This window comes from Gasterosteus aculeatus, chromosome 2 (assembly GCF_964276395.1).
Source record: "Gasterosteus aculeatus chromosome 2, fGasAcu3.hap1.1, whole genome shotgun sequence".
Taxonomy (NCBI): Eukaryota; Metazoa; Chordata; class Actinopteri; order Perciformes; family Gasterosteidae; genus Gasterosteus; species Gasterosteus aculeatus.
In genome coordinates this window covers 16596397-16668485 of record NC_135689.1, presented here as the reverse complement: position 1 = coordinate 16668485, position 72089 = coordinate 16596397, and the positions used below count along the sequence as shown (strand labels likewise).

At 44.9% G+C, this 72089-nt stretch overlaps 1 protein-coding gene across 4 annotated transcripts; it reads left to right on the top strand.

Annotated features, from left to right (window-relative positions):
- Positions 1–16772: 16772 nt before the first annotated feature.
- tafa5l (TAFA chemokine like family member 5, like) lies at positions 16773–50699 on the top strand. 4 transcript variants are annotated; one of them, XM_040193892.2, is made up of 5 exons: positions 16773–17937; positions 27591–27740; positions 36836–36963; positions 46118–46160; positions 47718–50699. In XM_040193892.2, the coding sequence occupies exons 1-4, from the start codon at positions 17841–17843 to the stop codon at positions 46139–46141; spliced, it is 399 nt and encodes a 132-aa protein (XP_040049826.1). In that variant the 5' UTR covers positions 16773–17840; the 3' UTR covers positions 46142–46160; positions 47718–50699. The 4 variants fall into 4 exon arrangements, with proteins under 4 accessions (XP_040049826.1, XP_040049827.1, XP_040049830.1 ...); XM_040193893.2 differs by having other exon boundaries at positions 46118–46164; XM_040193896.2 differs by having other exon boundaries at positions 46118–46164; positions 47721–48846.
- The last annotated feature ends 21390 nt before the right edge of the window (positions 50700–72089 follow it).

Here is a 72089-nt window from a genome sequence, read left to right as displayed (position 1 = left end):
TGCATGGACAGGCTTTATTTGGGATGGAACATCACACACTCATTCCCAATTGAGGAAATTGGTTGCACGGGGTTCAAATCTCGCCACTGGTTAATTCTGCTTGGCGTGTTTACCTCGGTGATAAAAACGCTGTTATTTCTGCTGTTATGGGGTTTATTTGGCGCACAACTATCCCACGCCCGCAGCGTTGCTCATCGCCAACGTGTGAAGTGAAGGGAAAGAGTGACGCGCAAACGCTGCCTCCTCCCATCAGTCTCGCTCCCCAGAGGCCGTTGACGAGTTTCACCCGTTAAACTTCCTGTCAGAAGCCCGGATGCGTGACCTGCTGAAGGTGCAGTCCGTCGCCGTTACACTGACCTCTCTGGTTTGTGATGACATCACGGTGGTCTACCTGAGCAAAGACATTTCCCAAAATCCTTTCCAAACCAGGCAGATTGGAGTTACATTCATGCGCCTGGTTTGGAAATGCATTATCACAAGTAAAAACAAATGTGACACGGGCGGTGGACAAACTCGGTACTTGGAGGTTGACCCACAAAGCAGCAACCTATTGTTGGTGACCTGTCGGGTCAACTGACAAAATGCTCTTGGGCAGATGTCTCGGGACCCGGGTACATAAAGCGGAAACTAGCCGCATAGCTGGATGAGAAGGTGTAAAAGGGGAAAAAGTGTTTTTCTTTCTTTTCTATTTGAATGAACTGATCCTTTAATGAGCAGTTCGGCTCAGTCGTGTCAATCTCTGAGTCTTGAGGCAATGATGTCAAGCTGTTCAGCTGCAGTAGGAATGAGGACATATACTCTGGCGACGCCGACGCTTTCTGACAAACCGCCCTGCAGAGAAAGCCAAGTCACATTTCTGGATGTTCAATGGTTGCTACAAAAAAATGAAAGAAACTATTGTTGGTATTATGAAGCTCCTGAGAACTTAACAGCTAGAGGTGGTCGCCTCTCCGGCACAAGACATCGACAACAACACTGTGGGAAAATTCCCCTGCTAACTTCTTTTCACCATGAACACAGTGCACACAGACACACACACAAGTACACACGTGTGTGTGTGTGTGCGTGTGTATACACTCTGTCTCCTAACGCCCCCTTAAGCTGCCGTGACAGTTTTGTCACAAAGATGAATTCATCGTCAGCACTGCAGCCAAAACAAGTAATTTGATTGCCCCGACCACAAATTAAGTTAGTGTGATTCAATTTTCGATTTGGGCTTCTCCCGCAGCCATACATCAAGGGAGACATATTTCATTACACAGCAAAACCCCAGGCGAGCAGGCTCCCTCCATAGGAAGACATCATGGGAGCATTATGGCGTTTACTCAATGCCCGCCGCCGGTCCGGTGAAGGCCGGTGGCGGCGTTGGTGCCACTGGTGGGCTTGTTATCCACGCGTTACGCCGCGTGCTGTACAGCCAACATATTGAGCTGGTTTAGATCGCTGCCGGCACAAGAAATCCCCAGAGTCTGGTGCAGAGCGCTGTGTGTGTGTGGACCAGGTTACCGCCACGCCACCCTTTCGGATCTTTACGAAGCCTTAAATATGGCAGTTTAGCTGCCGGCAACTTGGATTTGAGCTTTTTAAAGTGACAAGAGAGGGCTAAGTAGAGAGCTGAACACTTAATACGACATTTATAAGCAGCCAACAATGTTAAACATTTAACTTCCATATATCCATATCCATCCATATCCAACTTCCATATATATCTATATATATATATATATATATATATATATAATCACAGCCAATCAGTGGAATGATCCAGCTGAAGACCTTCACACTCTGGTGGTCTTTGCTCTAAAGCTGTTCTGATACAGTCGCATTATTTCCTGGTTCCTCACCCTCCTCTGCCTTTCCTCCTCCTCCTCCTCCTCCTCTTCGTCCTCCTTAAGGTTTCTCCTTACATTCTAGTCTACTAAATGGGTTTGAAGACTGAGTGTTCAATCAGGGACTGCCACCACCGCCTCCTCCTTCCTTCTCCTTCCCCGCCTCACAATGGAGCAGAGAGCTTTCTAATTAAACTGCAAGCTGTTCTTTCAGGTAACCACAGTTTGAATGCCGAGGAGTGACTGTGCGCCACTTGGCCATTAATTCAAATGAATATCACTGAGTGGGGCTGAAACGTGCCCCTTGTTTAGCTACGCTATCGACGGTAGACTTTGTTCCGGTGCAGATTGTTGTACTTTACAAATTACCTCGCTGTTATATTCATGAAGTACAAGAGAGAAATGTCTTTGGGGTAATGGGCCGTGATCAAACGCTCAGCCAGATTAGAACTGAAAGCATTTGATGATTGTGTTTCCCTATTGTCCGGTACAAAGATTTGCCCTGTGAGATATGGCGTCGCTGCACTGTGCAAAAAAAATCAACCTTCCTTGGCTCATAAACTTTGCATTGTGCAGCTCAGACAGTTAGTTTCATTTGCAGCTTTGTAAAATATGAACGAATAAAAAAAGATGAGCGACTGATTTTTCTTTCCGTTCTCTTGCATCGATGCAACGCGTGCAGTAATGATGAATCCAAATGCGTAGGTTATTTATTACTGAATCTTTTGTTTAACATACACGGTTATATGTGTGAAAATTAGTTTATATATTAAAAGTATTTCACTTCTTTTTGCTGATTACGGAGTGACCTTACCAGTGCCTCATTCTTGCTTCCGCTGGAAAATTGGATGTAATCCTGCTTCAGAAAACGGTGAGTGGATTTGTGGATTACGTGGACTTTTGCACACTGTCTATGGAGGCGAGGCTTCCAGTGGAGACACCAACGGAGGACTGGAGCGGCTGCTGGGACTTTGTAAGCGAGGCGCGTGTTGCTTCAGACGCCGGTAAGACATGAAATACGAGCCAGGCAGACTCACGAGTTCGAAGGCTCTTAACTTGCAGTGTGTTTCAGCATCTTAAGGCCTGTGCTGCTCCGTAAGGTCGTCAGAGAAAACGTTTATTTAGTATATTTTCTTGCGCCGATTGCAGGTGAAACAGTGGAAATACGTTCAAGCGGCATTGAAATGTAATCAAACAAAGTTGGACGCCTCCCTTTGTTCAGAGAAGTCACTGGAGTAATCCACACGTGACCTGCAAATCCTCCAGGGTGTCTCTGGGGGACCCACTTAGAAAATGTATAAGCGGATCATTTTGACCGAGCGCAGGCAAATGTCATCAGCCAAGAGAATTCATTAACCAATTAAATGAGTAAATACATGAAAAGTAGATGTACTTCTGGTTTCTGCAGTGCCCTTATGGGAAATGAAGCGAGAGAACTAACCGCCGCTGAGGTCTCTGCCACGTGGTCTCTACCTACAGGGAGGCTGTTATTAAGTCGCAGCCTCTCGTCTGGCAACCTCATCCATGTGTGAGGTCCCTGGGAATGGGTAGAAAATATTCCCAAGAGAACATTAGCATGTGGGGTGGATATAAAGATGTCACAAACTGTTATTAAAGGAAAGGCAGAGCAGTGGAAGGAGCTCAACGTTACGCATAAAAGAAAAATGCCCTTCTCTTTGTCTGCCGGGTCTATAAATCCACGCTTTTCCTTTTTGCCCCGCGCGATTGAAATGATCCCTCACGGCGTTGTGACTTCGAGGCCGGCTGCTCAGGTATAGTGGAGATATGCTGCCTGTCTTGTGGCGCAGGTTTTCATTTGTGCTCCGTGCAGGATGGATGAGCACTGCGGAGAGAGAAGCAGCGACAGAAACGCCCCACCAAGCGTGGGACGGTTTCTGGCAAATGAGAGTCTGCTTTGTCTTCCTCTTCATCCAGATGCCAGTGCTGTGGGATTCCAAATTACCGCAGTAAATTTCGCACAACTGCTTCATGCTTGATTATCTCTGATCTGAGTTTTCTCTTCTCCGCTGTTTTTCCATCGCTGTTCTTTGTGCCTCCTTTCCTTTCTGTCTGTGGAATTGCACTGTTCACTCGTACTCCACACCCAATTAAAAAAAATACAACAACTTTCTTCTGCTTTGTCGCATTTCGCTGCCTTCATTCTCCCAAATTTCGGAATTGCTCGTCCACTTTCTGGAGTTCATTCATCCCCAGTGATGGAAAATGAAGGCCAGATATTTCTCGCTACATCACCAGTTCTCACCATAGACTCCGGCGAGAACTTGCAGCTAACTCCCTCATCCGGTCTTAATGCTTTAATATTTCATGCGGTTCAGGGCCTTCTCTGTAATATGCAGCCACTGCACTTTTCTGGACAGTATTTGAATTATGTGCCTGCCGGGCATTTTCCGATTCAAGCAGGAAGCCTCCATGAAAAGAAATAGGGGGTCACTTGTCATAACGGTGGAACGCATCTTTGCTAAATGGATGCTAAGTTTAGCTCTTCTCTAAGAGGATGAGGCATTATGATCACTGCGCAAAGTAAAAGAAGCAGCCATTCAACATTTAAGTGGACGGTGCTGTGATTCCTGCAACAATACAGCAGGGGCTCCGGAGGGAGGGGGAATGAACATAAATGGCAAATGTCAGGATGGGAAATTCTTCCACTGCAATTTCCAATTATTATTCTTCCTCTTTTAGCTTTGGCTGCTTCTCCATGAAATGTTAACGTGCGCTGCTGGGAAACGACGACGTGAGGGGAAGCTGCAGAGACAGGACTGCTGTTCCAGGTCCGCTGAGTTATTTTGCCTCCGACTGCTTGACAAGGAAACACAAACTTCCTCCTGTGGCTTTGTGCCTGGCTGGCTGCCACACTACTGTACAGTTTAACTTGATGGTTGGAAAGAAACAAAACTAAGACACTCTGCTGGATGGGCACTTTTAAATGGAGATTTTTTTTTTTTACAAATTGTAACCTTAACATATGTCATTATTTATGTTGTTGTATTGGTCCTTACTGTTATGTTTTCTATTTGCCTTGTTTATTACTTGTGTTGTTATTCATAATATTAAAGTGCCTTTGAGTGCCTTTTTAAATCGCTATGCCAATTACATTTATTGGTAATATTGTACCACAAAATGGAGAGTTATTCCTATTCAAAAACTGCAATTAAAAGTTGTTATCATGATTCATGATAGTTTGCTTCTCTTCTCTTTCATCTGGGCTTCTTGGAGTCTCTGGAGAGGCATGTTGCTGTTGAATTTTTAAAATGTAATTTAACCAATTTGTCAATGCTGCGAGCAACATCAATTCTATTCACTTCTATTTCATTTGGCTGGTGGAAGAAATCGCAGAGAGAAAGAATCAAACCAAATATCTGCACGGCTCGATACAATCTTTTTTTGGAGAGGAAATGTGATTATTAGAATTTGATTGAACCCCCCCTCTGTGGTTAAAATAACAAGTGACTGCAACTGTACTGTTTGTCTCTCTCCACTGCTTTGAGCTCGCTGTTTAGCTTCAGGGTGTCCGACACCACTGTGAAGATTCCCTTTCTCTTCATTTATTGACATTAACAAACGACAACAAACTACAGTTGCTCAAATGATGTCAAACCAAAAAGGTGATAAACTGGATCTCGCTTCACCCTCTTTCCTTCTTGGTCTCTTTCGAAGTGCAGCTTGAGGAGCTCAGACGAAATGACTCGCTATCGTTTCAACAGCTCTCACGTAGACCGATCGCTTTTGAATTGCTGTGGAAAATCAGAAAGATCATCAAATGTGTTCGCTGAAATTCCCACTTTTACTGCACCTCAGTGTTGCCAATCATTTCTGCTCGTTAATAGAAGTCTGAGGAGCGAGCGCTTACCTGCTGGCTTTACCCATTGTGGTAGGAATACGGTCCCGTCTTTGGCTGAAGGATATGAAAATAGAATTTTGGTGCGACGCATACTGAGTGGAAGCGTTGCAATACAACCATCTTATAGGAGAATTCTGGCTAATAATGCCTCAGATATCAGATCCCATCAGCTTTCTGTCTGAGGACCTTTTGGTCCGTGCAGTTGTTATTGTTTACTGTGCGATCCGCAACTTGAGATGTGAGAATGCAGGTCTACAACCGGATGGTTTCCCAAGTAGCCAGTAGATGCTTTATGAACATTTATTTTCTAGCGAAAAAGTCAAAAAATCAAATTGTTTAGCTTCATTCAACCAAACCCTCCTCAAACATGATTGATTAATTCTACACACCGACTAAGAACAGAAAAAAAGACACTTCAGATACCAAAATGATTCCCTCATTTTGCTGTTTTCTTTTTGACCTTTTGGTGCACTCACTTAAAATAATAAGATACAATAATTTGAATTAAAAGCATGGAGCTAATGTGCCTGTTCACAACGTATTTAACAGCCCCACTGCTTCTGTTTCTTGCCCCATTGAACTAAGCAATATTATCATGTTGCCAGAGCTCAACAACTACAATGTATGTCCAACAGCTGATTGGAATAATTTCCAAAGCCGTAAATTAAAGCTAAGCCCAAGCTGGAATAAATCGGATTCATCCTCTAACATTCTGACACTTAACAATAAATTCACAGTCATGCAAATACTGTTCGCTAAGGACGTCACAACTTCCAAATCCTCTCCAGAGAAAGTTTGTTGATAGCTTTTACAGCCGCAACTTAGCCGTGCAAGCCTCTTTCCCCGCCTGCCCTACATTCTGCAGCCATATTGTTTGCATTCAAAGACGGTGCCCACACAGCTGGAGGATAAGCCAAGTCTCTCGGCAGATAAAGTGCAGCGCCACTGGCTGCTGCGCCCTCTTTTCATTTCCCCCTGTCTGCTGGGGTGTCAGAGGCTTCTGGCCACAGCTGGAAGATGAATAGTGCTGCACTACTCCTACTTTGTCATGGTGTCCAAGAAGGCTCTAAATGGCAGTGAGAGACTCTCGGGCTTACACAAATGGCATCTCTGCGGCTCTCTGTAACCTTGTGTGTACGGAACAGCCTGAATCTCTGAAGTTGTCTGACGCGAGCGGTTCCAAATCTCTTGTGCGCACTGTGGCTTTCTCAGAATACGGGCGTTTTCAAGCCACGTTTCCATCCAATTCTCTCTCATTTCACATGAAAAGTAATTTAGTATGTAATGATTGAAGGCAAATAATTAACGTATCACTATTTGGAGCCCTCCTCCGATATGCCTTATGTTTTGTGTGTGTGCTGTAGGGATCTGTTTGCACATGTGCAGGGCCACACGCGTGCACAAATAAAGCCTTTCCTCGAATTACCCAGCAGTGCTCGGGCTGGAAAGACAGGAACGTTTCGGCATTCTCTCTGTTCAGTTTGGTTGTTCTTACACCAGGGGCAACACCACCTACCTGCTCAGTCACACTGTTCTCATGGAAACGCATCAAAGGAGCTGGAAGATCGACAGAAACTGAGAGAGAGAGAGAGAGAGAGAGAGAGAGAGAGAGAGAGAGAGAGAGAGAGAGAGAGAGAGAGAGATTGTGGGGAGGGGGGCGAGCAACATGCCGAAGATACTTTGTTTTTGTATTTTGTGCTTCTCTACAGTGAGCCCTGTCACACATCTCTTCCCCCTTCTGTTTGGAAGGGAAGACCAAAGTGGAAAGCAGTGTGCAAGTGTCGTTGCGCTGTGTTCAAATTAAAGGCACCCGAGTCGCCCACTCAACCGGCACAAGATGCACACTTTCTGGCTACACCCATACATATTTCAGTGCTTTGGAGGTATTCCTCTGGTTTGAGTATTCCTCATGTGATGAAAGCCGGACTGACACACAAGAGGGGCCCCCGGGGGGCCGCGCAGAGTTCGGAAACCAAGATTAAACCAGAGACGCCTGCAGGCCTACAGGCAGTGATTACAGCGGCTCCCAATAAAGGCCCGCCGTGATGGAGATCCAAAGCGACGCGTCTCTTTGGGGAAGAGACGGGCAGAGGTTGCGCTCACATCTGCCCTTTAGACATGAGGCAGTAAATGTTGTAGCGATAAGCATCAGTGATAGCAGGGGGCAAATACAGTAGCGACCACTGCTAACTGTCACAACAGCTCCTCCTCGCCAAACAGCCCGTCAGGACGAAGCGGGAGTTGGGTCGGGTGAAGCAGTGAGAATGATGAATGGAGGTCGCCCCCCTTTGTTAAAGGTTGTTCAGTCGATGGTCATTCCAGGGCACAAAGGGACGCCTGCCGTTTGCAACGTGTGAAATAAAAAGGTTCACGTCGCCGATAATTAAACCACTGCTAATATTCATTTTTATAGTGTTGGACAATGTATTTAAATTCAACGTATTATGAATATTTAGCAGAAAATCACAATGTGAAAATGGACATGAAATAAATGTGAAATGAACCTGACAAAACCTTCAGCATTCTCTTAGATGCCATCATTCACGTACGATCCCGCCCAAATATAGTGGAGTGTTTGGGAAATGAATGTGAAAAAGTTAGTAGTTGCTAAGTGCAAAAGAAAAATTGCCGTTCATTGGTGAAAAAAACAGCGCTGGTAGAAGCTTAAGTGGCCCAGCAGAGGAACAATAGATCCTTGGCAGCGTTCCCAATGAGGCCTTCAACTGAACAGTTACACGGAATGTGCTGAAAGAGGCTGTGAAGGCCATCTTTTGAACCTGACTATAAAGGAAAGCGTGCCATCGAGAGGAGGCCCTTCATGTAGTTTGGCAGCCAGTCGATGAATTCTACTTACTATGAGGAGAAAGAGGAAGGAGCTAAAGCCCCACAACCGCAAATGAAGAGGCTGAAAAACATTTTTTCTGGCATTTATTTCTCTACTCTGGGTTCAAAAATAACAAATAAATCACAAACAGAAAAAGGTAATTCAGATAAACGCTAAACAGAAAGAGAACGTTGATGAGATGAGAGGGTTTGGTTGCACTTTCATACAGTGAAATAAGTTGGATAGCTCTCAGTCAACCAGCAGCAGCCAACAACAACAACAATGATTGAAAACAATATACAAGATAAAAAGTGGTATTAAATATATATATATATATATATATATATATATATATATATATATATATATATATATATATATACACAGTGCAGAGAAAACGTCAATTTGCGTAATATTTGTTTTTGAAAGTGTAAAGTGAAAACCACTTTTCAGACAGCGAGACTAGAGAAATTTAGACACAATTAGTTTTTTGTAGGCCTCCTAACATAAGTGGTGCTTAGTAGAATTCTGGTGAGTTTCCAGTGGGATAGGAAGTCCCACCTAGGAGGATTTAATCAGCGCTTTGAATGAATAACATTTCACCCGTTTCTTTCTGTCCCTGGTAATCAGTTCTGGGCCGTTAATGGGAGGATGACTATCGACTGGCGGAGCGGGCTGCTGATAATTGAATGTGTAGAGGCCATTAAACATTCCCAATCAAAAGCAAACACTGCAAAGCCACGGCTTCTGCATAACAACGTGATGCAACAGCAATGGAAGCATGTTTGTTGGAAACTGAAAAGAAAGATCTCGCTGACTGCATTCAGTCTTTCTTTTTGGGGTAATAGAGACCACTGTTCAGACTTTGACAGGCCAGAAAATAGGTGGCATTTCTCTGCGCGTGGCACCAAACTGAATTTCCCAAGTTGGTGTTTTGATCCAAAGAGCTTAAAGGGGAGAGGAAGAGAAACTCTTTGTTATAGAGATGTTCTCAGAGGCTCCATTCCACATGCAAACAGATCTGTGGCTGCTGTGCGGCGCCGGATGGAGCTGTTCCTCGGACTTGGCACCATTGATTTGACTGCAGCGTCACCACAACTCACATGTTACAAAAAACCCTCTGATTGAGCCTTGAGATAACGTTGTTCAACTCTATCTTTGATTCTGTCATTTCAATGCCGTAGTCATATAATAACACTAAATGCTCTTTACCATCATGTTTTTGGTCCCGGAGTCACATGACTTTGTGTTGTTGCGAATCAGCCCATCTGATCGACTCATTCCATGGCCGTGTATGATCCAGTGCTCACGCATTACTCATACTACGCTAACGATTTTAGTACATGCAAATGTTATTATATGCAAATCTATGGAGACCTATTAGGCTTTTATGTTGTGCTGCTAAGAGTATTACCCATGGGTGTTATAACGGAGAATACAAACTCCCTCACCAACTGGCTTCGCTGAGTTCTATGACAATGCCAATGTCAATATAACCTTTGTGCGGCACAGTGCTGCAGCAGGCACTTGTTTTTTCCTGGAGTCATGGGGCGGAAGCTATAAAGAAGGAGAACTCCTCAGTCAGAATCATTAAGAGGAACACGTCGCATCCTACGCGAGGGACCTTGTCGTTGCATTTAAATTTGTTTGTGTTGTTCCGTCATGGTCCGCTACTCCTCAAAAGGACAGACGCTCCTTTGGCTTTCTGCAGCGCTTTGTCGACATGACTTTCTTCTGTCCATAGGAGGTCCCGGCTGCGTCCCATCCGACAGGCAGGCCGCTCACATCGGAGGAATCCGGACTGGAGCTGTGCTTGTAAAAACTAAGCAGACAGCCGTGTGGAACATGGAGAGTTGTTTCAAAAGCTTGTTTGAAATCGAGGCCGGACGAAGATGCTGGGGTCCTGTTTTGTTAACTTGAGTTTGACATACTCTGCATCACACATGCATTTGCCTGATTGCATGTAAAGTCTGAGTCAAGTCTAACGCGTGAGTTGTCTAGTACAGTCGGTGCGTTGGCCATTTGGAAGTATTCAAGGTATAAATGACCATGTCATGTTTAAATGCTTTGAGTGGTCGAGCAACTAGAAACGTGCCATACAAGAACAAGTACATTTCAGATATTCTTTATATCCTGATGTTTTAGTATCAAGACTTGATCCCTAGTGTGGGATTGTAAATTGGTTCTGGAAGCAAGTTTCATAGTAAAAAAGAAATCCTCAAAAAGTAGATTCAGTTGTCTCAATGTTTGCCTTTCACTCACAAATAATCTGACTTTCACTAAAATACATGGGTACATATATGTACACATATATAGTCATTTTTTTGCACACCACCACCTTTGATTACAGCATTTTGGCATGCGAGCTAATGCGAGTGACAAAAGTTTCTTGGTATTCCGCCAACCTATATGCAAAATATGTCAGTGCTTGAATATATGTGTCACGGTGTGGTTCACTTCCTGTCTTATTTTGTAGTTTTCTGCCACTCGTGTCCCCGGGTAACTTCACTTCCTGCCTTGTCTCGTCATCCCCTGTGTTCGTCTAATAGTTTCCACCTGTGTCCAATCACCTGCACCTCCCTTGTGTATTTAAGCAGTGTGTCTCCTGTGTCACTTGTCGCGTCATTGTCTTTCGCCACGCATGTCTTTCGTCTCACATGTTGCCTGCTGGTTTTCCTCCCGGTTCCTGCGTTTTGACTATTAAAGTCTTTTGTTTCCCGCAAGTCTGCGTCTGATTCCTGCCTTCCCTCAACCCTGACAGAATGACGCGACCAAAAAAGGGCTCAGCAGACCCGCTGCCAGACTATGGTCCGGACTACCTGGACGTAAGGAGTCCCTTCTGGCAGCGGAAAACAGACTGTGTTTTTGGTCCTAGGAGCTATCAGCTCGCCTGCCTCGAGCTCCGGGACCTCCTTAACCCTAGGAGGAGCAAGCGGAAGAAGCGATCTCCCGTTCCCGCTGGGCCGCCGCAGCGATCTCCCGTTCCCGCTGGGCCGCCGCAGCGATCTCCCGTTCCCGCTGGGCCGCCGCAGCGATCTCCCGTTCCCGCTGGGCCGCCGCAGCGATCTCCCGTTCCCGCTGGGCCGCCGCAGCGATCTCCCGTTCCCGCTGGGCCGCCGCAGCGATCTCCCGTTCCCGCTGGGCCGCCGCAGCGATCTCCCGTTCCCGCTGGGCCGCCGCAGCGATCTCCCGTTCCCGCTGGGCCGCCGCAGCGATCTCCCGTTCCCGCTGGGCCGCCGCAGCGATCTCCCGTTCCCGCTGGGCCGCCGCAGCGATCTCCCGTTCCCGCTGGGCCGCCGCAGCGATCTCCCGTTCCCGCTGGGCCGCCGCAGCGATCTCCCGTTCCCGCTGGGCCGCCGCAGCGATCTCCCGTTCCCGCTGGGCCGCCGCAGCGATCTCCCGTTCCCGCTGGGCCGCCCCGACTCTCACCCATGCCCCCGACCCGACCAGTTCCGGCCCCACGCTCCATGCCCCCGACCCGACCAGTACCGGCCCCACGCTCCATGCCCCCGACCCGACCAGTACCGGCCCCACGCTCCATGCCCCCGACCCGACCAGTACCGGCCCCACGCTCCATGCCCCCGACCCGACCAGTACCGGCCCCACGCTCCATGCCCCCGACCCGACCAGTACCGGCCCCACGCTCCATGCCCCCGACGCCCCCAGTCCCCGCTCCGAGACTCAGGCTCCCTCCCTCCCATCCCATGGTCCTCTCCCACCCTCCCGTTGGTGATTTGAGGGCCGTCTGGGATCCGGCCCTTGAGGGGGGGGCTACGGGGTGGGTTATGGGGGGGGCTGAGCCGCCGCAGACTGCGGAGTTGTTCCATGTCCCCGAGCTGGAGCAGACTGCGGAGTTGTTCCGTGTCCCCGAGCTGGAGCAGACTGCGGAGTTGTTCCGTGTCCCCGAGCTGGAGCAGACTGCGGAGTTGTTCCGTGTCCCCGAGCTGGAGCAGACTGCGGAGTTGTTCCGTGTCCCCGAGCTGGAGCAGACTGCGGAGGTGTTCCGTGTCCCCGAGCTGGAGCAGACTGCGGAGGTGTTCCGTGTCCCCGAGCTGGAGCAGACTGCGGAGGTGTTCCGTGTCCACGAGCTGGAGCAGACTGCGGAGGTGTTCCGTGTCCCCGAGCCTGAGCAGACTGCGGAGGTGTTCCGTGTCCCCGAGCCTGAGCAGACTACGGAGGTGTTCCGTGTCCCCGAGCCTGAGCAGACTACGGAGGTGTTCCGTGTCCCCGAGCCTGAGCAGACTACGGAGGTGTTCCGTGTCCCCGAGCCTGAGCAGACTACGGAGGTGTTCCGTGTCCCCGAGCCTGAGCAGACTACGGAGGTGTTCCGTGTCCCCGAGCCTGAGCAGACTACGGAGGTGTTCCGTGTCCCCGAGCCTGAGCAGACTACGGAGGTGTTCCGTGTCCCCGAGCCTGAGCAGACTACGGAGGTGTTCCGTGTCCCCGAGCCTGAGCAGACTACGGAGGTGTTCCGTGTCCCCAAGCTGCCGACGACGCAGACTACGGAGGTGTTCCGTGTCCCCGAGCTGCCGACGACGCAGACTACTACCCCGGACGTTTCCCGTGTCCCCGAGCTGCCGACGACACAGACTACTACTACCCCGGACGTTTCCCGTGTCCCCGAGCTGCCGACGACGCAGACTACTACCCCGGACGTTTCCCGTGTCTCAGAGTCTGCCATTCTAGAGACGTTCCGTGCCCTGCAGTCGCCGCTCCGGAGCCGGATTGGTGACCGCCCGCCGGGCCGACCCCCAGAGGCTCCCCGCTCGTCTGGCCGCCCGCCAGGCCGCCCGCCAGAGTTTCCAGGGTGGTCCGACCAACGTCTATGGTTTCCCTCCCCACCCACCCCTTGTTCGCTCTAGTGTTGGCCGTCTGGAATTCGGCCCTTAAGGGGGGGGTACTGTCACGGTGTGGTTCACTTCCTGTCTTATTTTGTAGTTTTCTGCCACTCGTGTCCCCGGGTAACTTCACTTCCTGCCTTGTCTCGTCATCCCCTGTGTTCGTCTAATAGTTTCCACCTGTGTCCAATCACCTGCACCTCCCTTGTGTATTTAAGCAGTGTGTCTCCTGTGTCACTTGTCGCGTCATTGTCTTTCGCCACGCATGTCTTTCGTCTCACATGTTGCCTGCTGGTTTTCCTCCCGGTTCCTGCGTTTTGACTATTAAAGTCTTTTGTTTCCCGCAAGTCTGCGTCTGATTCCTGCCTTCCCTCATCCCGTGACAATATGCAGAGAGTATACAGCACAACTAAGAAGTACAAATACTGCAAATGCAGGTTGCGCAGTTTGTCTGACATGTTTATCCTTATTTAAAGCTGGCTCGACAATGGAAACAAATCTCTTGAGCTTCTAAAAACCAATTTTAACAGTAGTGACAGTATCTGCTCACCTTTCAAATATTTTGCAGAATGGCCCAAAGATGCAATGCTGCACCATCTGCTCCTCTCTGGCGTGTAAGCAGAGCGTGAGAACAGCTGGTGGCTGGAAAATGCGGATTGGAGTTGTAGGTCCACACGGCTCTGGCCTGTCCTGATTTGATATGAGCAAAACAATCACACTGTTGAAGTGACTGCGTGTCCTAATGCTCATGCTCATACATTTCAGGTGTCCTAATAGTAAAATAACTAACATAATCAAAAGTATGTGCATTCATGGATGAGGGTCATATTACCTTTTCCCTTCCCACCTTCCCTTCACATTAATTATTTCAGCAAAGTTAAGCTAAGACTTTTAAGGCTAAGACTTTTATTGTAAGAGGTGGAGAATCTTGATGCTTGATGGTTCATTTGTTTTATGGTAGAAATGAACTACAAACAATGAGGTGTGCCAATTGAGGCTCCTGGTGTAGGTGTCATGTTTATCTAGAACACAAAGTATTTTATACTTATAATTAGGTCAGCGCACATCGCTTTACTCTTAACTCAATTTTTACTTTTCACAGTAAAAGCCCTGGATAAAAGTACGCAGTATCATTGCTAATGAACCTAAATTCGCTCACTCTAAGAAGTAACTGCACAGCCTCCACAAATATATACTTCTCACGAAAACCCATGAATTGACCTAATACATTTTTTATTCATGAGCTCACTATATAGTCCTCTACACAGAACTTCACAGTAGGGAGTAGTGAAGGATTTGGGACATTCAGTACATCAAGACTTTGTATTTCCAATGCAATGTAAAATATACTTTTTCATGGATATTCTATGAAATTCTTTTTTCCCTTTGGCACAACTAAGTCCTTACATGACACCATAAAGTAGATGTTTGAAACAAGTGACTCAATATCATAGACAGCTGTTGGCAGACGTGCTTGCAGATGTTCTGAGCTATATATGGGCTGAGCAATTAACTCAATGACTGGTGCACAGAGCGGCGTTTTACAAAGCTGACGTTATCTGCTGCACGTACAGTGATGTGTCTGAACATCCAAAGAGTTCATCATTTTGAGTTTCATCAGCGTCTTCATGAAAGTCAGCTAACGCGCTGCGTTCCTCCACGACACAGAGGGAAATGTCACACGCACTGGAAAACATTTCCCCGCTTTCAGTGTTTGAGGAATCCGCCGCAACCTAAAAAAATACTCCGATCCAATATAGTCGGAAATATCCTTCTTCGCTCCTCATACAGCCGTTGTATGATCCTTGCTTCCTTCCTTTCCACAAAACACAGTCAGTTCTGTAGCTGAGTGCTTGTTTAACCACATGGAACATATGAGGCTTAATTTGTGCAACTTTGCCACTTTCCACCAATATGCACCAATTGAACTTGTTTGGCCGTGTGCATTTCTGTGGAAGCAAACTGAGTCCTCAGACTCTCAATGGCATCAAGGCTTTTGTCGAGTCAGCTGAAGGGTTATCACCAAGTCTTTCTTTGCTCCCCGTTGAGTCTTTTTTTTTCTGTAAGTTAACCCATGTTTGCACCTTAAGGCCGGAACTAAATGGCCAAACGAGCCAACAACAGCACACAGTAGCAGGAGCTGGTTGACCATGAGGCAGCCTGTGAACACTTTCCGGATACCGTTTCATTCCGCTACACGAGTTTGGTTTGTTTGAGTCTGGGTGGCGGCCCCCCCCCGCTGAGAGTGAGCGACACTCCTCAAAAGTGCCGTGTTTCATGGCCTTCTTGGAGGTTCCAATCGGATTGGCTCGTAAGAGAGGCGAGCGTTCCAGGAAACACAAGGCAACTGAGTGGGAGGGTCGTCACACCATCTTTAATAAAACAGCCATCGTGCATTTGCATAAGCACCCAGTCTGAATGAAAGACTCTAAAATGTGATTTTCCCATTTATTTTTTTGTTAACCACAGCACTTTTAAATTGCACTCACTGGCGGGACAATACAATTACAATCTGAATCATTTAAGAATAATCTTTTTTACGTAATACTTCTGTTATTGGTAAATACGCAAGTAAGTATGATGGGTCAAAATTAAACTGGCAGAATTTCATTGCCCTGTCAGTCACAGTGATGCATTATGATTAATTACTCTGAAACCCCGGCTGGGACGTCACTCTGACAGAATGAAATGTTCTCCACTAGTCGGCCGAGACGAGCTGCAGACGGGGGAAGAAATCAGATCGCACCTCGGCAGCCCAAACGCTTCCTCTAGTTCCTCCACCATCTTCCAAGTTCCCCGCTGCCGCTGGGTACAGTAAAGCAAAAAACATCAGCAGGTTGTTAGAAATCCCTTATATACTCAACAAATGTTTCAGTTTAAGGCCCAGTCATGTTTCTTACACTGTGAGACAGGCCTTGTCATCATGAAAAGCCACTGCGGTTGATTGGGGGGGGTTACAGCGATGGTCCTCGAGGGGCTTAAATGGTGCTCTTTCCACTGGCCTCCTTTAGAACCATGTGCACACTTGAGACTCGATGCGATGGTAGACGGTATGTGACCTGTGCCTTAATATTGTATCACAGGTCCTCCGGAGGAACCTTTTGATTCAAACGCTCAGGGGGGATCGTCTTTCCAGCCGTAAAGGAAGGCACACAAACACGGAGACGATGTCCGCAAAGGGAGGAGGCTGGTGGTGCTTTGTGTGTCCCCGTGGGCCGGGAGGGGACATCTCACTGTGTGTAAATGAGCATCACGTTGGGATTTCTATCCTCTCACTTTGCAGAAGGAATTGGGGCACTGTGTGTGTGTGTGTGTGTGTGTGTGTAGGGAGGGTGGAGAGAGAAAGAGGGGGGGGGGGGGGGGGGGAGAGAGAGAGAGAGAGAGAGCAGATGGAAACATTGCAACTCAAGGCAACTCCGGGCGCAGCAGCAGTGTCTCCTTCCACGGATCGAATGGAGGACCTCCTCCTCGGCATCGCCTGCAACGCAAACTGAGCCGACCGGGACGGAGAAAGGCTCCTCCGTTACCCCCCCCCCCCCCCCCCCCCCCCCACCCCACGCCCGACCGCACCCCGCCCCGCACTCGGCCAGGGCGGGAAGCTTCACTAACCCACTATTCTTTTTGTCGAGCACGCGGGGAAAAGCGGACGCCGCGGACGCAGCGCCAAAGCTCGCGCAGGTGACACGTGTGTCCAACTTCTCCGCGCGCTGCGCGACACCCGCCGCGCTTGTTCCCAACGTGCCATCTGAGCTGGAGCTGCAGCGCACATGTGGCCACGCATGACGCATCTGCGCCCTCGGCTGTCGAGTTAAAACCAACAAGAAGAACAAGAACAAGAACAGCAAAGCTGGCTTCGGACGTTGTCGTGCTGAGTTGTCGGGCAAGTTGCTGATCGTTCGTCGCGTCCGCCCGCGTCAACTCGCGCGTCCCTCTGTAGAGGCGCACGGAGGCGCGCTCCGGGCGCGAGTTGTTTGGGAATAATAACAGTTTCGGAGGTCGACGGAGGCATCCAGGGTGTTGTGAGACTACATCAACGGCGTCTCCGAGTGAGGATCCGAGCTGCGGGGGGTGTTCACGGGGGCGGCGGCGGGGGGGGGGAGACCGCTGCTGCTGCTGCTCACTGCTGCCAGTGAATTTTAGCTCCGGAGACCACAGCTGCGTAAACTTGGCCAGATCTGGTGACATTGTAGGCTCTGTGCGTGCGTGCTTGTGTGTGCGTGTGTGTGTGTGTGTGTGCGTGTTTGTGTGAGCAGCCTGGATGGATATGCGGCTCACCGAGGGAATTTAAAAATCAAGGGGGTGGGGGGGGGATTACTATCAGTCCCTCTCCTTCTATAACCTCAAAATGGATGCCGACGACAGCCTGTGGAGACGCCAGTGGATTAGCCACTCTTCCGCCCATCTGCTTGACATCTGAGCGACGCAAGCGTTCAAAGTTTGGATAATCAGAGAGAAGAAGAGAAGGGAAGACAAGGCTGACAAGGTGTAGGATGCAGTCTGGGGCGAAGACGCTCTCCGCAGGTGGAGGTGCGTCACTCTGCTGCCTGCTGCTCCTCTGGCTCATCTACTCCCATCTGCTCAGAGAGGGTAAGGACACTTCCGGCCGCTTGCTTGTTTCTTCTTCTTTTTTAATTTTTTTATACTTTTGACAGCATCACCATTGTGTCCGAGGGCTCCTTATTGGCATGCAGCAGGTGTGCTCATATCCTGTGATGAAAGAAACCCCCATGACGTCTTGTTAGACCCCCCCCCCCCCACGAGGGGACTTGTAACGTGTCTGTGCTCATCGCCACTCAACTCGTGGTGACCTTGTTGCACCTTGTGGTCTGATTCGATGGAATCATGTGGTACTCCACAGTCACACTGTTGGATTTAGTTTTATTTAGCATGTGGCATTACCGATGCCCATGTGCTCACAGTAGTGTAATATAGAACCTTTTGTGGTTTCCTTGATTCGGATGCAGGTTCTTCTGTGGAAAGATGATTTTGCACAAGAATAATTGAGCTTCCGGTAACAACGCAACACAGTTTGCTTGCTTTAATTCTGTGCACAGACAGGAGGAGGCCCGACTCCTGCCTTCAAAGCGTTTATAATTTCACTCTGGTTAAGGCTATATCCATCCATGCCATGCTTTACCTCTTGAATAATACATCCGCTGGTGCAATTACACCTCCACCCTGACGGAATAGAAAGCAAAAGGATGTTTCCCCCGCACCTCATTTTGGCTTCTGTCCACTACTGAACATTTCAGATTCCGTGGCGTCAAAGACGCACGGGAGCCGGCGTAAAGCATTGGGGCTTGTTGGGAGATGCTGAACACTAAGTTTTGTGGATTAGATCTTTTAATCAAGCCTTTTGGTCGGCAGCGTAATTAGCGCTGGGAAGTAGCAAATGCCGCCTACGTCAATATTTTTGGCAGCTCGCCGGAAACAAAAGTAGACAGTGATCCGTGAGAAATGAGCGGCCTGTGCACTGCAAGGTGCTCCCTTTCCCGTTGTCTCTCAAGACTATCTGAGGAGCAACAGCAGCCCTCCTCTTCCCCTCGGAGCTTTATTATTGACTCATTTTCACCCGAAATACGATCTCATTATAGTGTTATTGTACAAAATAGTCAAATCGATGTTTTATGAACTTTACCACCCTTGATATTCCTGGCGTAAATAGATTTCTGCTGGATTTGGCCTGGTTAGCACTTCTGGATTTGACTCGAGCGTTGACATTCTCTGTGTGCTGCTCGCTCCTCCTTCCAGCCCTGAGCCGAATTTAAAGAATGAAGCACAAAGTCTTTTTTAATCCCTACTTGTAATCTTCAAATCCTCCCCAAAATCCCCCCTTTTGAAAACCGTCAGCTGTGACCAGTCAGGGCGGTTTTGAGAGTCGATCAGTGCACCACTGATTTTTTTTAATTGACCATTTCGTTCGGCCACTTTACAGCATACATTTGACATTGTGTGACCCGCTCACCGCTGGTGGATTCAAACCACTTGTCGCTTTCGTGACCAGCAATTCCAGCCCCCACCGCCCCCCCGTTACAAGCTCAGACGCTTGTGGTTGAGCCGGGGGGGGGCAGAGAGGTGACGCCGCGTGGCGGTTGGAGGCTGCGTCGCCTGCACCCTCTCCGTATCTCATCCGTCATGGCGGCCAGGACAGGAAATCAAAGCGCAGCAGCCCTGTAAGCGCGCACACCATTGGGCCGGCGCCCGCGCCGATCAATGGCCTGTCAGCCGCTCTCAACCTCGCCAGTTTATTTGACGATAAATTTGGAAATGTCTGGATTTCCTTGCTGGACCACATTCCGGTTCAGTGGTGCAGTCGGAGAGCGGCAACCGCTGCTGGCTTTGTCGACCACGTTGCTTTGGGTTTGTGTGTGTGTGTGCGTGTGTGAGGAAAAGAGGAGGGGATGGAGCATTTTTAGCCACTTTTGTTGAGTTGAAATGGACATTTGGCCTTTGCTCCAACTCAGCTCAAGGAACTCGGGTGCCAAGAACATGGAAACATACAAATGTTCCTTCTGAATAAATCTGATCACATGAGGCCAGTCCTCATGATATTTATGTACGGCACTTTCCAAAGATCATCTGTCAATCAAACCATTTGTTTAGATGCATAACAAACATAACATGAAGTTTTTTAAAGCTCCTAATATATATATTTTTATATTAACAGTGGATCACATGGTTGTGTGACAGGTTCTGAAAAGCGAGGCCGATGTAGAAGTGTTTTTAAGTTTAATTCTTTCTTACGGCAGATTAAAATCCTAAATGGAAGACAAACAAAATGTGCAGCTAGCTGGTGAAGAGAGTTCTTGAGGCTGAACTTTTCTTGGGAGTTGGTGGAGATCCAACACGAGCTTTGAGGAGAGTGAACGCTGATCGATTTGTCCGGTAGCCCAAAAAATATCTCCACACGAATGCTTGAGTTGCTCCTTGGCTGCTGAATGAGAAAGTAGGGCGATTTGCACAAACAACTTTTTAAATGTTTTTTGTTTGTGTGTTGTGCTAAGGGGCCAAATGGAGGCCGTTTTGTCTTAACTTAGAAATGTTGAGTATCACTCATGGTTCGACGACTTTATCTACAGATCCTACACTCATATAAGTGCACGTATCATCATTAACCTGTGGCTTTGATTTGTTTGTGAATAATTGAATCGTGCCTCATGAAGACAAATCCTGGACGTGGGGAACCAACTTTTCCAACAATCTTTCGGGCGTCACAAAACTTTAGTACGAGTCACCGTGGCTTTAAAATCAGCAGAGCTCCACTGACGACGACGGTCCACTCGTCTGGCGTTCTGTCTCTGATTTCTCCTCCTCAAATGTCGACCCCAAACCAGACTGATTTCATCCTGGTAAGCTGTTTTTGATGCCATCAGGATTCCTCTCTCTATTCTTTCTTTTTTTTTGTTGAAGAAATCAGCTCTTCTGTGGGAGACAGCGAGTCCTCACCAGAATGAGGAATTTCAAAAATCTTTGGGTGCCTTCTCTTCTAAGTCGGGGAGCAGGGCCTATCCATCCGAGCGTTAAACTAATCAGAGTAGCAGAGAATTACTGACTTCTTGAAGTGAAAAGGATGATTTCCATTGCAGTCTTCTTCGAGACGGCATTAAGCATGCAAAGGGAGACCCGCTTTGATTGTGACCTTGGCTCTGAATTCGAAGCAAATCATCGAGGTCTGCTTCTATAGGCGGCGCAGCTGTAAAAGTATGAGCATCTTTATGGAACAAAGGGAAAATAATTTTTACAGCTAAATCAATTTGGCAGTCGACAAAGCTCATATTTCATAGCTCCCTGATTATGAATTCTTTCTAGCCTTCAGCTTCGCCCTCCCTCGTGGTTGAGTACAGTGCACCGCTCTATGTTTTTCTGCATTGTTATTTTCTCCGTGGAAAGCTCTGGGCTTCAAACTGCTCCATCATTGGCAGAGTGCTGTAAATGATTTGAGTTCTGTTCCCTCAGTGTTGTGTTGTGATCTATTTCCCGCCTGACGCCACGAACATGCTTTCGGAGAGGCCTCTGCTTTGATATTGAAGCCGTGTCTCTCACAATAACGCATTACTGTACCCTTTGGGTCCTAATAGCTCACTAGACGCTCACCCTCTCCTCTGGGCTTGCGTTAAAGAAGGAGGGCGTCCTGGAGGGCCACGCGATTCAATGTGAGTCACTGTGGCATCAGCCCGCCCTCTGCATCGCAGTTTGCTTTGGAAGCCATATTGTACATCCGCTCTTTTACGCCCCGAGTCTGTATTCATCCACGACCAATTGTCTGAGTGTACTCTATATTGTAATATCTCTGCAGCCCGGATTGTGCTGCATCGCTGCCACAGAAATCTATCAGAACGCCACCTCCATCGCGCGTACTGTCCACAGGCGTGTCTGAATCACCCCCCCTGTGCACTGGGTGAAGGTAAGGCGACTATACTTTCTATTTTAAAGCAGCCCTCGGCAATGTCACACAACGGCAGCGGCGGAGAGTGGAAACGGTTTAAAGACGAAGTTGAACCGCAGCGACCTGGATGTCCAGAAGAGTGACGTTAACAGACTAAACAGCACGCTCCTGCTTTTCCAGTGACAGGGAGGAAACAATCTTAACGCCGTTGAGTTCCGGCTTACTCCCCGGGGGGGGAGGGAGCTCCATCCTGCTGCCGCTACAAGAAGTTTCAATTTGTTGTCCCCTGTGGGTGGAGCGGTGCACACACCTGACGAGAGGATTACATTTGAGCAAATAGAGCACACACGTCTGGCGCCTCGGCTGCTGCAGCCCCGCTGGGCGCTTGCAACTGCACAGAAATCGTGCCCGGCGCAGCTATGGGAAATATCGCAGCTTTATGCAGCGCAGGTACGCGCTTGTGCATGCAAAGAGCTTTTTTTTTTATGGCAGAAAACCCCAAACTGCGTCGTCATAATGAAGTGCGAGCCGGAGCTGCTCTGCAGAACAATGAAGAGTGGACCGACCGCCGGCCAACTCAGGGCTCATTTGACTACTTGCAGATAAATGAGCCTCGTCCCGCAGCAGCATAACATACCACTCATCTCCAGGAGTCACCCCGGCCGCCCCCACACTTCTCTCTGCCGTTGTTCCTGATTCATTTCCATCGGCTTTCATGTTAAATGGCATACTTGGGCACCATTACGGGTCTTCCGACTTCAGCTGAGGGTTGTTCACTCGCATAAATATTGATCGGACCGCCGTACACTATTCAAACGAAGCCGAGCGGCGGGACCAGGCACATTGATATAAAGCGCGTGTTTCGCTCCACTGCTCTGGTGCCCTACTTGTTCAGCAGCGGAGCATCACTGTGGTGTCAGGACGCGTATAGCATGGGGTCACTTCAACATCTGCCTCTTTCACCTGGCGTCCAATTACGTGCTCCCTGCTCTCCGTCTCCTTATCAAACGCTGTCGGGGTAATGAGATGAGCACTTGGCGGTGGCCGCTTTGACTAACATATGCTCAGCAGAACAAGGTTGCTGTTTGATGTTGTCTTGAGCTGTTAGCCACAGACACAGCGGCGAGATGGAAACCTGCGTGAAGGGAAGATTAGGACTAAACACTGCAGATGGAATCACAAGCAGCTGTGGATTTGAAATCCAGATCACTGGGATAAATGTGTTTATGTTGAAATGCCGTCTTTCCGGCTTCTGTGACTGAACAACATTATACCAAGTGGTGGTCAACATGGGTGAACTATGCAGCACAGGTGGGACTGAAATACTGATAGTATTTTTGTAGTCAATAAGCAAAGAAACAATGGGCCTCATGCAAGAACACTCTGACATTCTTATGAGGACTGAAACAACCACATTGGTAGGAACTGAAAAATAACAATGCGAAAATGCTGAAAATCAACGATGCCACGAACATCTTCAGTCAACCACCTGCATGTGTAAGTTTCTTGAATGCATCTTACACTGTTGTAACTCTGTCGTGGTCACATGATCTGTCCACAGACAGAAATAGAGACACCTGGCCAATGACTTCTAGGGTAGTTCTTGCTCCAGTGGACACCTGCAGGACAACGTCTTGCCATGATGACTCACTCACTGACTCAGCAGCAGATCAGCCTTAGTTGCAACCCACACTCTTGAATCTCTTTTGTTACTTTAAAGGGCAGTCTGAGTGGTACAAACCCCGGCAAAGTCTGAATGGCTCATTTTAAGTGAATGAATGCCACCTGTTCATGACTATATTTGTAATATTTAAATTTTATTCCTGCTATTTTTTGGATGGAAACAAGGAAGCACGAACATCGGATCCCGGTTGATTCGTTTTTTCTTTCTCCAGCATGTAAATCGAATGAGATCGAGGCATCGCAATGTTTGAATCAAACAAGTGTTCCCCAGCCTGCGGGAGAAAGGACGACTATCCTCGCACAACTCGCCTGCAAGGCCTGAAAGCAATTTTGTTGGTAGCGAAGATAAAAATCTAAATAAGAGAAAACCGGTGAACACATTCTTACAAATCACTTGTTCCACTTGAGAACAAAGCCGTGTGTTAGAGTGCTTCCTGCATGAGGCCCATTCCTCGGTTTTTCAGCTTGTCAAATGTGAGCATTTGCTGCTCTGAGCCCGGAACCACAGGAAGGCGATTAATCGCTGTTATGTCTCACCTCAGCTCCTCTTGTCCATTTGTGTCTCTGAGCAAGACACAGGATTTCCTCTCTTGATCCAACGGTTGTGCAAGGCTCTTTGAAAAAGAGGCTGTTTAACGATCTTTCTTCTGCTCAGGTTGGAAAGGGCTACGTGGATTTGCATTCGTGAACATTTCAAGAGTAAAGCGTCTGTTAAGCACCGCAAGGTCAAGTCATTTGTCATCACATTTTGAAAATGTGAAAACAGCCGCACACCACAAAATCAATTTTGACTGATTACCTGCATTGTCAAAACGTATTGTGTCTCTTCTTCAATTCTAAATCTGCCATAAAAGATCAGACAGGTTCACATCCGGTTTGATGCGCGGCGATATGTCTGTCACGCGCTCTGAGTTGAGCGCTTCGTTGACAGTCCAATTTCGTATTCTTGAGACCGGGCACTTCAATCATGAAACGAGCATACGGGGTAAAGCGTATAATCACTCAGACTTATTATTGTATGCCAGTGTAGTGATTACTGTCTGATTGACTCTGTCAGGGGAAAAAAAAAAAGACAAAAAACAGGTTAGATTCAATGCCAGAACGTTTGAGCCGGACCCAACCGGAATGGTTCCACGCTAGCTGTGTCTCTACGGGGAATACAAATACAACACATATTGTCATGAATAATTAACCGAACTAGCTTTACATGAAATGGTATATGTAATAAATACGGTTTGATTCGGTAGTTTGCGAAGGCACCCTCTCCAATTTAACGTTGTAAAACCTTCCATCTTAAGCAGCCCGCGAGTAATTACAATCTATAAAGGGAAATTGTTTTAATATGGAAATGGGATCCTTGTCATAGTTCAGTTCAGTGCAGCCTGTCATATAATTTTATGGCAAATTCCCTGAGGAGAATCAGAGCCTTTCTCTTTGCTCCCAATCTGGTTTCATTTGAATATGGGAGCGGTTCTGTGTCTGATGTGTTTGTCTGTTTAATCTGACAAAAGCGTTTTATCAGTCAGGACTAACTGCTGATTTATTCACGCAGTCTTAACTAAAGACAAGAAAAAAGAAGATAATCCAAAACAAAGTGAAGGTTTTATGCATGAGTCTAATTCAAGAGCAGAACGCGACGTTTAACAGGAAGGATGATTATTCATTTTTTACACATTCACTTCATGAGGTCAAAGCCGGCCAGTCTGATGCATCTATAGTTTGACGTTGTCATGCCCACCGGCTCGCCGCCCGGCTGTGACGCGCATTGAATCAGGGGCGCATTGTGAAAGCGAGCGTGGACCCCTGGCAGCCTGTTTCAGCCGGAGATACTGAGATGTTTGTGCTTGTGGTTTGCAATCCGCGGCGTGTCTGATCAAGGCGCCGATACGTAGCGCGCCTTAGCGCTGAGCTGTGTGTGTGTGTGTGTTTTAACCACGTTGCTGTGATTCAGTGTTACGGTCATCAGGCTGCCAGTCAGCGCTGACAGACGGTATCTGTGCTCCGCATGGGCTTCGTGTGGCCCCCTGGATGTCTGACGGGGATCCGAGGACCCTCGACGGGCCGCGCGGCGCCGATCCTCGCTGCTGCACGAGCGTTTCATCACGTGAAATAGAGACGAGGCCGAGCGTCTTCACGCTGCTGAGTGACAGAAGCCCCTGTCACATGATTTAACTCCTGCACATATGATGGACCGCTGGCCGTGACTGAGGGGCACTTTACAAAGCCCCCCCACCCGCCTTCTTACTATTCACCTCCTTGAGGCTTTTGTTTTATTATGAAGCTCATTCGTCTGTTCAGCGTTGAAATATCTGATGGCAGATCCGTCCCCCGAGCACCCACCAGCACACAGGGAGTGGGCCGCGCGGTGGCTGGGGGGGGTGATGCTATGAAAGGAAGCGTGCATAGCGATTCATCGTAGAGTTGCTGTGTTTTATGACTCCCGAGGCCGGTCTAGGTAATCATTTCATGAAAAAACACAAAAATATTATCAGCCTACATCACAAAAAGTAGCCGTCACTGAGACCAACAAACCCATCCACCAATTCAGCCAGATGCAGATTGGTTTGGTAAGCTGGGGCTTGTGGACACACTGACGGGGGAGAAACATCAGGACCAAAGTCTGCAGCTGTGAACATGGTTCATCAGGCCTTCTCCGTGGATCGGGAAGTTACGGCTAAATCATCCTTGTTATGGGCCCAAGTGTTGGGTAACGGTGACACTAAGGGAAAGGTCACGGAATTACACAAATGTGCGGGATCCAGTCTCTCCACAGACATCTTGACCTTATGTTAAAGGTCACAAGGCTGCCGTAATCAAACCAAACCACCTGCGTCATCTGGAATATTTCCAACACGCCTTGATATGAAACCAGAAGCTCCTGAAGCCTCTCGGGTCGTGCCGAGGCAGTTCCATGAGTCATTTGTGTTGATCAACCTTTGCCATTGTCACAGGCATTTAGTTCTACGGAGCAGTTAGCGTCTCACCTAATGAACCTTTGAGGGCGTCGGGAAGCGACTAGAAACTGCAGCGCTAAGGAGGCTGTTTGGCCACAGATTGACCTTACAAGAACTGCAGCACCAACGGTTTTCTGATCTGTTTTATCGGCCTGAATGCCTTTCACTGGAAGAACGTATTTTGCTTTTTTTCAGATCATTACAAAGGCATTACAGATTGCCTTTTTTGGAGCTTTAGCAGAGCAGTTATACATTCTTTCGCTTATTCGCTTATTAACAAACTTGCCGTGAGAAGATGTACTCCAGTTGTCCAGCAGGCTATTGATTTGTTAATTTGAGGCTGCAGTAAACCTTCCTCTGATTATAAATGAAAAAGGCACAACCTAAAATCATCTAGATACAATGTGTTGAATTTGTTCTTCCAAATGCAGCTGCACAGTTGAGCAATTTACTGCGATTAAAGCTTGTTTATCTCTAAAACACGACACAATTAACATATAATAATTCCCCCAAACAAACCAGGAAGGCCTCAATAAAACCCAATTAAATATGTTGCCTTGGGTATCCAAATAATTTACCCAAACAAAACTGCTGTCATGACATTAAGTGGTCGATGAAGCCACAATGGGCCGTGCACGGGGTTCTTTTTAATACGTCTCTGCATTGAAAACACCATTGTTTTAGCTCGGCTGTTTGCTGTTATCCATCTCTGTGTAATCCCTTGTGGTTGAATTGAAATGCTTGAATTGAAAATGTAAGATTAGCGAGCACACTCACACCTCGGTGCCTACGTAGGTGATCACGACTTTCGACAATCCGTCCATTTGCCGTTTCAGTACTAAATTTGGTCCGTATAGGACGACAAGGCCGAGCTGCTGTTGCCGTGTCAACCGAGTCAGTCGCACATCATTTCTGCGACAACTTTATTTTACCACGTTCATGGAGCTTTAGTCCGGTAGGTTATTAACTTGCCGTTATGCCTAACAAAAAAAAAAAGTGAAGAAGCCCTCTAGCCCGCTGCTTGTAAAGCCTTTGAACACATTTTTCCATTTGAGATTTTAAATACGAGCATTAAACTGTCCAGTCCTCTGCAGACCGTCTCCCCGGGCCGCCGGTTGTCGCACCTTGTGTGGACCTGCTTCTCCTTTGCAATATGTTCCCTACACCCTCATTTTGCTAACGCAATGTACTTTGCTCCTCGCTGCTGTGTTCGACAGGCCAGTTGGCGGTGGGAACCTGCGAGATCGTGATGCTCAACAGAGACAGCAGCGTCCCACGTCGCACCATCGCAAGGCAGACGGCCCGCTGCGCCTGCCGGAGAGGCCAGATCGCCGGCACCACCAGGGCGAGGCCGGCATGTGTAGACGGTGAGTCAAACGAGCCTCCTCACGTGTGGTTAATGCATGCTGAACTCCTGAAAGATCAGTCGTTTTTAATGTGATTTAATTCGCTCATTGCAACCTGATTCCCATGATAGGCATCGCTGTATCAGCTGTAGTGACCGTTTGATCGATTAGTAAATGAACAAAAACATTCCGTCAATGCGCGAACACGCCTTCAAGTTTGTGTTCATGGGGTCCACAGTTTGAATCGAGGCCTCGGACTAATTCATTACTTCTTTAGATGTGTGACTTAGGGCCAAAAAATAGAGAAAAGCGCTATGCAAATAAAAAGTGTATAATGGCAAAATAAACATCCAATTTGTCAACATAATTAAAAGAAAAATACAGCAGCGACAATTACGAGTAATATCATGTGGACTCATTAACTATTTAGACATAAAAAGAACATTTCTAACTAAGTTCTAACATGAATAGCACAGGTGTAAGTATTATTCATTTCTATTGATGGTAGAGTCTCATGCACATCACCAAGGCCTCGCGTCGGGCACATGTGAATGGAGTGTAGTTGTTATTGATGTTATTGATGTTATTTCAGCGAGAGACACATTAGAATAGACCACGAGTGGTGCTCTAATCCTCCGTGGTGACTACATACATGACCATTGACCTGGATGAATAGCACCTAGCATAAGAGAACCTTTGATTAGTGGCTCTGATGCTTTGATGAAGCAATGACGTATTTGTCAGAACTTATTATAAGAAGAAAAAAAGAAAAAAAATGCTGATTCGGGAACAAAACACCAGACGTAGATGTCATTTCAATCAATAATTGCCCTTTTTGATCGGCTGTCTGCATTAGCCCTGCCTCTTCATGTGGACTTTCCCCACTTCCTCTGGTGTTTTTTCAATGCACTCCTGCTCACCAAAGAAGAGAATGCGTGACATTTATGCACTTTATAACTTACAACTCTGTACTTTGGAGCCCCTCCTCTGAGTTATTGGACAGTATCGAGACGAGGATGATAAGACCGCCGAGGCGAAGTCCATCTGTGCTTCTGATCGGATCTCAAATGTATCAGATGCACCATTAGTTTCATTGCGCAATGACTCATGTTAGCCTTAATCTAATATCCCCGACACGAGACTGTGTCACTGTCGCCACGCTGCTTTTAACCACCGCTCCACAGACGCCTCTCCGCGGCATATGCTAATTAACTTACAGAGCGCTATGATTACAGCAGCAGGAAATTGATTATTTCTGGCTTCCCGCCGCGCCGCACCCTACACTACATTAATAGCCTGTGCATTAAAGACGCAACCTGTTGCTCGTTTAAGGGGCTTTCTGCTGACAACCGAAAACGGCGTCCATCATCACGAGGCTTTAAAGTGGAAGTTCCTCTCTGACCTTTTATCTCAGGGTGTGTTCAGTAACACTGTTGAATGAATACCCCTTCTGTCCCCCTTAGCACATAAACCAAAATTGACCGACTTATAGACGCCTTTATTCCTTTGTGTCTCTCACTGAGGCTTTGCTTTCCGGTGGTTTTCCCTGAACAGTTATTAGCGCAGCAAGGGCTCACTGTCCTCTGGGACACCTTAATATAACTCATTCACTGCAGCAGCAGGAGTGCACTTCTGCCTTTCTGAGATGTGTGGATATACAAGACTGACCTTTAATTAAAGTTGGACCATTTATGCGGACTGACTGTCGTGATTAATCAAAGGGCACGAGCTCTGTCTTGAGATGAGATGTGTGTTTACATGACTTTTCTGATTTTTTTTTTACTTTAATGTCGATTCAACACCTGGTTTGCTTTTCATTAACTTGGAATTAATTCCTCTTTTTTAAAGTTCTTTAGTCCGTTAATTATGACCTTTTCTGCTCGGGGATTATAGCATTCTTTGCAATTTCAATGCATTTCCCTTTTGCAGATAATATCAGGTAGTCGTGTCCTTTCTGTCCCATAGCAAATTGGTGTGGTCTTGCACTCCACACTTTACAAATGAATGTAAATTCCCTCTGTGGGTAATGTGGGTAATGCACCAATACCAAGATAGCCATAAAAAGAGCTTTCAGCAGTGTCTGACTGCCAGAGAAAAACTCCTCCAGACCAAGAGACCAAGTCCAGTTACACATGCAGCTCTTGTTCGGGGTGATTTGTAAAGTGATAGAGAGGAATTGATGCATGAAAGTTCCCCTTTCAGTTACAGTGGGGGATCTTCTTTGCATGATGTTACCCTACCTCACTCCCCCATGGCTGTATTTACACTCACCGTCTAATAAAGCCGGACTAATATAAGAAAACAAACAAAGGGAAAGAAGAAACAAACAACAAGATGAGATGGAGAGTCGCTGACGGAATGATGCGTTGGAGATTTAGGAAGGTGAGTGATACGGATCTCGTGATGAAAGAAGAAAAAAACTTGAAGGTGAGGCAGTTAGGAAGAATAACATTAATACATAATACAGAATGTCTTCAAGGTGCATCTTTCTTTGCTGTAGTAACATAATAACAGCTGATAATAAGGAGGGAGAGAGTGTAATCATAAGACACGAAAATCCCAACAAGAGAATCAAACGCGGGATGCTGGAGATAAAAGGACTTGCCTACAACCATCTCACTACCAAAGCAGGACTGACAAGTTCGTATTATACTCAGACTATTTGTTGACAGCAGGTGAAGCTGTATGCTGACAAGATAAGATAACTTATTGCCCCTCCCATCTAATTAAGTGGTATTCAAATAATGTACTCAAAATAAATATATTGTATCCAAAGGTAACCCCGCGGAACAATAAAGTATTTTCTTAATCTCTAATATTACATCATATGTCTACATTTTTGAATTATTAGTATTATTAATAATGTCAACCTGTAAAGTACCTAAATATGTTCATTGGATCTTTACATATGTTAATGGAAATATTTTTATTTTATATGTAGTGGTGTAAAAGTATTAAATGGCAGAAAATGGAAAATAACCTCATAATTATAATTAAGTACAGTACTTGAATAAATGTAAATGACAGCTCCAGAATCAGCACCATGGACAGTGCTCCCACCGACGTATTGACTCAATTCATTTGCTTTCAGACTTCAGACCAAACTACACACTCTGACTGTATACATGTCTTTTCGTACACACTGGAGAAGTGACAGAATTAAAGGCCGGTTCCTATGGGCCAGATTTCCCCTTATGTGCATCCTTCAGCACACTTCTTAAAATTATGATTTAGCCTTTACTGAACCATCCCATTGAGATGACGCAATCTCTACTCCGGCTGACTCATGGCCAACACGACAGCGGCTCAGAGTTTCATATGACGTGCACGCATTAACCGCATAATACATGGGTGCAGTGTAGAATCATATGCCACGGAAGAACCACTGAGGAATCGCAATTACAATCTCTGGTTGAATTAGCCTCCGAACCCTTCACTCCTTTTTTCATACAGGAGACATATTATGAATATTCCACACGTATCTTTCAAGTAACCTAAGTGACCTTACGGATTGGCTTGTTGCCAAGGTGTGCAAGCATGATGTGCTGTCTGACCTGCCTGCTTGTTTCGCCTACATGTGCATTTATCTTGTTCAGTGTTGCTATCCTTATTTTTTGGGGGGGTGGGGGGGGTTAGCCGGCTCATTAGCATTAAGACCACTGCTCATTTTGAGCAGAGTGGTTTTGGCAGGCTGAAAAGGGTGCCGTTCACAATGACCCTTGTGGTATTTTCCCCAGATTATATTTTAGTCATTTCATTCAGACCACAGAGGACATATCAACATGTGGGTAAAGGGCATAATATGTCCCCTTTAAATGATTTTATTGATTGCCTTTCAAGCTGCCAATCCGTCTGCAAACGGTTACAGCCTATTATTTGCTTTTAGTACAAAGTAGTAACGTACATTATTGTCTTATGTACCAATTTGAAACGGTTAGTATGTACTTTGTAGTATTAGTACTGTGATAAACAAGCGGGCAGTAATGGATCTGCCTGTTACTCATTCGTCACATGCATTATCTCAAGTGCCGCAGCCCGAATTTGAAATTAAACCCACATCTTAACACGTTTTTTGAACATTTCCACTGCCAGTTAGAGTGATTGGCATGCTGGTGGTGGGGGGATTACAACTCAAAACAAATCTTGATAAGCAGTCCCTCCCAGCCAGCCGGTTTGCTGCAATTTGGCGCATAGCGATTCTTGCATTACAAACAGCAAAAGGCATCAGTGGAATGTACGTCACATTGGATATCGCAGCATTATGTTAGCTGAATGGAACAAGTGCCACTTATCATACTGATATGCTGATGTTCGACCATGTTTGCAGTGAGTTAAAAGTGGATTTATCTGCACAATTATAATCCCCATCAAAAGCTCGAGTTCTTTGCTGTTTCCTGTAATGAACTTGCGTATGATGTCGCCCTTGGGGAGGACAGCGTGCAGCTGGTGCCTTGAAGGAGACAGTTGGACAAATATTGTTATCTCCCTTTTTATCCTGCTAGCATTTGCACTTTCATAAAGACATGGCGACGAGCTTACCTTATCCCCGCAGCGAATAAAGTATGATGCGACTTACCCGAGAATTGATCGCCAGATGGCGGCTGCATCGTTCCTGCAGCATGACGTGTTTACTCGCGTTATTCCGCATTTGTTTTAATTCACGGAGCAGTTCCTCACTCTGCAACAACTTTTTCTCTTAAGTCTTTTTCAACACAGAAACAAGACAGCCTCTTTTTTTCTTTTTCCTTCTTATTTTTTGTGCGTCTGTGTCACTGCTGTGCAGGTTTAGTGCAGACTGTACACAGGAGGATTATGTGCGTTCTCTCGCTTGTCACCCGGCTCTCACTCTAATCTGCTCCCTGGCTCTCTCCCGCTCCCGCGGCCCGTTGTTGCTATGCCACCACATCGCACTGTAATTGTATGAAGCCTGATGGCCACAGTGATAGAGAGCGTGCCGGCTGCGGGGAGGAGGTTCACGTGGCGGCTGCAAGCTCCTGCTTTCACACGTGCACGCAGCGGTTATGGACGCCGAAAGAGACGGAAAGGTGATGTTGAAATATTAAGCAAGAGAAAAGCTTTTATTCAGATATATAATTCAGACACACGGCCTGAAAGAGTTGTTGACCTCATCTGCAGAGAGAAGCAGACAGTTGTTTGACAAAAGATTTTATTAGAGACTTTTGAAAACTCCACACTCCCGTGATGTTTACATATTGTCTCTCTTCAAAATCAGCATAATATACATTTCACAGCACTTATTCTGCAAAGCAACACCTACATCCACTAATGACTTGCTGAGTTTGTCTTCTCTAACAGATTGTAAATCTCTTCATTAGTTTGTCTGCAAGTTTTATTTCCCATTGCAGGGAAGCTGCCATCAGTGTCAACACTTCTTGCCCAGTTGGACACAGAATTTATTCTTATTGGCAACAGCTTGACACTAATTACAAAAAAGTACGGGGAGAACTGATTTCCGGCCCTATCACGCTGTAAAAAAAAGAATCAATATATCTGGCATAATATTTCCCACAGAGCAACATTTCAATAACAAAATGTTTTTAGAATGAACTACATTTTTGGAGTTTCCTCCTTACTGATTATAAAATCTGTTCTACGTAACGTCTTGTTTTACAAGCTCGATAAACATAAAAATAAAAGCTAAGCCATCTTCAAAACGAGCCCATACGAATGCAACAGAAACTCTGTAATTCAGACGGTTGCTGAACAGAAACTCACAGTCTGGATGAAGTATTGAGTCATTCTGCTGCTGGCTGGGTTTAAAACTATTTTAATTTTAGATTGTTCTGTTGTCATAATTAGAACTGAAGCACCATCGGGGCTCTAGTAGCAGGTTGCGCAGCGTCGTGGACAGAGGGCTGAAAATCTGGCCGCTACAAATTGATCCATTATTGAAGCTTAATTAACATCAGCCAGAAAGCCTGTTGAAAGCTGCGACAGTGTTTCTGGTGCCCAGCTGAGCTAGTTAGCAAATCTCGTTGGATACTTGGCAATAGAAGCATCAGAATTATTATGAAATTACCAGAGGTAACACACAATTTATTGTTTGGTTGCGTGCTCTATTTCACTGCATCGTCTCTTCAACGCTCTTCGTCTCTTTCCTACATTTCTGAAACTGTCTCTTTTTGTTTGTACCTCATCTGGATGCATTTTACATGAGCTGCCTGTGGCTTTGGTGAAAATTTGATGTTATGTTTTACTTCTGCAGAGGCAGAATTACATCAGACTCACTGTTGGGCCTCACGGGCCGAGTCTCGTCTGGCAGTGCAGTGTTGTGCTGTGGAGGGAAGGGCTTGGCACTGAGCACGGGGGGGGGACAGATGGTCTTACGTGTGATCTGGTTGAAGGTCCAGAATCCGTAGCCCAGCAGGGACCCTGGCAGCTGACGAGCATGGCTCGACGTCCACGCTCCCTGGGTGGGCCTTCCGACAATTCCTGCAACAGGACAGGCCACCCGGGTGTCAAACCAGACTGTCTCTCTCTCTGTCTCTGTCTCTCTCTTCCAATCACTACATCCAGCTGGTTCACCTCTGCTTCAGCACGCCGCCACCATTTCAAACAGGCCCTGAAATCATATCCAAACAGACACTTATCATAATAAAAGCAGAATGATTCTCCGCCGTTTGCATAATAGCAGCATGTAAATGATACTGTTGGATGGAAAAATAGCAGCAGACAGATATTTTTCATGCATCTTCCGCTCCGAGGCTTAAAGTCTACTTGGGATGTTGTTGCTGTGCGTGTGGGTGGTTGTACTTTATAAGCTTTTTAAATGCTCCCATAATCGCGTGTGCCAACATATTAGACGGATGGGTTTGATGGATAGGGACGAGCGGAAAGCTAAACTCAAGCGTTGCCGTTTTGCAGCTGCTTGTGTTTTTTTGCCTGATGTTGACGAAGTTGTCACGGCAACGCTCTAATCCCAACCAACGCTGCAAGGGAACGCTCCGCGCGGTTCACGGCATCGGGAGAAATTTATCAAGTCTTCGTAGATCAAGTCGCGCTGCCGTGGATGGCATTGAGAAAGTAACAAGGGCGAGTTACCGAGGACCCGACGCTGTGGCAGCAGCATTTATTCTCGCCAGCCTCCTGCTGGCTGGGCTGATGCACTCCACGGTTAGTCAGCAATCCCGCCACTCTGCCAGCTCAGCTTTTTTTATTCTGTGCCCCTGGAAATTGAGTTTTGCTCCCCCTGTAATGTAGTCAAAACTACATCTGCAACTGGCTGATAAATCTTCGCTTTGTTGCGCCTGACGGATGGCTGTGAAAATGAAAATTTCGCCACCGCATGTTGCTGTGTCAAGAGCAAGGTCACTTTAGATTTTCTCCCGCCCGCCTGCCGAGGAACCTCTACGCAGGGTGAAGCCGAGTTGAATATTTACCTCAGCTTGTTGGGTGCCATGAGATGACAAGTTTCTGCATTGTTTTGTTCCACTGCTGCCTTACTGCACCATCGGTGCAAAGACATGGCTCCTCCTCCAGTGTGTCAATATCTATTATTTCATGATAGAATGGCTTTATTTCTACAGACAGATAATTGTGTGTGTGTGTGGGCTTACAGTTACATTCGGGGATCGTTTAATAAATACCACAAGATGACGGATCTTTATTGCGGAGCAGCAGTCGGATGTGAGACTCCAAAGAGCCATTTCGGACTGTTAACAAGGCCTGGACCAGGAATACCTAACAGCAAAATGTCACAAGGCCTCCTTTGCCACAGCTCCTCCTCCGTCCCTCCCCCTCTCTCCCGCTCCCTCGGCTCGCCAGCGGACATTCAAAGAATTGTGCTCCTCTCTTTCAATTTGCCGACCGCGTTACCTCGTTCCACAATGCGTCGCCCCGAGGGGGGCCGCGGGGTGGAGGCAGGAGCGGCGGCCCCGGCCAGGTCCGCAGAGAGCCGATAACCTTTTGGTGTTGCTTTTGCACGCTGTGTAAAGAACAATCAGAGCTTATCAGCATCGACTACAGGCGAATGCTAATTCAATGTCATGCAGAGAGACTGCAGAGGGAGGGAGAAGAAGAGCACCGGTGGCTCTCGCTCTGACGATGGCTGCAGCAAGTTTTAGGGAGACCGGATGCCTTTCTAATCTGTGATCCACCTCTTTAATCTGCATTTTGAAAAAGTTACTGCTATACAATTTGTGCAAATGCATTAGCAGGCCGAAACCTGAGAGGCAACATGTTTAAGCGTTATCATATACACTAACACCTTTGCCCAACATCCAGATAAAAGTAATTCTCCCTGCAGATCTTTTCCTCCTAAAACGTACAACGCCGTAGAATGTTATGTATAATTTGCAGAAGGACATTTCTGATTTATTGCAGAAAACAATGATCACACCACATTGTTGTGTGTAACGTGAATGCAATGCAAATGACAACATGAAAACTAAATGGAAAAGGGAACATTTCATGCCATCATTATATCTCCAGAAATTCAGAGCAGTTCCAATTATAGCACCGCTGTTCTGTTGCAAACGTTGATCGTTTTCCTTGTTTACTTGTCGGGGGGGTCTGCATGCTTGCCATTCCAGCCATTTCCTCTCATCACCTCAAAAATAGTATTTTGATATACTTTACACAATTTCTTGCCTTCATCGGAGACAGACAGGCACCATCAAAACACTTGAACAGCTCACAGATGCACAAACCACCACGTGTATTTTCCCTCGCACGTTGTAGATCAAATTGCTCACCGGCACTTCAGGAAAAATAAATCAAATGTTAAATTGGACAATAACTTTCGAAACTGGAACATTTTACCTAGAATTAGACAAAACAAGCTTTCAGGAGTAGTATTAAGTGCTGCAAAATGTCAAAAGGAAGAAACCATCTGACCTCGCAGCTGCAGTGAAAGCTAGCATTAACATGAGAGTAATTTATGTGCCGCCATCTGGTCTGTAAAGGTTACTACCACCGGCGATTCATACATGGGGGTTCAACAACGACCCCATTAAAATACTACATGCTTTTAGACACGTCAACATACGAAGAACCTTTTTTTATGTCTGGTGAGCAGAGAAAAGGGTGGACAATTTGAAGTCTCTCTCTGCGAGTCTAACTTGCCTCTTCTGCCCTCTTTTCCTTCACTCCCCCAGCGCGAATCGTGCGGAGCCGTCAGTGGTGTGAGATGGCTCCCTGCCTGGAGGGGGAGGTCTGCAGCTACCTGTTCAACCGATCCGGCTGGACCTGCACCAGGGGCAGCGGGCGCATCAAGACCGTCACGGTAATTTACAAGAAGAAGAAGAAGAAGTGAACGTCTTAATTTAATCGCACACATTTATTCAGCGCAGTTACAAACAGAGGACAGCCACCCAGTTTAAAAGACTGCGTTGGTGCTCCGTCCCGGTGATTAGAAAACAGATGCTAAACTGCTTTCCCTGGCTTGAAAATCACTGATTATAATTCACAACGTCATTTTGGGCAGAAATCAAAGCAACTAAATTTGTGGGTACCACTTCTTTTAAATCCTCTAACCAGAGGATAATAAACCCCACTCGACAATACATAAAGGATGTATGTCCTGGTACCTCATTAGCATCGACAGCATTCAAACCAAATTTCATGGTGTTTTTTTATTTACCAGCTAAATGAAATACCTTATATCTTACTAGGAGTACTCCGAATTTCAGAATATTCTCCCAATTCCAATGAATCATTTTGAATTGCTGTATACGCTATATATCCAACATTTCATGCATCAGCGGGATAAAAATACTTTTAGCCGACAGTCAATGACCTCTCCCTGACTTTGCAAAAGATTTAAATGAACACAAGACATGTTACATTTTTAAAGCCTCCAATATGGTGTCATCTGGTCCTCTGTAGGCTCCTCTTAACAGTGCAACATGCATCCAATGCCTCAGAGCTGCCAACGCCGCAGTGCTGCTGACTGAGGCTTTGCTCTGTGATTGCATCTGATTCAGGATGTACAAAGCCAGCGAACGATAGCCATCTGAGCAAGGGTTCACTTGATCCTTTACTTTATTGTGCCACTATAGAAGAAGAGCCAATGTGAATGTTTGAAAGCTTGAAAGAGTGGGGTGAATAAACAAAGAAAAACAGGAGATGACAGGGTAGATCAGGAGCCGGAGAGACTGCTGTCCTCAGCATCAGGTACACAAGGCCGAAGGTCAACCTGTGACTGCATCTCTTGATTTTCCCTCTCGCTTCCTTTTATCTCCCTCACTTGCTGTGTCTTTATCTCTCTCGCTCCTCCGCCTCCTCCGCCCGGCAGCCCTGGGCAGCTGCGTCACATTTCATGCACGCATTCCCATCGTGCCGTAATCTGCCCTGACAGCACACTTAGGTTAGTGTTTTGCTTACACACAAAAAATGAAGAAAATGTAGATTTTCTTTGTTCCACTGCATATTCTCGGTAGGATGTTGCCGCAGAGATTTTCACTGCAGAAGTTAATCACAAGTGATGCTGTGTTCTTTGCTCTGGTTTGTTTTTGGAAGGTGGTACGGAGGCTTTTGGCAGCGGGAAAAAGGCGGGTGTTGGGAGGTATTTGTTGTGAGACCTGAAATGTGGGTTAGCACATCCTGGGAGATAAATAATGAGAAATCTATGAAGCTTGATCAGGCTGGAGTAGAGAGATGTGTGGGGAGGGGGGATGGGGGGGGTTGAGGGCTACTTTGCTGCCCGACCACTGGCCAACCTCTGTCCGGACGCGCCTCTGTGCAAGTATCTTGAGTGAAGAGGGCGAGTTCTAATTGTCAGAGCACCTGTCTTCGCATGCCCGTAATTACATTACATGGGAGCACTCAGTGTGACAACGTGGGTTTCTGAAAGCTAATAATGGCTGCACTCATTATCCACGCGGCGGCGCGGAGGCGGAGGCGGCGTAGGTGGAGATAGCCAGTGAATTAAATTGACAAATGTACCCGACGGTGGGCAAATCATGCATCTAATAAAGCATATGTCGTACTGCTGAGATCTGTTAAACACGTACGGGATCGCGGTTTGATAGTTGTTCATCAAGTTTAAATCCAGTATAAGATTATAAAATCTAAAGCTTCCAACGAGTGTACGGTGAGCAAGGTTCAAAATGACTTAAAGATCCAATTTTGATTTGTATTCTGAGCGCTGAGAGAAACACTTCAGTTCTGTGTGGCAGCCTAATTACTGCTCACAACCTGTAGCTACAACGCGACGCTGAGATAAGCAGCAGAGGAAGTGAAATGTTAATCAAATGATTCTGACACGTTGTGGGTACTGACGTGGCCCATCGGCGTTAACATCTCATTTTCACAAGCTCTGCGACGTTCCAACACATTATTATTCTCATTTCGTCAGCAGCTTGGTCAGCGGCCCTCTAATTCCAACGTTCTACCGTCGCATGAATGAGTATATTTCCTCCCATTGCATATAGTGTTTGTGTAAATTACTGAGCAAACCAACAACTTTCATGTGATATTAACTGTGTGTAACTGGTTAGTTAACACAGATGAGAACAATTATATTATATAAGACAGAGCAAAAACAAAATGTAAATAATAATAATAATATGAAGATCCATGGTCGGGATGTAACCTTTCCTCCAGTGCCCCCTAAAGACAAACTTTACATTTGAAGGTTTGAAGTTGTTTACTTCATCCAACACAACACTTGTTGTTAGAGGTCTTTACACTATATTGATTATTTGCTGCCAATTGCAGAAGCTCTGTGCCAAAATTCTTGACTTTTAAACTTTAACCGCCAACTCCTCCACCCACTGAATGTATGCAATGAATCTCCAATTACTGCCACAGGCTGCTCCTTCAGGGGGAAACTATGAACTATGAATGAATATTTCATTAGATTAGACCTTCATTTTTTTCAGTTTTGAGAACTTCAAAACAAAAAGTTATTTTAGTCATTTTAATTTAGGTGGATTTAATTAAATGGTTCATTTGAACATTTTAATGAAAATTCTAACGACCTCTAAGACAGCATGAAATGAAAAAATCAACTGGGGGAGTTTGTTCTAAAGGCTTTGCGTGTGTAACTCTAACAATGTGAACAATAAATATATAAATAAAATGAAACGTCTTAATAGAAACATCAACCTGGTGTATCGATAGAGGGATGAAGTAACTAAACTACGCTGACAGCTCACGGTGGCACCGCCGGGTCACACACTCCGGCCCAACCTGCTAATGGAGTTTGCATATGCAGCCGTCTCTCCACTGCCAGCGAATATGAACCCCGCTCAAGAGCCCCCCACCGCCCGCCCTCCTCCCCCCAAATAGACTGGCAATTTGTCTTCACTAGTGAGCCGCTGAAGGGCCTACATATGATATTCTCCGAGGTGGAAGGCGCAATTTGAGCAGACTGGGTCGGGTGCTATCAGGTCGGCTTCATGCACTTGACGCGGCGGCAGGGGAGGCGAGGGGAGGCGAGGGGAGGAGGTGACCACTTTGGGTTACACAAGAGCACAGCCGGGCGTGTCCGTGGCCAGACAGACAAGTTAAACGTTTTCCATACTTTCAGGTGAATGAGAGCAGGCAGGAGGAGACTATTAACTCCTAAGTATTATGTTCTTGGCTTTCCAGAGAGCTTAAACTATGAGAGTTACGCTCTGGACAACCTTCATATTCGGACTGCGATGTGTATTGATTCGCTCAGTCGATGTTTGACAGTGACTTGGAAAAGGAAAAATCTTGCTGCACACCCACACAGCGACATACATACCCACATAGCTGGTGGTCTGGAGAGAAAAGGAACAGTTGCAGTTGGGAGGTCTTTTTTTGCCAAAATAAAGCAGAATTTTAAACTGAAAAGAACACGTGCACACACACACACACACACACACACACACACACACACACACACACAGCACAACCAGCGAGATCTGCAAGTCTTTTGACAGAAGAACATATATATGGCACAAAATCTTGATTCGCACAAGGATGTTAAAGGTGCACCTGATGAGTGACAGAGAGAATGTTACAAATGTGATGCCGACGAGCAAAACAAATGGAAGAGTGTCGTTGTGTTGCGCCCGCTTGCAGCTCGCTTATAAAGGCGTCAATGTGTACGACGAACCACGCAGCCAAGTGATGCGTCGCCATGGTCACTGCTTTGCTGGCAGCCCGTCCGACCAGAGACAGACTTCTAATGAGCTGGCTCCTCAAAGTCAACACAGCGCGCCCGCAGGCTCTGTCAGCAACTGTTTGTGTGCGCCTCTTTAAAATGAATTGTTGATTAGCCGAGGTCGGAGAGCGGGCATGACAGATTTGCGGGTGGCTTGGTATCGTTAGTGTGGAGGAGGAGAAAGGATGTGGTGTCCAAGTGAGAACAAATAGTAAGCAATAAGGTTTAACAATGTCCCAAATGTCCTTTGGCATTAAGGCATTTACTTTATTGCAGTGAGTTGTTTTAAACTGTGCAACAAGCAGGGGGATAGTGTGAAATTAATTGCAACAAACCCCATGAAAAGAAATATAAATATATATATAATGCTTTCATGCTGCTGATGCAACAAGCAGTCTAGACAGAAAACATTAGTGAACCAGAAGCAGCGGTTCCTTTCCTTTACTAATGCATTATCTTAAGAGCTTTTGTGTTCATGTTTTAAACAACAAATTAGATTCGAACCGCGCTTGAAACCACCTGTGCCCACTGCGTGCCAATGAAAAACAATAAATCTGCAGTCGCCATTAAACTAAGCAAGTTCAGAAAAGCTGAAGGCCTGGATGCTGCCACAGTCCTTTATTAGTGAGCGTGATTTCATTGTGACCTCCCAGCAGATCTCCGTCTGTCAAAAACCATTCACACCTACGACGCCGAAAATTCAAGATGCCTTTCACGAGTTCCTCTAGTAACCTCTTGGCTTTTCTAGCCTCCTTTAACCTTAGTTTTTTTTTTTTACATGTGCCTTAACTCGTATCTTTTATGTGCTTTCAGAATAAATTGCCGCCTTCAGACTCGTATCTTCAGTGAGATGCCACGCTGAGATAAAGGTGGACCAGAAAAATGAAATCCCTTTGATTAGGCGATGTAGCGCTGTGCCCAGCAGCATCTATTAAGACCTAATAAAAGGCATGCTAGGAGACGTAGAGTAGGTTGCTTCTTCTTCAATTATTGCTCCTTACAGTGTACACTGACGGCTCTGAAGGATGCATACTGAAAATGTGTCGCAGGTAAAAGGATATTTTGTCAATGGTCTTGTTTCCAACACAGTGGGGAAATATTAATGAGGAAATCCAAACTGGAAATTACAGAAATGTTTGCAGCTTCCAAATGAATGGGAGAAATCAGGCCAGAGCATTTCCAAATATCCGATTTGCTGGCTATGCGAGGTGTGCTTTCGGTCGAAATTATTCAATTCTGAGCACCGGCAAAGTACTTTCCAACTACCGCGCACCAGTAATAGAATGTATTTCAGCAGCAAAGGGTTGAAATCAGAAGAAGTCTACTGTAAAAGACCTCACCACCATGCGTTCTGTGACAAAAAGCAAAAGAGCACTTCCTGCGTGTCTGCTTTGTGTCTTACTGGCTCCAGGCTTTCACTCACATTGCTGTTCGTGTAGCGATGCTGCTCCTGTCATATTCTATCTGACAGCCTCCCTCTGGATCCTCGGGGATAACATATTGTAGCCAGCCGCTTCGCCTTGGGACGTGCGTTTATAAAACGACTGACGCGCAGGCGACGCACGTGCGGCGGAGGGCAGAGGTTGCGCTCGATAAGCAAATACACTCTTTATTTCAGTTGCATTAAAAGGGTCCCCTATTTGTCAAGCGGCGGAGAGAAATGCACTCCCTTTGTTTCTGCTCATCCGTTTGTCAGGTGCTGCGGCGCCGCCATCCGTCTCGTGGAGACGGCTTGTTGACTGATGCAGAAAATGTATTGAAATAGGTCGGATTGATCGAGACGTACCGAGACCCTCTTTTCGTCTGTGATATCAGGTGCTGAGGGACATACATCCTGCAGAAAAGTGACACATGCAGTCACTAATGTGGCCTCTGGCATTCCTTCACAGGGCATTAAAAAGGTGTTCATGTTCCACCGGCCCCTCACACGCTCACCTCCTGTGTGTCTGACACCCAGTGAACACGGCCCCCTTCCGCCGCCTCGTCCGGCTCGCGTTACCGCGCTCCTCCGTTAGAAGTTCTGTCCCCGCCAGGCTTTGAACTGCCGTGTGGGTTTTACCCGGCACAGCGCTCGTCTCCGCAGCTTCGTCTGGTGTGAATTGGTCAGAACCGTAGGACACATTTCCACACAGGGTTTTTTTTTGTTTTCTTTGCACCCGGTGAGAAGCGGCTTGCCCATCAACGGTCCGGACACGTTCAAGCGCTCCCAACAACATCCTGTTTCACTTTTTGTTGCAGCACGCCGACATTCATCTCTCTGTATCGCTAGAGCTGAAAAACATGATGCAAAGCACAAAATCATTTTGGGATTTGTGTGAATTTAATCTAATGCTGACCTTGACTGCATTAGATTTCATGAAGGACTTTATGTTGTCTTATCTCCACCATATTTATTTAACAGCTTTGTTAACCCGTCGCACTGCAGGTTTCACGAACAAAACACATGATCAACTTATAAGATATGATGCGTTGTTATGGAATAAATATATTAGGGATTTTTTAATATTTATGTTTTAAATACATTCACAAGATACATGAGATAATTCAGAAAGTGGCTATTTTGCACACTTACCTTTTGTATGCTACAATTTACCTTCATTACCGTGCCGGTGTTTTTGTTTGTTTTAGCCTTATTACTACACATTCACTTAACAGCTCAACATTTTTAAAAAGCTCACTGCCGTGTTTTACAAATGGTCCCCTTTCATCTCATACATCTTTTTTCTTTCGGTTAGAAAAATGGATACTTTTACTCTTTTAGACTTGACTAGAATTTATTTGTACAACATCAGCATCTGCTGTTCTCATCTGCGTATAAAAAAATAAAATGACATTAATTTTTTAAGGTACTGCTGCCTTTTCAACGGTAATGTTAGCAAGAAATGTATGGATCAAATACCATGTCAGTGTTGAGTTGGCAACTGCCCTGTAGAGAAAAGAAAATGAATGAATGCAAATTTTAAGTGCCAAAACATTTCAAAACATATTATGTTTCTACTCTTACCCCAGTGATGCTTTTGAATTTTTAACAATTGATATTGGCTTTTCCTGTGCCTGCGTATAGCATTGTATAGGAAATGAGCAGGGATCCTTTTGTGCATCAGGCTGTGGGCATGAGGCGTCCACTCAAGGTCTCCAGTAGGATGCAGCTACGCTTGTTAGTCTAATAACACCAGTGGCTGTTAGCGACTGGGACCTCTGAGTCTCCAGCTGATGAAATCAACAAAACCCCGTGCAGGAGTCCGCTTGTTAGCAGAGAGACCCTGGGGAAGGGTTTTTAGTAGCTGCGGCGATGGCCTGCCTCCATAATGGCTGGGTGGGCCGCTGATGAGAATTTTTTGGCTCGAAGTACCACCAAATATGTCGCCTCTGCTTTGCGTCGCCCTGAGGACTGAGCAAACACGCAGGCACACTGGTGTACCTGCACTGGGTCTCCCTCCTTTCTCCCGGCAAGCATCGCTTAACTCGGCTGAGGATTTTTATTTGTGTAATGAGAGGCCATACTGTATCTTCAAAATACTTTGATCCTCGCATATGCTGTATTGGTGATAAGGCAGGAAGTTAATTGAATCCTTTAATATTTTGCCAATCACCGCCGGCGCTCACTCAGAGATCCAAGCCAGCACACCTCATTTGAACTGTGGAACTTTATCACTTCTGCACACAGCGCTTGATGTTTACAAGTGGCGATGAAACGCCGCGAGCTCCGAGGAGAGGTCCAAACGTTCCGATTTCGGCACAACGCGAGCAGTTAGTGTGCCGCCCGCGTCCTCTCGCTCTCTCCCTTCATCCACGAGTTTGGCTTCGGATGTCCTTGCATTCCTGCGTTGTGAACCATATGGGGTGAGCTCTGTTTACCGGTGTGCAGGGCAATCAAACAGCCGGCCTGGTCTCTTACATAGCTCGTCCCGGGAGGAGGGGGGGGGGCTCACCTTGTTACCCTTTTAATTAGTAGGAGCAGTTAATAGTGCCGGCCGCTCCTGCCGCCTCAGCACTCTGCTCCGACTTCAAGATCCCTCCAATCGATGGCTTAGAGTCCGACTGCGACGGGGAGTCGAGGGAGGGGACGGGAGGACGGGGGGGCGGGGGCCTGTTGAGGGAGCCGCTCAGGGTGCATTTGTGATGGTTTTTGAAGAGAAACCAAACAACGAACTATTTTCTTTAGTGGAACCTTTGTGGCGTCTGTATCAATATCTACTCACCCTTCTTTTTCTCTGTGTATGTTTGAAGGGGGTAACAAGGTCTTTGGGTTCCTCGTGCGCATTCCCTCCTGCCCGGTTTCACCTCTCCCACATTTCCGCTCCCTGGAAAATGAATGTAATCAAAAAGCAAATGGTTTGCTCTGCAGATTCTATTGTGCGCTTATAAGCTTTTATCCCGTCCAAACCCCCCCCCCACCCCTCCCCCCATCCCTCCCTCCCTCCAACCCCGCCGTGCTGATTTCTTTTCTTGTTTTGATTTAAAGATGCAGTGGAAGTACTTAGCATTTAGATGACATGCTGCTGGAGAGGTGTGATGGATCAGCGCCTCTTCCGAGTAGTGAATTTCTCTTGACAGCGGCGCTGCCGGTCAGACAGACGGAGCGACTGATCGCAGGAGGACGGCCCGCGGCGGGCGGCAGAATACCAAGTCCACATCACTGCTGCCGATAGCCCGGCACAGCCGAGGGGAGAGCGGCGGCGGCGGCTGCTGCCGGGAATGCCAATTCGCTGCCCAGACGGGCGTCTCGCCTCGGCTCCTCTGATTGGCTAAACAGACCATTAGCTTTGTGATTATGATTAGCCGAGTCATTATCTACACAAAAGTGGCTCATTCACCAATATCAAGGAGGCCAGGGAGCCGTTTGCTTCCTCCGGTCAAGGGGAAAACTGCATGTTTTCATGGGCTCTCCTAAAGATGAATGTAGGAGGCGAGAAGTGGTTGCTCGCAGAGAAACAAAGTGGAGCGCTGTTTGTCAGCGTACCCGGTAGCAAATGTGCTCAAAAATGTTGTGTCTGTGTGATGCCGTCGATGGGAGGAAGGAAAAAGGTCTCTCAGTCGTTAACGCTGATGATGAGGCAGCCATTACTCGCTCGCATTGTCTCGTCGAGGAGAGAAAACGGCGTCCTCAGAGGTCATAAAAACTGGCAGGGAAAAAAAATAACCTTCAGCTTCTATCGTCTTGCCTTATATATAATTGGAAGACACGCCATCTGTGCTTTTGAATGGACATATGCTGCTCCGCGTCTGAGGCAAATATGCCGAGAGAAAGTTGATTAAAAGTTGGCCTCTGACCTTCTACTTTTCTACTTTTCTGTTCCAGCCTTTGCCCAAGGAGCCGTCGTAGGATGCAGAGAAAACAGCAAGTATGTGAGTTCTGTTATGATGTACTTCTTCTCATTTGCATACGAAGTGTATAACCTCGCTTCAGTCAACTTTGGCACACGAGCAACGCTAGACATTTTGATTGTTCTGCCCATGCAGAAAGCATAAATAACAACAGCAGAAACCCGGCCTTAATTCCAAGTGGATTAAGAGTCCCGGGTAGCGCAGACCTGCGATGAATCAGGCACTAATGTGTATCAGTACCACTCTGTTGAAATAAAAAATTGTCCAGCGACACAATGGGATCCCTTATTTCTCAGTAAACATTTGCTTTGATGGAGCACCAGAAAAAGGGAAATCAAAGTGGTTTAATGGAAATGTTGGAATGGTAACAAAAAGAACCACTGTGGGTACATGACAGGAAGCGGCTACTTCATCTGTCCAGTTTCTCGTTTAGGACAACGGTATAAAACCCATATAATTGGGAGGAGCTTCTCGACAAAAGAAATAACTGAAGGAAAAAGCTAGATGTTAGACAGGAGTGGGATGGACGTAGATAACTTGATTTCTAAAAAGATTTTTATTTTGCCTTGAAAAAAAAGGAAATATCATAAGATTAAAACTAAATTTCCCTCCAAGAACATTGCTCAAGTATTTGTGAGCTTCTGAAAAAAAACAGGCATTTGGAATCTGCATGCCTTATGTCTCCTCGCCAATATTCTAAGATTGATATCCCCTCTTGCACCGAGAAAACAAAATGAATCACGCACAATTATCATGGACAGGGAGAAAGGGGGAATTGGGGGCGTCATAAATATGTATTTGCCTGCTCCGGGAATTTGTGCAATTCTGTGTGGATTTGCCAACTCATATTTAAGTGTCTGAATGATTTATGTGGCCGGTCTTGGGTGTCACAATTGTCCACTCTCACTGTGAGTCTTTTATGTCTTAACATTTATGGATTTATCCATACAACAAATTCATGGCAGCGTTCTACTATCATTGCAATGGCTTTCTTGACCAAATGATTGGCTATATTAAGTCATTAGCTCCAGCATGTCAAATGTATTCCACGTGAAAAGGAATATATCAGCACATACACTGATGGATCGATGCCTTTAAAGAATCATTCACACAATATAATTTGTAAATGCTCAAAAAAAGCCCCCTTAAGACATAGAATACTTTAAAATGTCTTGTTTCATTGCTTTTTGTCAGACAAGTTTCCGTTGTGGAAGTGACTAATTATTATTAATTATATAAATTACTATTAATATCTGATATTTATATGAGATATTTCTTATATAGCTAACCGATGAGCAGAGATTAAAAGAAACCTTATTGTCAGGCTCTGTTTCGATGTGAATACAGGGATGCTGGTCTGATTATTACTCTGTTTAGGTTTAAAAACAAGAATAATATCCTCAACGCCATGATTTATTAAACTTTAAAGAAGCAAATGACAAACAAAATGCCAAACAGAAATGTTTACGTAGTTGATGTTTGCTCTTGTATGAATATCGTCGTGGCGTTAATGTTAAAGTGTCATGTTGTGACATTGACGTGACTTTGACCCGGCTTATTTCTCTGTTCCTCAGCAGATTCATTGTCGTCATCCATGTGCTACAAAAGGAAAGATCAATCTCTACACCAGAACATTGTGTCCATTCCCCAACGAGATTCCCAACCTTAACACCAGGTTTGACCTTCAATACTAAAATAAATAAATAGTGATAATCCAGAGTTCCACAAATCGCCACAGTGACACTTCTGAGGAGCCTCGAGTGAGCAGCATGGTCCTCCGTCGGCATTGAATCTTCACTGTAACCAAATTTGTGGACTAATCACAGAACTGAAACCCCTGTGAGGAGCATCGATCAGCGGGCCGGTGGAATATTCATTGACGTACCTCAACGTTTGCTTTTGTTCGTGTTATCCGACATCGGCTTCTGGAAGATTTCTTTTGTACCTTTGTGGCTTGACTTCGACTTGTTAGAAGGTCTTTCAGAAGTCGATCCCGTTCATCTTCTTTATATCCCTGCCATGAGGGCGTCCAGGGTTCTACTCCGGCCAAGTCTCCTTGCCGACAGCTTACTGCTGGAGAGTAATGACTCTGCAGGGGTCGAGCCAGCCCGTATTGTCCTTTGGATTCTTTCTCTCATTTGGCGGACGGGTGAAACTTTACACCTCTGCATATACACACACGCACACACACACACACACACACAGGACGGAAGGTTGTGAGAAAACCACGGAGGTCTGTTGGAACGTCACAGAAGGGGCGACAGAGATGAGTTAACTTCATGACGGAGGTCACCATGGTGAAATGTGGTCATTTCGAGGGTCTAAGCTTATAACTTTATGTGGTGCCAACATAGGATAGAACATTAGTTTTTGTCAATGAACCTCACACATCTTGTACACACCACCGGGAGCATTTAGCAGATGTGAACCTCTGGCTCATGTTAATGGTCTGTTTGTTTGTGCGCACGTGTTTTCGCATCCCTCCATGTGGGAATATATTCGGCTGCGCGCTTGTGTGCGTGCACATCCAGAGATACACTGTGAAATAAGTCCTGTCCAATGCATCACTCATAAACTTGTATATTTTGGGGACAGACCAGAGTTCACCATCTGGCAAGAGAAGCATTTTTTGGCAGATGTTGGTTGCATTTGAATGTTCATGTGTGAATCCCTGGTATTGCCTATTCTTTTCGTGTGTTTTATTGAGTACATAGAGATATTTATATTGAAGGTGAGGGGGGGGTTTGGGACAGATCTGCAGTGTGACGCGTAAGTTAAACTCTGTAATTAAAATCAGTTCATGCGTGATTAAATGTATTCAGAATCCATATCTAAATTGGTTATATTTTGATATGAAATGTTTTGGCCAGCTGGACGTGCTATTTGATGATTTCATATGCTTGATATATTTGAAACGATGTATATATACATATATATATATATATATATATATTCAATTAATGTATTTTCTGTTCTGTGGGTCTCATTTCAACCAGAGGTAATGCAAAGGAGAAGCACAAGAGGCATTCTTCTAGGAAATGCAAGAGGTGGACAAATTAACACGAACACCAGCCAAGATATTACTAAAATACAATGAAAATGAAACACAACTTAATTACCCTAAAGTCTTAAAAGAAATAGCCTTCACATAGCAATTGTTTGTTTCAGGGCAATTACAATAGTTCTGCACAGGTGTTCCTGTTAATGTGTCTACACCCTTTTTTTATTTTTTAATTCTTTGTACTAAAACATTGTGTACAACTCCATCTTAATGTATGCGTTTGAGGATATAAAGAGAGCGTCCGCTCCCGGGAGCTGAGCAGTGTGTATTGGCTGTGTGTGCGTGTCTGTTTTCCAGATCAGCAGTGGTCTGTGAGTATAAAAATACCAATTTCCACAGGATCCCGTACCTTTTGATTTCAGGCTGCCTTTATCTACAGCGTCGCCGTAAATGAAAGGCCCCCTTTGAGTGATTGTCAACGCAGGAACTGCTGCGGCGAGCCGGACGCGCAGCCCGGCAAAGGTAGATTAAATCTAGACTTTAGCTAAATCTATGAAAAGAAACAATAAATATCTGGACCTCTACTTGCAAAATGGTCTAAAGGAATTGGGTGGGAATTTATACCAGCATATATAACGAAAATAGCACAGAGTGACTCTCCCTGGATGGGCCTGTAAATGCTTTTTGGGGGTCTACATGTAAAAATGGTGTTCTTTTATTTCCCACACCTCTTATTTTGGATGACGATTTGCTTGAAAACTACAGAAGTACAGCTCACCACACAAAGTGTAACAATAAAATAAGAAAGAACAAAGTGTTCCTGTGCAGACTAAAATTAGACTGGGAAACACTTTCTCTGAAGCCGGTGTGTATCATGTACTTTAATGTGAGCTTCTCAGTAATAGTTTATAACAGCAGCATATTGCATTACGTTACGACGTTTTTAGTTGTTCATATGAAGGATTATTCAACGTTCTGGTGTGCAGTTATTGAAGAATAACACACAAAGCGCAGGTACGGCAATATAACGCACAATGTGTTTTTGCATGATACGTCATGATCATACCTTCTTACATCATTGATGCTCAACAAATATAAAATAAATGTTTAGTATTTATTCTGTCAGAGTTTTTTTTAGGGGAAAACATAAACCACCAACATTTAGTTTTTGAGTTAATCTCCCAGCTGCAGGCATCACTTTACTACGTAAAGTAGCAGGAGAAGTCAGCGTGTTGTGACCATTGGAACCAGCTGCCCTCCAGACATCGGTGTTTATTCAGAAAAGTGATGAGTTTGCTCTGTCACACCTTAAAAAAACATTAGAATGATTTGGATGTTGGACATAATCATTGTTGTTCATAATAGCTCGACCCAATTTGCATGAAAAGTTGTAATGTTTTTTGCCCACGGTGATGCTTTCCGTAATGTTTTATTTTATAGGTATGGAAGTGGCTGGAAAACATTTTGTATCCTCCCTGTTTTATCTCGTTTTATTTTACAAAAAATGACTGAAACTGTTTTTTAAATTAAACTTCTTTATTTCATTAAAGAAAACGCTGGTGAAATAGTGTTCATTTGAGAAAGCAGAGAACAAAACAATGCAACTAGAAAGCATGCAGGCAGTACAGTTTCCAGCAATGAATAACTAATGCATTCCTACTTTGTTTTAAATTAATTTGCTCTCAAAGATTTCCCTCTTGAAACCAACAGCGAAGACAAATGGCCTCCTTGCACCTAATACAAAGTTAAACGAAGTTGTACCATGCTACCATGAATATTATCAATGGAGAGTGTTTTTCTGTGGGCCACAATGTATACGCTTGATAATATAAATAGTTAATATTTGTCGGAAGAAAGTGTAACATTTAAATAACATGCAGCGTCATCAAGAACATCATGTGGTCCAGTTGGTTGTTGGAGATTGAAGACTTGTGGCTCCTGTGGTTGCTGCCGAGCCAGTTTTCCCACTCAACTCCCACTCAGTCAGAGACGTTCTTTCAACGAGGCCCTGCTGCTGCTCCCTTCCCATTTCCAATGTCTGTCTTGCTGTCTCAGGCTTTTGCATGTGGGCTGCTGTCGAGATCAACAAATGGTACGAAGGCGGCGTGAGCTGAAAAAGCTGAGCTGTCAAGAAGCTGGAAGCTGTAACCACATTTTTTCTTCTCTAACTGCAGAAAGAGCCAAATGTGTGTCAGACCTCACTCTTCTTTAATGCAAATACGATATTTAGCATTGATTTGACTCATTTTCATGTTCATTCTTCGTGACTTATGGCCATGGTATCACAAGTTATGCAGGCTTAAAGAAAGTCTTATAAGTGCATTATTCCTGCTACAATGTGTTCAAGGTATCTGACATTTTAATTGTAGTGTAATTTCTTTTTTTCTTATAGAAAACGGCCGTGCACAGATTATGCCCAAAAAAAAATGGGGAAAATGTAATAATGATGAACAGTTAACGTTTTAATTGAGAATGTGTCCAGTAATTGATGATTAACAAGAGTATGTGGAGACGTATTTTAAAAGCATTGGAGATCTAAATGTACATGCTCTGACCACGTACAGGTAGTCAACAACGTGGTGGTACAAGAGCAGAAGAAGAGCCAACCGTCACTACGTCTGTATGAGAGTTTTATTTCTGAGCAACACACCGTCTCAAGTCTCATCAGGTGCAACAACTGCAACAACTGTCGCGCAACATAATGGCACCTGACAGTCGGATCGTTGGCTGTCCTGTAGGATATCGTTCCCCTCTCCGGGATGGACAAGCGTTTCAGCAGCGCAGGCCTCAAGTCATTTTATTTCGGTTTTGCCGCCGAGTCCTCCGCATCCTCAATAGATCGCCGGCCGAGCTTAATGAGACACAAACGCACCCTTGAGGCTGAGGCTGGTTTGCTAAACTAAGCGTCGTCGAACAGCGCTGCAGTGTAACGAATTAGCATTTATGTCCACATAAAAATCTATTTACTGATCCATTAGCTTAGCATAGTGCTAATGAGTTGTCAGTGATGACTCTCAGGGGACTTTGGTTAGCAAGGGAATCGTCATTAAAGGTACGCACCTACCTGTAAAGAGTGCAGGGCCTGTGTGAACACTTGTGTTTTTCAATGCATTCACAAGATTCAAGTCTTCTTTAATCTCATTTCAAATGCTGCCCAGACACCTGCATGTTTCCCTCGTGGGAAATGGAAGTGCCGCTGTCACATGAAATCTGTTGTACCATCCTTCAGAACTAACACTGAGGAGGTGACTGCACTCAACAGTTCCAAGCTGCTCCAGATAAGCAGAGCCGCAGCAGAACGACTTCAACCACGGTAAGTGAAAAGCAGAATAGAATCAAAGGTATCAACGGACTTAGCCCCCTAAGCAGCAGCTTCCATCGCCCAGGAGTGTTCTGAGCATTTAATTTTCCTCAGCCTCGCTCTCTATCATTACAACAGACACCTCAATGTCAAACCAGAGCCGCTCGGTGAAAGTGGCCTTACGACTGGGGAGAGCCGACACGCATGTTGAATTAAATGTCATACACAAGACCGGATGATTTCCTATGAGGAGGGAAGCGGGCAGAATGATGTCATCTGAAAATATTTCCCCGCTCGCAATGCCTTTCAGTGCAGGGCCCCTTTGCGGCGTTTTCCCGCACTGAAGGGGACTCGGCTGCGGGAGCCCAGGATGAAGGTAGGCCCATAAAACGACCCGTTTTGCAAGAGCAACACAAACTAATTTATCATTCTCCAGGGGTCAGGCGACGCTCCCCTGGTTGTGAATTTTAATGTTGTTTTTTATGGGTCTTACAGTAATAAACTCTTTTGCTGGGAGCGTTTATGCAGAAGAGCACAACATCCTTCACTCGGCTCATTTAGTGACTCAAGGAGAAAGAGGGCCGCAGCAGCATTTAACCAATGGAGTCACCGCTTTCTGACACGAAGAGGACACATTAAAAGTATCGGGAAAGTTACGGGAGTCATTTGCATGCTAGATAGTTGGGAGAAGGAGTAATATTTCAACCCAAAACATCATGACTAGCATTATACTGTATCAGGACTAAACTAAATCAGTTAAATCACTCCAATGTTGGTATTAATTTGAGCCATGTTCTCCGGCTTCCTTCCACATTACAAAGACATGCATTCCATAAAATAGCCCGTATTTGAATGGGAGAGTGAATTTGTGATTTCATCATTAGCGTATTTTTCCCAATGCCAGCTAGTATTGATTCCAGCGGCCCGCTGAGGACAGGCGGTAAAGAAGATAACTGACTGACTACAGGTGGTCTGGTTTTCATCAGATATTAACATACATACATCAGGATGAACTGTAAAACCTTTATCGAACCTTCATTTTCAATCATCAGGTAAACATTTCAATATGTTTCAAAACTTTACATTCACAATACTTCAGGTTTAGTGAAAATTAGGAATTGTTGGGATGGTTTCACACTACAGCATGATGGTTAACATGCCAAATGTTTTATACGTCCTTAACATTCGGATATTTATCGACAACCTTGTGAGCATGTTTGCATATGCTGCATACAAAGCAAATAACATGATTATAGCTTTGCTGGATGAAGTTGTCAGATTACCATAAATTACACACAAAAGTCCTATTTTCTGCAATGTTCCATCAAGGCTAGATGTATAAATTAACAGTAAAATCATTTACGTTGGCCACTTTAGCAATGTCTTGCTTGGAAAACAATTGTTGTTATTGGAGCTGCCAAAATCTAATGGAGTAGTGTCTTTAGGGGCCGGACCACCTTGTGTCAGGGGTCACATTTTAACATTGACCCATTAAAGCAGGAGGAAATTCTCTGTGATGAGTGCATGGATCTCCACAAAGGCCTACTGACTTCTTTATTGAATTTTAAAAGGTGGAATAGCACCATTTAACACTGCGGTCGATTCATCACATGATTGCTTCCTGCCACATCTGTCTCACTGATCCCCGGCCCTGCATGCAGACAATGAACTGGACTCGGGACTTCGTCCTTCTGAACGCTTATTGCCTTTGCCCTCACCCGAGGCTTCTCATCTCTGCCAAACATACAATGAACATCTCGGCGCCGCAGAGGACACTGGGTACCCAAATTAGAAAGGGTCAAATGTGCAGTTTTATTAGGGCGGCAACAGCGAGATTTAACTGGCAATATGTGGAAAGCCTTCTTATATGTCAGCGATAACTCAGAATACTTAAAGGAGACCACTCGGTGAAATGTTTGATTTGAAAATATAACTCATACATTTAAAAAGTGTGATTAAGAAACAACCTTACAGGATAAAGGTATTGTATATTTGTCATATTGTCAAGAAATCCCATGTTGTACAATGTTGTTTACTTTGTCAGAACCTGATCAAGTTTATTCATCTGTCGTGTGGAGCTTCTTACACAAAACACACATCAATGAGCCCCACTGGATAACATGGTCATTCATTAACATTAACTTTAGTTTATTTTAACATACACCAAGTGCTGCTGAAAGAACACGTATAAATGATCAGTATAGAAAGTCCTCATTAAACGGACGACAAGCCTGTTTGTTTTGGAAATTGTCCAAGATGTTTGTAGAAATTAGACTTTATATTTGTGGTAAGAAATGGTGTAGGACGTGCATACATGATAGTGTAGGAAAATGAAGCTAAATTGTGCAAATACAGGGAAAATAAGCAGTAAATTAGAATAACACGGTCCACTTTTCTCTTTTTCATATCCTTAAATTAGATTTCCTGTTGCAGCTAGCGGGAGTTACTTTGAAGATGCTAACTGTTTACCTGCATGCTGCTGATTAAATGTTTTCAATCGGCGACCATCAGACGTTTTGTTAAGCTCCTTCTACTAACCAGCATTGAATTCAAGGTCAGACAGATGCCACGTTGGGAAATCCACATGTGTCCCCTGCTGAATACACATGTTGAGATCATGAAATAAAGCAGCGGCCCTCAACCCCTTTTGCACAACATACCGGTTTTAAGACATTTTCACGGACCATCTTAAGCGCGTGGGAGATGAATATGAGTAAATAGAACGATACGACCGATAACATCATTATCATCAATTGCACAAAAACGAGATCTCCCCGTCTGGGGGTAATTGGGGACAATGACACCCAGAGTGCAGCGCTTATGTCCAGTCTGCTCCAGAATTTCGTTTTGTTCATTGGAGAAAAACCCACAGAGACAGGATGTTAGAAATGGAAGCCGGTTCTTCAGTGCGTTGGTTGTGCGCTCAGGATATTCTGCCTTGATTTTAATTCATTTCATTTGCAATCTCCAGCATTTGATCCTCTTCTGGCACAGACATCCTCGACTCACCTGCTTTTCTTCCCTATGTCCATTCTTTAGCAGTTTGTGGGTCTGTTGTGGTTGGAAAGTAACTCTCAAACTCTGGTGGACAAGAAAAGACTGTTGGTCAACTAGGATTTCATCCCCACAGTCGTCTGTATTTTTTAACATTCCAGGACTGACCCCGAACTGTGAGTTTGGTTTTTGCTCTGTTGAAGATAAGGAATCTTTTCTCTTGGTGTAAACAGTCAAGAAAAAAAGTCGCTGAGCAGATTTGAGGTGTGTGTTTTCATGTTTAGACATAATCCCTCAGTTTTGCATTATTTTTGTCAAACGATTAATGGATTTACCTATTTTAATATGGGGCTTAATTTAAATATAATCTTAAAAGCTTACTTTTTGGTATTTTAAAGGAGTCAACTGAAAAGGTAAATCATTTTTTTACATTTAAAAAAGCAGTGATCCTTATTATTACAAATACTTCAAACTCCAAAGCCTCCGGTGGGGTTTTTAAAGTAGAACATGGAACATGGTTTTAAGAGATCTACTGCTTTGTTTGACCGTTTCTTTGTTTAAAGTATTGAAAGCGTGTTTGTTTCAACAACAAGCAAACCTTATTAGCTAACCTTGAAAACCCAAACACCAGATCAATCCAGTCTGAAGTTATGTATCGCATCTACAGCACAACATTAAGTGATCCGATGCTGCATGTATGTTTGTTATGGAAAATCATCATATTCCACTGTAATTAAACATCATTGTTAAGCTGTTTTAAAGACAGGCATTATGCTTTTGAGAATATATTATTGGCCCCCATTCTGCTTCCATAAAAGTCCATACATACATGCACCATTGTATCAAACATGTTCTTGCAATATCAATGAATAAGATAATTATGTACCAATAATGCAATTACACATCTTTATTGTTTGGTAATTCTTGTCAGTGAATAAAGGCTGAATAACCTGAAGCTGTCTGTCTAATGAGACTTACGCCACACTCCCATGACGGGTGATTAAGCACGATTGATATTTTCCCACCAGGAACAACTCCCCTTCAATGCCTTTCAACCAAAGAAATATGTAAACGTGGAAAAAAAGAGGCCGGCGTTGCAGTCTGTCATTGTCACTTGTGTTCAGCTCAGACCCGACTTGGATTGTTGGATTGTCCCAGCCCTCCTGACTCGAAGACGAGGTCCTCTGGGTTTCAGTTGTAACAGACTACGGGTGTCAGGAGGGACTCCCAAGGGTGTGTCTGCATGTGTGGGAGTGCGCGCACTTGTGCGCGTGTGTAATACCCGCTTAAGTGTGCAGACATGCATCTGCTTTTGCGCCTTAGTTCATGATGTAATGCGTGTTCATTTGTGTATATGCTTGCTGCCTGTTAAGTAAGAGTGTGTGCATACTATTGCTGTCTTATAAGCTGTCTTATATGCTAGTAGGTTGGTGTTTGCGTGTGTGTGTGTGTGGTTGGAGGCCGCGTGCACCCTGGCCGAGTTTTCGTCCGTGAATCACATGTCTCCCATCAGTCTGATAGCATTAAGCAGAGTCCAATCAATACCCAGGGGGCCTCCAATCCCTGCAACCGAATGACACAGACAGAGACAGACACACCAAAGGGGGGTGGAGAAAGGGTGAGACAAAGAGAGTGTGATGGATACAAGCACTGAAGGCAGTTAAAGTGTCCCTTGTCTCATTTATGTCCTCACATTTGACTGTTTTCCAGCGGGGGAAACAAAATTTCAGTCACGATATTCAGCACTTGGACAGAAGGAGCGTACGTAAAAAGTGGTGGGAGGCGTTGTTTGATTCACTTTGATTCTTCCTGCTTTGCATTTACAAAATCGGATTGTACACCACTTTCACAGCACGAGTAGACAGACACAGTCTGTCAGTCATCATTGGTGAACATGATTTCACAGAATTTAGTGGACAGCAAATCGTCAAAAAATACTTGCTGTTGTTGCTTGTTTCGACTTAAAGATAATATAGATAATAATATGAGTGTTGGCAAGTACTGCACTTGCAGCAGCGCGGCTAAGCCCTTAGACATCCTGGTTGAATGGTGTTAAGCAGTGGTCCCCAACCACCGGGCAGCGGACCGGTACCGGTCCGTGGGGAACTTGGTACCGGACCCAATTTCACATTTTTTGTTTGGACCTTTTTTTTCTTATTTTGACTTTGTTTTATATCATCCTCTCTCCCAATTAAATGTGCTTGTTCCTCTTGACATATTTCCCAATCCCGATCAATTTGGGTTTCATTTTCTTTCACGTTTACAATTGTCCGCTCCGCGCTGCGCACAGCAGTTCCGCCCAGCAGCGGACATGGAGCACAACGACTACTAGGTGAGGCAGAAAAGGATGAGGGAACGCTGGTACATAGTGCTGCAGGGGATGATATGTTTTTATATTTGTTTGTTTTTGTTTTTATGTTTCATTTTGTCATCACTTTTGTATGATAATAGTTTACATCTCTTAAACCTTTGTTAACTACAGACCTTATTTCAGACTTTTAACAAAAATCCTTATTAAAAAACCAAGGACAAGAGACCTTTAAATATTAAAATGATGACTCATTTCCACGTTTTAGGACTCATTCCTGCAGCGCTCTTATCTAGGTCAAAAATCACACAATATTCTTCTCAAATAATAATGTTTCATGTGAACTTAAGTCCCTCACACAGTGCAATTTTTATTACAGTAAAAAAGAAAAGAAAATGATACAAGTTATAATGTTTATTCGGCAAGTCTCGTCAAAAGTATAAAGGCAAACAACTGTGCAGATATATAGATGAATGTATGTGGGTGAGAAAGACAGAGCAAGCGTGTTCGGCTCTTTGTCCCCTGGGGGCCGTTGTCCAGATGGCTCATTGGAAATCCTCCCCCCTCGTCCACAAGAGTGCTGTCTCTCATGCCACACAGAGGGCTTGTTAGTCCTCACTGTTCCTCCACGCTGTGTTCTGTGGTCTTTAATGCAAAAGACCCGTCATGTATTTGATGCACTTTGCTCGGCGCTTGTGGCAGTTGCTCCCGACCAGAAAAGCAACTGGGGCGACTTTGGTGTTTTTGAACAACAATGTCCAACCGTAATAAAGACGTAATAAAACATACTACTCTTTGCAAATTTTGGCAAGTACTTGCAAATGATAAGGGATCATATTCGCCGTTTGGTTTGCTGAATATGCTTTTCATATCAAGAGGTGCACGCTTGGGATGAAAATTGAAATACTCTTCCTTCTGTGATTTGGAAAAAAAAGAGTCTCAGTCAGCAGCGCTGCTCTTGATATTGGTTTTTAACGTGTACGTCTCTAGCATGCAAATCAACGAGTTAGCAAAGCAGTGATTGGAATTCCATACATGTTTGATCGGAATATCCACCAAGATCCATGGTGCAAGTCCATCCGGGGTAATTCACTATGAAATATCCAGAGTTACGCTTCGGCGGACGCATCTGGCCCCCGCTATTCATTTTGTTTAGCCATTCCGATGTGGCAATCAAAATGAATTAACATGACAATTTTATTTCTGAAAAGGCTGAGAGCTCATTTTTTATTGATGAATTTCAAAAGGGACTTAACAAAAGGTCTTTGAAATCGACTGCTCCCCCCCCTCTTCCAATTGACCTTCAGGTATCTGTGTCCTTTCTGTGTGTGAATTTAGGCGCCATAAATGTCCAAATCAGCCGTAATCATTTTGTATCACAGCCCAGAGCCTGTATCTTAAGAGTCATTCAGAAGGTAAGCACCCTAAATGATGAAAACGTCTGAATATATGGTGATAATATACATTAATCCCCAAATAAGTTGTTAGAAAGCCCTCATGCTCATTCTAATCTTTTCCTCAATTTGTCTGTGGCTTTAATGATGGTAATTTGGATGATTAATGGTTGGTTTTCCACAGTATTCAAGGTGACATGGCCTTATAAAATATCACTTCTAGTTATAACAAAAAACGTATTTTATGGATACGTTACGATGTATAACAAGTTGTAGGCCAAAGGAGATTCTCATAGTCTGCAGGTTAATGGAATTTGAATATCTACCAACAAAACCAATAACCTCCTATTTCTGTCTGGTGTTGCTACCTTTGTGTTGTGCCCATTAAAGACATTGTGATTGGCTACATAGTGATATTAGTTTTGACTTGTCACCGATCACACTTGAGAGAACCAATGGAATTGTTGCCTACACAAATTTAATTTCAATCGCACAACACCAACCAAACTAAACTAATGCATGCTTAATATTCTCTCGGAACTAGTACATTCATTGTTACATGTTTATGAGGCATATCAGGAGAATTTATACTTTGATACCTGTTCAATGGCAAAATCCGGCAAACGTAAGACTATTTTTTACATAAAATGAATCCTTGTGAACAACAAATCTGTGTGAAACTTGACACGTTGAGATCTAGTTAACGCTCTTCACAACCTGAGTGTATAAAAAGTCACACCGGACAAAAGTCAATTCTAACATGATGTGTGAAATGTTCTTAGTGAGGAACTTAATAAATAAAAGACACAGTTGTTTGAAGACGTTATCAGTGCAACTCAACAAAGATAGGAGAGATGGAATTATGACATGAAACCCTGGTATTTGTCATACATTATTACAATTTCTTGTGAATTTTATGGCGATATATGTAAATAGTAAATTTCATTCAGCTTAACTCATACACCTCTGAGTGTATCTTAACTTGCTGGTCACCGAGGGAAAGCGACTAGGACGTATCGTCTAGGATTTAGTACATGTTGAGATATTTCACTGTCAAAGGGAAAGTTTTGACCTGCTGTTGACTAGATGACTTACTATCCACTAATGTATCCTCTGGGAACCATGATGAATGCATCTAATGTCCTGTTAATCCACGCAGTAGTGGTTGAGATATTTCATTCTGGACCGAAAGCCGCCAGCCGAGTAACCAACCAAAATGACCGTTCCTGGATCCACAACACTAGTGTGGCTAAAAGGAAAGCCATGAATAAATCAACAATCCACTCAACTGTACTCTGAGACCAAAACACAAATCACAATATCAATCAGCTGCTTGTGCATGGACCTCAGGACAGAAGTGCAGCGTGGTCCAGATTTTCACACTTTGAGAGCTTTCGTGGGCCGGACCAAACCTCTGTCACTTATTATAAATGATAAACTGCTCGCAGCTTAACGGCCGGCCAAACTGTAATGGCAAAACATAATGATGCCATCATGTTTTATTAGATTAATGTCTAAAGCTAATCATGACTTTAATTCTGAGGAAGTTCCATGACACCAGCTGTGTAGGAACCATCTGAGCAGAAGAATCTCAGAGCAACTCTTCTCTTTGATCCCATTTGTCTTTGCATCACACGGCTGCATGGAGGAAGGAGAAGGTGTGAATGTCTCCATAGTCCTAAATCTAATCAGACATCTATTGTAAGCACCTTGAGTCTTCGGGTCTGGGACCTTCTTGCCTGCCTCCATCCTTTTAGCATAACAAAACGGTGTTAACCCTGTCAATGTATAAATATATCTGTCTTGCTGTCAAACATTAAAAAGAAGCTTGCTGCTGTCTGTCGACGTGCAGCTGTTGTGGTCTTCTTCTTCCTTGCAAGAAATAAACGGAAAAGGCAACTTTGATTCACAAGAGACTTTATAACTGATTCCCGATTGCACAAGAAAATCTTGCACTACAATTCGTACACACAGGCGCCTTGTACCACCACAGCTACGTGACCATTATTCCCACCGTCCCACCAGGAGCTGTCGACAGCACAACTTCAGGCCCGCTGCTGCAGGTTGTCTGGGTTTTCCAGAGAGAGACACCGGAGGGAATCCGCCGCCCTGGGATCCGTGGCACGACCACCGTCTCCGCTCTGATCCCGGTGTTTGATCTGGCCCAGATCAAAAGGCGATTGACAGAACTGTCCTGCGGTGCTACAAGAGAGGTAGTGAAGTCGGGCGGAGCGAGATGGAGGCCGCGGAGAGCGAACGCCGTAGTACCAGGGAGAGGCTGCTATAATTGAGACCAATGGGAGTCCTTCTCAGGTCTTAAGGGGGATTTCCCAAAAGGCGTCATCAGGGTTTCTTCAAAGGCGAAAGCTACACGTCACTCTGCTCACAGACCTTAATCCTCTTCCAGACAAGCAGGATCACATCATTATCATAGGGGGGTAAAGAAGACTTGAGGGGGGGGGGAGCTCCAACAAGTTGGCGACGGCCCAAGAGGATTCTTCACTGACTTTTGAGAATAACGTTTTTCCTTCTTTTTTTTTTCTTCTTTCTTTACGTTTTTCTCAAAGTCAACCCTCGTCGCGTCCCCCCCTCTCGCTTTGTTCCACATTGATGTTCGATGGCCACGGAAGTAGCTTTTGGCCCTGATCATTTGAAAGCACATCATCTCCCCACCAAAGGCGCATTCTCATTAGCTTCAAAGGTGCATCAAAGAAAACAAAGTCAAGAGCTTGTGAAACAAAGCAAGAGAGAAAGAAACAGAGGGAGAGATATCTGCTTTGCCTCACCATCCATCATCATCCATCTGTCTTAAAGGCTCGGCTCACATCCCTCGTAGCAGAATATGTTGATGAGGAAGAAAGACAGAACGGCAGCGGGGGAGATGGAAGGAAGGAGTGATTAGCAGAGTGAAAGGAGGGAAGGACGAGTGGCACCGGATGAAAGCGAGAGAAAGGAAATTGAACGAGTGAGATGGAGGACAGACGGATGAAGAAAGCAACAGACAGGCAATGTTCTCCATCGGATCAATGCTGCGCGTTTGGAGGCCGCCCGGAATGCGGAGACGCTGTCTACAGTCAATTAGACGAGCTGCTTCACCTCCTCCTGTCAGAACCCCGGTTAGGGCCCCCGGCGATCGGGGCAGGTCTTCCTCTTCCTCCAGACGCAGGCAAGCGTTGGCTGCTCTGTTTCTGTGTCTGCGTGAGGTTACGTGATGCGCGTGTGCTCACTGAGTGAAGACAGTCGGTTGGGAGAAGCAAAGTTGGTCTGCGTTTGAGGAAAGAGAGTTAAGATTGCTCCGTTTAAAGCATATTCCTCCTTCTTCATTTCAAACGTCAATGCCACAGACTATTTGCTACCCTGTCTTCGATGCGATGTGGGACGTTCCAACGTTGATATTTGAAACAGTCCTTGAAAGTCACCTTCTGCCAACACCGCCAGTACACTCAGCATCGCTGTCTCCTTCACAACGCTCTCACTCAGCAGTCGTAGTAATCTTCCCCCGTTGGCACGTTTCACTTGTTTTACATGCTCACTGAGTGGATTTCTGCACTCTGTGGCTTGTATTCGCAGATTGCAAAGTGAACTATCTTTCTGCAGCTCAACAAGACGCGAAGGTCACAGCCCCCTGAATGCAGCTGCAGGAATTAAGAAGCGAGTCCCTCCCGAAACCTCAGGGAGCTGCTCGGGAAGGATCCACCTGAACGAGCCTGAGTGATGAGGCGATCTTAAAAGTAACAGTAACAGTAAAATGCAATGCAGTGGGGGGGTTTTCATGGTTTCACTTAATCGTGTGCAGTTGATCTGATTGCAGGTTCACACAAAGAAGAAAAAGAGAACAAAGGCCGTTTGAGTCAATGGCCAAATGTCCTGACCACTTATTTTAATGATCTGAAGACATTGTACAATGAAGACAAACTCACTTGAAGAAAATGCAATTTGAAGATGAAATACCTAATTGCAAATTAGCATTTTTGCAGCATGTTTTCACTGCGTGGGATTGCGCCTCAGTGTGTGCATGTGGTCCGCTTTTAGCACAAGGGGTCACCAGATGAAGTGAGCAGAGGGGAGTGCGTGTGATTGATCGGGAGAATGAGTGAGTCCGACTGAGTTTAAAAGAGTAAGTGTGCATCACTAGCCTCTAATGAAGCAATAGCGGTACAAGCAATTTGCTTCACTGCCTGACTCCTTGGCAGTAAAAGAAAGGCTTTAGCAACAACAACAAAAAGGCAGTGGAAATGAGCTTTTGTCTCAACAAAAAGAGGAAAACTTAAGGGGGGGGGGGACTTAAATAGTGTATCAGCATAGCGCAGAGTGGGGAGAGATAAATTGACAGAGGAAAGTGTGATTATTCGCACGTTAGCCTGTCTAAACCTCTGGTTAGGATTAAACAATTACATTGCATAAACACCTACAATAACACGGCTCCAGACCCTCGGAAAGTCAAATTGCAATTGCAATTTATTTTTCACCTGCCAATTCAGATTTTCTTTCTAAGGACTTGCTAAAAAGGCTCCAAACAGAGGCTGGTGGGAATTCCTTCAGTTTTGCAGATATTTTGACAAAGTACCAGACAAATTAAGTTTAACCTGCTGATGGCGGTTTAATGAAAAATCAGTGAATCACTGAATTTATTACCATTCATCTTGTGGAACACACTAATTAGTGTGCCAAATTTCATTGCAATCTATCCAATAGTTTTTGAGACAATTCACTATTTTAGCTATAAACTAATTATTATTGAACAATCTATGCTTATGATAAAATTTACATTTCTTGCAGATATTTTGCATTTTGAGTTTGTAAATGACTCAAAAAAGCCATCTACGGTTTTAAATCGCTCTTAATATCATAAGGCCAACTGAGGTACAGTTGTCCAGTTCTAGGTCACGAAATGAGAGAACGTTCACGCCTTCGTCCCACAGTGTCTTATCGTTTTCACCCTGTTTATCTAGTCGGCTAACTGGTGTTAACCTGCTTATTCCACCGTGCTTTCATGCTCCACCGATTTGGATAAAGAGGTGAACAGCGTTGCAGCCGGGCCCAGAGGCGCCACCTTCTTGGGGACTTCTCTTCGCCACCGAGAAGCCAGCGCAGTCATTTGTTCCGGCTTAACTCCGGTTGCAACATTTTAGCGGTGCTTTCTGTGAGCTCCCACCGAGCAAACCCTCAACTCTCTGAGCCGGAGCGCCGTATTTGCTCGAGCCATATTTTGTCTGTGCCTTGAGCTTTGAGTGTTTGCTGCAGTGGGGGACTGTGGAGCGGTGGGCGGTCTAGAAGAGAACAAACACTGCAAGTGACTCAGGCGCGCTGGATGGAGGCCTGTTTTTAGTAACCGAGGCCTCCTCCAACAGCCGTCACGCCACCTTACCGAACGGCACCGCGCCGCAGGAGCCCAACGAGGGGGGGACGAGCGCCGGGAAGCTCCGTCCTGGGTGTGAGGCCAGAAATAACAAACTGACGTAGCATGCTGCTACTTGCGTGGCTTTGAAAACTGTGAAGTAGCAGGGGATCGGCCCTTATTAAACAAGCCTGTTGGGGTGTTAATGATTGGAATATTTATCTACAGCTGCAGTCCCACTGTGCTGTTTTCTCATTGCTTATCCGATTTTTTACAAGACAATGTAATTAAACATTTCTGTCTAACTTATTCGCATAGAAAATCAACTCCTCTAGAGTCTCAATTGCATTAGTCTGCCGCCTAACATATCGACTAGTTATGATTTGTATATTCTCATACCGAACCCTGGCAGGTGAAAGGCTTCCCAGAGGCAGGAAGTGTTGTATTGAATAATTCCACAATGAGTAAGTAATCAAACAAACTTGATCATGTCAGATGGGGACTGCACCGCTTGCAGACACCTGACGTGTCATTTCTCAGCCCATTTGGGAGCCGTGCATCAGCTCCAAACTAACACCGTTCACCCCATCTGAACTTTATTTTCCTTTGCACTCAAATGAATAGAAATCTCGAAAAGCGAAAAAGACGAGCGGCATGTGAAGCCTGCGAGATAACGTACCCAATGCGATGACTCATTGAAGCTACCTTTATTGTTCGCTGTCATGGCGAGGATGAATGAGAGAAGCGGGCAAAGAAAGGCAATTTGTCTTGTCACGCGTTCTGCTTCCTCCTTTCCTACTTTTCTGTCTCTCTCATTCCTCCCTTCTCTCTCCTCCTCTCCCCTGCTTTGCAAATGTACGGCTTCTCATTTTTTCTCCATTTCTCTTCCTCTTCTCCCCTCCCCTTCATCTCCTGCCTCACCTACTCCTTCTCTCATCTCTCTCATGTCTGTCATCATTCTGCCCCCCCCCCCCCCACGCTCCTTCCCTTCTCTCCTTTTCTTTTCCCGGCGTGAAATGTGTGGCTCATTAGTTTGCTCACCACACCGTCTCACGTCAGTCTGTCCTTCACATTTCGCTGCACTGCTAGGAAGTCATTTACGCTGCCGCTCCCTATTTTCCTCCCTACGCCGGTAGCCTCCATATGGTTTCATCATCATTCTGCGGTAGCACACACACAAAAAAAAAAAAATTCTCAAACCTCAAACCTCCCCGCCTCCAAACCCCCCACGCCCCCTAAACACCCTTAAAACAGGAGACTTTGAAGGGTGCGGCTCAAGACATGAAGGAGGAGGGAGGAGCCGGGGGATCAGGATTACCCCGAGCATCATGATACAGCACTTTAACGGAGCGGAGGAGGAAAGAGGGGGAAAGGAGAGGGAGGAGGATGAAATAGAAATGAAGCCGAAGCTACTACAGAAAATCATGCAAATGCAGAGATAAAAAAAAGGATCTGTTTGGCATTCAGAGGGTTGGGTGGCGCATCAGTGGGGGATCTCAGTGAGAATGTTGACTAATGCCGGCTTCCTCAGACTCTCCTGCTGCTTCAGAGCAGGCCGGGTGTCTGGGTAGGAGGCGGGGGACGGGGGACGGGGGGCGGCAGGGTTTGAGGACTGAGGCCTTGAAGGCAGCCAAAGAAGAGTCAAATCTGTCCTGTGATGAGCGTAAGTTCAGTAAACACTTAAAAGTTGACAGTGGTTGGATGTAACTAAGTACATTTACTCAAAGCTAGTTGATTTTGCAGATCACTGCGGCGAAAAACTACAGTCCGAGTCATTTTACTGCTCAGACTTATCGGGTTCAACGGTCTGTCCAGCTCAGTCCCGCTTCTGGTTGTACTGAAAATTAAAATGTAATACCGTATTTCAAAATAATGTTCATAAGAAATGTATCCAAACAGTTATGCGTGCACCTTTTAATGACCTAATGCGTATAGCACTTCAAAATAAAGTATTAACATGCTTCAAGGTAAAAAACTAATAATTAAAGTATAGTGAGTCCTAGATTTTACAATTTACAATAAAAGATTAAATCATTTAAATAATTACAACAAAAGCATTGAGAAAAAGAACGTGAAAGTGAGATTTAAGAAGAGATTTAAAAGAGGATTATGATACTTGATACTATGATACTCTGTTCTGTGCTTTGCCGTGTCCCTATATCACACAAAGTCCTTATTATGCAGCGTGGGATCCGTAGGTATGCATGTTAATTTGTTACTACTAATGCATTTATCTGTGAGATGCATTTTAATGTTAAATGCTTTTCGAGAGGTAGCTACAGCTTACATATATTGTTTTTTATGTAAAACTTACATCTCCTGCACACTGATTGTCCACCCACTCAGGGGTTTTGAATTAATGTAGATGGGTAGAAGTTTAAAGTTGCAGACACTCTAGTACCTCATATATGTACTTTAAACTGTGGTAGGTGGTTTATTTTTGGTACCATTGGGCAGAATTTATCATAATAATCGCTCGGCATATTGTAATTTAAGTGGCCTCAGAGAAATCTCGACTTCTGCTTGTCCTCCATGCTCTGTTTTCAGGCTTGACAGGGAGACATTGTCAAATCCCAGGTAATTTCAGAGAAAGACACCTTGCCGTAATTACCGTCAACAACACCCTGGTGGATGTGACGGCCTAAACTGTATTAATGATTGTTGGGGACAATGTTTCGCCAGGTACCATTTCCCACCCAGCCATGTTGTTATTGAGATTGCTAGTGCCACATCCTTTTCCGACACCTGAATCATTTATGAGATTGACTGAAGTGTCAACAATCACCCCATATTTGTGTCAGCTAAAGTCAACCTTTATTTTTACTTTAACACTATATTTATTCCACATCACCCCCCATCACCGAGGTCTGAGGGAAGGATTTGCCACAACAACCAAGATAAAGAAATGCAGTTATGTGATACAATATGTGATCTTTCCATTTAAATTGTCTGTATATGTGGGAGGGAGGATCTATGTACAATATGCACCTTTTCCGTGATTGACTTGAAATCTTTAGTTTTTCTCTCTTGCTAATGTATTCCATGGATTGTGTTTCCTGAAATCTTTGAAATGAACCCTCAGGGCCACCATAGAAAGTACAAAGACACACTTGGTAGAGGAAGATCATTAATACTGTACGAAGGAGGACACAATTAGTCAGACATAACTAAAAGCAAATAACCAATATTAACTAGGACATCTGTTCTGATGAAAGCAACTGGTTTTAAGATGAAAAGCACCACGTGGTACATATGTAAGGATATGTAAAAAAAAAAAGGACATGAATGCTGCTGCTTGTAGCATCGAGAAAACCAGTTACTGAGCCTCTCAACCACCTTCATGCTCCACACTAATGCTTTATTCATAAGTGACTCACGGTCTTGAGCAGGGCGTTACTCTAAATGATGAGGTGCACCTATTAAAGGGGATACTCAGCATATCGCAAAATGTCAAGGGCAAGTGTTCCTTTATGTGACAACTAACTATGTGCACATATGGAGAAGTGTACATTTTAATGATATATGGTGACTTACACTATTTTACTGGAGACTATTATACTGGTGCATATTTTCTCTTTTTGACCAAATCATTGATATTCTTTGTTCATTTTTTATGCATCTGCTGTTCTTACCTATTAACCGGGAAACATGTGGTGTTTTTGTGTTTTTTCTCTTGCAAGACATATAGCACCTGAGATTGTCAGGCTTTAGAAAACGAACCTTTGAATTGCTCAATCCATCGCTGTCTTCCAAGGAGCCCGTGAGGATGACAGCAGCGTTTCCACAACAAAACAGTAAGGTACATATTTATTGTACCTGGATTTATGTAGGGGAGTATGTACCAGAACTACGTCACCTTGACTGTGACGGATGACCATTCTTCTGCTGTCTCTCCGCTCAACAAGAGAGAATGTTTATGACTGTTTGTGTGTATGTGTGTGTGTGTGCACTTAATCCTGCACGCGTTTTTGCCTTTTGTGCTGCGAGTCAATCGCAGCGACAGTCCGGATTACAAGGAAAAGAAATTGGAGGGAGACCGCGCAGAAAGAACAGAATAGGGGGCGGGGGGGGGGACACAATACTGCCTCATGTGTAGTGTGTGTAAGCAGATTGCTGTATTTTATGTAAATCTTGACCTTTCTACCAGTGCTGGCGATCAGGCTCGTTGACAGCATGGTGCGTATCTGTCCCGTCGACAAGATGAGCAGGAAGACGGAGAGAGAGAGAAAAGACCTGTCACCGCTGACTAATTACACCGCAAGCAAACAGTTGAGTCCCCTGTTTACATTTGGACAGCAAAGGGAGGCAGAGATGAGCATCATTAATCAGATTTTTCTATCGCATAGCACCAACACACACGTACATGCACTCATAAGATTACGTGTGGCCATCAGTCATGTTTTTAACCGGACATGAAGGACGCTCTCTCTAATTGCCAAAGAGTTTGCCGTGATGAATCCCAATAACGAGCGGGACCAGATGTAGTTAATCAAAACTCTCTGGGGCTCCTGGAAGCAACGCAGGGCTGCAAAGGTAAAGTCAAAGTCAATGGAGTCATGGCGACATTTGTCCCAAAATCGTTTTCAAGCTGTACGGTTAGATTGCATGAGATGTGATTTTCCCATTGACTCACCTGTGTTGCCAGGCTGTTGACTGTCTCTCCAAAACTAGAGTAATGCAGGACAGGTTTTTTCTTTAATGAAAATTGTATTTTAACGTCGATAATAAAGAAAGACCTTCTGTGTCATTCTCACAATGAATGAGTCAAATCCAGCAGCTTGGTCGGCATGGTGAGCAAAAAGGTGTTTAAAAGACGACTGCGGTCACCAATATTAAAAATGGACTATTTGTCTATTTTTAGATTGCACACGTAGTTGTGTTATCACAACAGTTTGTGTGACATATACGGTGTATGGTGTTACATGGTGTTGTGAAAGACACCTAGGAGCAGTTTTCAAGTGGTCTGCGGTATCTCAGGGAAATCACATTGTCTAAAACTGCACTGTTTGTTGTTTGATATGCCAAGCAGCAATGTTTCAAACTCCTTCTTGTTTGTGCATCACTTGGTTGTAGTCACTCGCTCCCCATTTTAGCTGTTTGTAGCCCGCAGCGATTATGTTTACTCTTGTTCCGTGCAGCAGTACGCTACAAGCTAACATGCTAACCAGCCTGACCAGCATTGTGAGCACCATTAAATTATACTAATTATTGTAATCCAGTAGTCATATATACTGTAAGTTAGAAAATAAAATACGGAAACTCTCAAATGTCTCTAAGCATTGATTGAACTGGATAGAGCTCTTTCCCTATAGAATGATTTGAAATATTTAATAGACATAAGCAAAACAAGGACAGGAAACGAAAAAGAAAAAAACAAAACAAAATCCAAGGTGATGGGAGAGAATAACAGAGGTACAGGAACTAGAGGAGACTGCCTTATCGGTTTAGCCGTGGACCACTGGTCATGGGTGGCTTCAGGTCATCTGGCACTAACACACTCAGCCTCAGAGAGAGACACAAATACACACTTGGATAAGGGCCACTGGACAGGAGAAAGAGAAGATGGAGGAGCAGGAGGAGGAAAATGAGGGAGCCCGAGACGAGGAGGCATCAGACGGAGAAGAAAGCGATTGATGATTCCCATGTGGACACATGGCTGATTGGGTAGTTGTACTTCAGCTTAATGTTGATAATAATAGACATGGGTTGTGTTGAAAACCTCAACGTACATTCATTGCTAATGTGTTGTTAATTAATGAACACATGGATATTTGCAATATGGAGTAACCATTTATGAGATGCACCAAAAGTGTTGGCAGGAATTGCCATGATAACCATTTCTATTGATCGCAAATTGTTGTTTCTCTGTATCCTGCGCATCATAGTAGACTTCATCATCAGTTTTGAATGGTTCTTTGATTGTGTCCGTATCTGCTGGCATATCATGAATTTAAACGAGTGCAGATAGAAAGAGCCAATGTGCCAAACCAAAATGGAGATGACTGGGTGAAGCCTAATGCATAAGTGAGACGTTAATCATCATAATACCGTAACTTGCATCCTTCGGTCAGGAAATGGAGATTCCGCTTTACCAAGCACCAATTGTTGCTATACTGTGTCCCGCCGTATTTGTGTGTGTTGACGGATGACAGGTCTTCTGGGCCAATGAACTGGACAGACAAGACACATCACTGTCACCTCACTTCTTCTGTGACAGGCAGCCACGTCGGCCATGACAGGCGTAAGTAACACGTTTTGGGCCTGGACGCTAACGCACTGTGACATATGCTCCCTAACACAGAGGCTGCCCGCTCATCACTTGCAGTTTTGACAGTAATTACAGGAATCAAACAGTATTTTCTGTGGAATGCCAGTAATTTGGATGAAACGTGGTGAATTATGCTTTTTTTTTAATGCGTTTTTCAATACATTTGCAACACCACTTACTGAGATGACAAATGAAGTGTTTGGGGTACAAAGATGTTACAAGTCATTGGTTTCTCTTAATCGAGTTTCAATTTGCGAAAGAAAAAGCCTCCACACTTCTGTTTGTAAACTCAATCATCGCATATAACGAGAGCTAATGGCCTTTATCGTCATGCAAATGCAACGAATGGGACGGTAGACTAGAAAATCTGCACCCTTGCATCGTCTTATGCCGTCATGCATTATGCATATCATCAATCTATCGTTTGTTTGAAAGTCATTTTGTGAATCAATGGTTATTGTTTTTGTCTCAAACCTTTACATGCCTCGTCTACTCAATATTCTGCTTCTCCCACATTGCCACGGATAAGTAATTTAAGTAATGTTAACTGACCTCATTAACAAAATGGTGAACATAGATACATGCTTTCCATGGTTGTTATAACCATGTGATTAATGTGTCTATTATAATCCATACATTAATCATTGGATGAGTACCCACTTAGTCCAAGGAATTAATATAAGGAGTATATTGCTATTAGCCGTAATCGACGACACCAGAGGATTTCACGTCAAAATGTCTGTAATTCATCACAAACATAAATAAGTTATTATCTCCTTATAGCATTGTATAATTATAGTTACTAGCAATTTATAACAATGATCATAACACTTTACATAACATTTCATGATGACATATAGGGTTACGCATCATGATACTTTATACCTGCTGGTCACTTGCCGACATTTGCAATCATAGTGTTTTATATATCCCACAGTTGTAATGCATTATTGTTATTAATTAATGCATTGACATCCCTGTTTTAATGCATTGTAATGTGATTGTAAGTTACTCCAAGTGGACTTGTTTGCGTTGAAGTGAAAAAATATATCCTTAAATCTCTGCCACAACGAAATACCTCACTAAAGCAAACATTGACCACTCAGAGTAATTTATAATACCATTATTCATTAGTATATGAGTGGTTGTAATCCCTTATAAAAAGACAATAATGTATTGCATCTGATACAAAATGGTCCTTGCAAAAGCAAAATGTCAATGAGGGACCAGCATTGAAAACATTATTATTCTATGTCTTAAATAATAAACTTGAGTATTGTTTATGTGTATCAAGGTTTTTTTTTGCATCCATGCAAATCACTCAGGTGTATCTGCAAGTTAT

Excerpts from the sequence above, each read along its gene's own strand:
- tafa5l (XM_040193892.2), top strand. The coding sequence starts at position 17,841 with ATGCAGTCTGGGGCGAAGACGCTCTCCGCAGGTGGAGGTGCGTCACTC. Across the intron at positions 17,938-27,590 it reads CTCCCATCTGCTCAGAGAGG|GCCAGTTGGCGGTGGGAACC; the intron begins GTAAGGACACTT and ends TGTGTTCGACAG. Across the intron at positions 36,964-46,117 it reads GGCGCATCAAGACCGTCACG|CCTTTGCCCAAGGAGCCGTC; the intron begins GTAATTTACAAG and ends TTTCTGTTCCAG.